General features: G+C 36.4%; 4 protein-coding genes and 1 pseudogene across 5 annotated transcripts; 3 read left to right on the top strand and 2 right to left on the bottom strand.

Annotated features, from left to right (window-relative positions):
- Positions 1–1,491: 1,491 nt before the first annotated feature.
- On the bottom strand, positions 1,492–3,847 carry LOC145592737 (AT-hook motif nuclear-localized protein 15 pseudogene; annotated as a pseudogene). The gene is made up of 2 exons (XR_014102478.1): positions 3,361–3,847; positions 1,492–3,235 (listed from the first exon to the last, which is right to left on the bottom strand). The product of XR_014102478.1 is annotated as an AT-hook motif nuclear-localized protein 15 pseudogene (transcript).
- Positions 3,848–7,261: 3,414 nt separating this feature from the next.
- LOC145592736 (thylakoid lumenal 15 kDa protein 1, chloroplastic-like) lies at positions 7,262–10,215 on the top strand. Its single transcript, XM_081649243.1, has 9 exons — positions 7,262–7,470; positions 7,570–7,710; positions 7,812–7,907; positions 8,017–8,089; positions 9,061–9,122; positions 9,384–9,465; positions 9,545–9,605; positions 9,703–9,761; positions 9,944–10,215. The coding sequence occupies exons 1-8, from the start codon at positions 7,357–7,359 to the stop codon at positions 9,752–9,754; spliced, it is 681 nt and encodes a 226-aa protein (XP_081505369.1). The 5' UTR covers positions 7,262–7,356; the 3' UTR covers positions 9,755–9,761; positions 9,944–10,215.
- A 1,952-nt stretch (positions 10,216–12,167) lies between these two features.
- On the bottom strand, positions 12,168–18,299 carry LOC145592735 (uncharacterized). The gene is made up of 4 exons (XM_081649242.1): positions 17,141–18,299; positions 13,884–14,429; positions 13,260–13,375; positions 12,168–12,498 (listed from the first exon to the last, which is right to left on the bottom strand). Exons 1-3 carry the CDS (start codon positions 17,996–17,998, stop codon positions 13,271–13,273), a joined length of 1,509 nt encoding a protein of 502 aa, XP_081505368.1. The 5' UTR covers positions 17,999–18,299; the 3' UTR covers positions 12,168–12,498; positions 13,260–13,270.
- A 26,242-nt stretch (positions 18,300–44,541) lies between these two features.
- LOC145590736 (uncharacterized) lies at positions 44,542–45,243 on the top strand. The gene has a single exon (XM_081647138.1). It carries the CDS (start codon positions 44,542–44,544, stop codon positions 45,241–45,243), a length of 702 nt encoding a protein of 233 aa, XP_081503264.1.
- A 9,638-nt stretch (positions 45,244–54,881) lies between these two features.
- Positions 54,882–60,451, top strand: LOC145591200 (tropinone reductase homolog At5g06060-like). Its single transcript, XM_081647603.1, has 5 exons — positions 54,882–55,115; positions 55,256–55,463; positions 57,312–57,528; positions 57,624–57,730; positions 59,963–60,451. Exons 1-5 carry the CDS (start codon positions 55,024–55,026, stop codon positions 60,149–60,151), a joined length of 813 nt encoding a protein of 270 aa, XP_081503729.1. The 5' UTR covers positions 54,882–55,023; the 3' UTR covers positions 60,152–60,451.
- The last annotated feature ends 11,638 nt before the right edge of the window (positions 60,452–72,089 follow it).

Here is a 72,089-nt window from a genome sequence, read left to right as displayed (position 1 = left end):
TAATGGAGCTGCTAGAAGCTGGATTCTTCCTTGTATTTTAACATGAAGCTAAATTCACTTCCTTGATTCCTTTCCTCTTATTTCAGTTACCTAATTATTCCTTTCTTCTATCTATATGCAACTCGTACAATTTTTGTCTGAGAGAAGCTAGACGCTTAGGGCAAGTACCGTGTACGACTGTAAGTACCTCGTGGAGATGTTGCTGCAACTTCAATTCTGTCCAATTTTTGATACGAAAAGAGAACTAAGGATGACCAAGGTAACTACCATTCTCCTTATTCTTAACTTCAAATTCAATTTTCACTAGACAAAAGACATTACCTTTAATAATATCCTTTGTAATATCCATACTTTTTCCTAAATACAATCACTTGAATCTTAGAAGCCCTTTCATTGATTAATATATTCCATATTCTAAGAATCAAGAAATGTAAACAAGGTAAGTTCCTGATCAGAACTAACTACAACAGCATTTCCTAAAACCATTTCATTTCATCACGGGGCGACTGGATACTATTCCAGAACCCTAATACAGCTATAACAATTAAGAATGCTTAACTTGGACTTTACATCTGCTAATTTCATCCTTAAATACATATAGCGACGAACACTAAAAGTTTCAACTAGTATGGAACTTATTTGATTGCAGAAGTTCAGTACATATAACTTGCAACATGCATACAAGTAGTCACCCAAACATAGAGTTCTAGCTTCATCTTCGCCTCCAGACTCTCTCCACTAAACACATACACACACAAAAATCTTCTTTCATGATCTCATGCATATAATTTAAAATTTTAATGAAGTATATTGCAATTTATACGGTTCAATAACTTTCATTTGATCCATGATCGTCCTCTTCATGTACAAGATTAGAAGCTAAGAGGGGGGGATAGGCCGGGTAAGTTAGTCTTCTATCATCATACCAAAGGCCTTCAACCTAATCAACATCAACCTTAGTTTCCAGTCTCTCCCATAGAATACAGTAAAGTATTACGATTTTTTTTTTCTGTAAACCTTAAACTCCTTTTACTACAACAGTACTACCTAAGCTGAATGATGCCCTCTTTAAGAAAAGGAATTGATGTAACTTAGTTCTAGAACCACACTCACTAGTGACTGATGAGACATCACAATTAACAACATTGAAAGATGCTTTGACAAATATAGCAAATAATACAGTGGCAGAACAAAAATTAACGATTGAAGACGGAATAAATTGATGATGTGAAATATCAATTGTCTCCTCAATCTCATGAACAACTATTGAAAGCTGAATTATACTGCATAATATACTCGTATCGAGGAGGATAGGAAAGAATAAACATTAATTACCATGATAACATTCTATGTATACATCTTGGTAGCTTGATTAAGATGCAAACTAGATCAGTAGATATCAATATCCACAACAAAGCTAGCAAACATTTCAACTGAATAACGAAGACTTTAACAACAAACTAATTGATCAATCTCATAGAACTATGAAAAAACTGTTAATATCACAAAGATCATCAAACTGCGTTCTCTAACATACACCTAATTAATTATCAACCCGCTAGGCGCTAGCAGTTGCTACCATTAAAAGGATAAAAAGAAGTCCTAATCTGCTAATTTGCCACTGAAATCCTAGCTAATTCTTACAAGAGCTAACCACAAATTTAAGCATGCACTCCTAATTCTTTTGACAAAATGTTGTTAGTCCACCCCAAAGCTAACAATATAAACCACAAAATTCAAAATTTCTCACCCTTTGTAATTCCCCCGTTAATAAGAAGGGGGAGGGCGAGGAGGAGGACCCCAAAACATATCATGAGGCATCTGACCATTCGGCAGTAAATTAGGAGGCATATTAAATATAGGCATTGGCATTGAAGACGTACTTTGATCACCTGCTGGGGCTGGGGCTGGGGCTGGGGCTGCGGCTGCTGCTGCACCCCCTCCTGCTACCAACCCACTTCCACTCCCATGTGACTGCTGTGATGCTGACCCACCACCGGTTGCAGCCCCCACCTGCTGAATTGCTTCGGGCTGTGCTCCTCCCGCCTCCCCACCGTTCCCCTCAGGTCCTGCAGCATTGGACTCCTGATCTTCAACCGGGAGCCGTTCATATGTAGCATTGCTGAAAGTAGCAGCAATAACCAACACAGGACCTGATGCCACAAGAGGCCCAACAACACCACCCCCAACAACCTGCCCTTGGCCACCAGCCAAGTAAACCGTCAACCCGGTCGCTCCAGGTGGTGATGGGGACGGGAGAAACGCCCCCGAAAGAGAAAGAATCTCAAACCGTCCATGAAGTGTGACAACACCACCCGGAGCAGCCGGTTGGCGTAGTGTGACATTCGTAACAATTCCACTCCCACTGAGCACCGACACACCCCGGTGTCGGCGCTGAGCAAAATTAGCCAAACTATCAGCAATATCAGCACCAGTACTAATCTCCAAAACATGACTCCTCAAAGCATTAGGACTCTCTTTAGTAATAACAATTGGAGGTTTAGGCTTATTCTTAGACCCTGGTGGTCTACCTCTAGGCCTCCTACCACTACTACCACCACTATTCCCACCACTCCCAAATTCCACCATTTCAAACCCGCCTCCGCCACCGCCACCACTGCTAAGATTATGATTATCCTCAGAATCCTGATTATTCTCCCGGCTATCGTCCGAATCCGGGTTCGGGTTTCCATTGTTACCATTAACATTATCCGGATTAGGGTGTTCAGACTTGGATTGATCGGAGGACATGTGTTCAACTCCCCTCATAGCTACATTACCAGCCCACCATCTGTTTGCCATTTTTTATGATTTGTTTTGCTGGTAATAAAATCAACAAACCCACACCAATATTACACCAAACAAAATATACAGTGTTTATCCTAATTTAATTTTTTGTTTTGTTTTGTTTTTCTAATGTCTTTTCTTTTGAAATTCTTACCAAACAAAAAAGAAAACAAATTTGACAAGGGTAATGGACTTGTAAATGGTCAAGAAAAGTGGAGCCAACTTTTGTTTATTTGGTGAATTGGGTTTTGTCAAAGGCATAAAAAAGCTGTAAGTTGTTACTTGTTAGTTGAGAATGCATTGAATTGAAATTTGATTCCCGAAAACCCTCTTATTTTCTCTCTCTTACCTTGATTCTAGTGTTTTTGCTGCTTTTGAGTCAAAATAGCGAAAGCAAAACAAGCAACTTCTACTTCAAATTTCAAATTCTTCATCCCTTATCTTCCAACTGAAAATTAAAACAAAAAAAAAAAAAAAAAAAAAAAAACAAATGCTAATTAAGATAAGAAATCATTAATAACAATAATAATCAACCAAAAAACAAATAAAAAACAGGAATTAAACAAAACCCACCTCAGAAAATCTGAAACTCTGACATGCAAACTCAAGGGAGTTAAGAACAACTCCAAAGATGAAATCTTTCGAATGAGAGAGTCAAAAAGCTCCTTTTTTTTATATTTTTTTTATTTTTTTATTTATAATAATACTATAAAATTTGAAGGTGACCCACAAATTAAAAATAAATAATCTTTAATTTTATTTTTTAATTTCTTCTACTTCAATCAATCTAAAATATTCTGTACCTTGTTCTTCTCTAAACTCTGAAGAAATGAAAACACAGAGAGAAAAGATAACTAGAGGCGGTTAGTGGGTACGGCTAAATTGCTGTTGTTGTGAAGAAGGAAAGAAAGGGGAAAAGAAAGAAGAGAGAGAAAGTAAAAGAAAGGGTTAATTTTAGGAATTCCAAGAAGGGAAGGATTCTAATGTTTTCTTGTTGTTGTTCTTGCCCTTTCTAGGTATGTGGGTGGGGTTGCTCCTCTCTTTAATTTTTAGGGTCTTATTCTTTGTCCTCGCAAATCTTGTTTTCCCTCCTTGTATTATGTGTTGTAACCACAAAGGACAATTTATTAAAGTTACTAAATTTTGTCCCTATATAATTAATTTAGCCAGTTAAAATTGACCCGACTTAATCCAATTGACTCGTATTCAAAGTTTTGAAACTGATTCAAACTGAATTGACCAAACTCAATATCGTATTTGGGTTTAAGCTGATATATTTCCAATATAGTTGGCTATATGTGAACTTATAATTTAATCACATACGAGTATAACCAAAATCTAGTAAGTTTAATGATTACAGAGTAATATTCGAACATTCAAAATTACCAAAGTCGTCTAGGGATAGCGTTAAGAATTTGCTATTTGCCAATGAGGACAAGAGTATGGGCATAGCTTGAGCCTTCAAGACAAGAATTTATGACAAGCAAAGCCTAGGCACAACCCACTAGTTTATTTATATCGATATGACATTTTCAATAGGGAATCTCTTTAACATATTCCACGTATTATGCTACCGATCCCTAAAATTAGTAAAATAACATTAGTTGTACATGAGCAAAAAAATTTACCCCATAACTTGGCTCAAATTATTATTTGAAAATAATGTCCATTTATAGGTCCATTAATATAAAATTGGACTATATCAAATCATCAAGTCCTACCGGCTCCGCCCATGATCAGCTCTATGAATGCCACGGTATATTTCCTTTTAGGAACTTTGTTGTTCTTTTAAATGTTCCTGTTAATTCAGTGATTAACAAGTTTTCTGTAGGAAAAGCAAGTAGTAGAGGGGCCCATTAATCAGCCGGCGCAAGATAAGGATTTCCATCCCCAGGGCCCAGGGGTTCCAATATTGAAAACTGGGGAAATTCAATAGTTTCTAGTTTTCATATGTGCCCCTTTTTTTTTCTAAAAATGGTTTTTCTTTTCTTACCCCTTTTAAACTTCTGGGATCCAAGTTTCTAAGTTTATTGTAAACTTAAAATTGGGTAAATTCAGGTTGATATCTGAGATAAATGATGTGAATAAATCTCCTTTCACAATTTATTCATTTTCTTTTATTTTTTAAATGATAAAAGTAAAATAATAAAGTGGCACAGATTTCAACACATAAAATTGTGAGAGGAGATAAATTAGATCGTTGATCTCTGAGATCAACTGGGGCTCCCTCCTTAAAATCTAATCTCAGGAACCAAATTTAATAAAATTTCACAAGACAATTATAATTTTCCTTTAAAAGTTTATTGTCAGGATATATAGTAAAAACTATTTATTATTTAAAGTGAAAAGAACAAACCCTATAATTGACTCGAATCGATTCAACTTCCAAAGCGAAGTCGAGGGCGGTGAATCTGTAGTCCCAATTCCAAGGGGGAGCTAGCTAGCTAGCTGGACCCTGGAGGGATTTGGGGGTGGGGTAATGTGCAACGTGCGCATGAGATGAAGAAAGAACAAGTCCCGACAAGAAGATGCACAGTAATTAACATAATAACCCTTAAATTTGAAATAGTAATAAGATGTTGTTTGAACAGAGTGAGGCAACCAAAATAGCACCGCATGTATGAGAGCACCTAGAAAGTTACAATTAAGCAGCAGAAGAAGCAGCCCTTGTTTACTACAGTACACATTGGATTTGTGGAATATTGGTATGGGTGTAGCAGAAGCAGAGTAGAGGAACCCACCATGAATTGAAGTAGGAACCAGCTTTGCGCAAAGTAAGTATTGCGGCTCCCAAGGTCACCTCCCCTCACATCCATTCTCCTTCTCTTCCTTTTCCCCACTATATATTCATCTACTACTTGGATTTTTATTCCAGGAGTTTTTCATCATCTTTTATTAATAATAATTTTAATTGTGTTCAATCTTATTATATTTTACTACCTTTGTATTAATTGTGGGTTTTTTTCTCTTCCATTAAAAAATGTGATAATTTATTTATTTTGCTCTTTTTAATAATTTGAATTGCATAATAATTCCATAAGGACGCAATCCTTGATTAATTAATTAGTATGAAGTATACATTAGTTTAAGGGTCTATTTTGATTGATTGAACTGAATTGAACTTATTGGAGCTGAAATGAACTGAACTGAATATTTTATAAGAGAAGAAAATTACGAACTAAACTGAACTGAACTGAAAATAATCTGAAGAGAACAGACCCTAAGTAACTAAAAATCTAAAACAAGGTTCATATTCTCTAATTAACACACTAATTTTATTCAAACTTACCTTTTATAAAGACTTTCAACTGCATTTATTTACTTATCGTTATTGTACTAAAAACTTTTTTTTTAGTTGGATAGATTGATAATATGAAGTAATGAAGTACTCCGTATCATTTAATACGAAGTAATTAACATACTAATTTTATTTAAACTTTTTTTTTTCATAGTTCACGACATGTTATAATGAACAAGGGTAGGAGCACTAGGACCTATGCGGTTCACTTTAGTTTTTAATTTCCTTCTCTGATAAACAATTTAGTTCAGCTCAGTTCAGTATAATTTAGTTCAGCTCAATTCAGTTTAGTGAATCAGAACAGGTTCTTAGGGATGACAGTGCAAGAGTAGTACTCCGTATTTATTTTACTATGAAATATACTACACCGTACATAATATATAAGGAGATAATTTTATTCATAAAATTGATGGAAATATAAGGAATAATAGGAGAATGGTGAACTATCAATAAAAGGTTTTTTTTTTTTTAATAGGTAGTAACAACGATTATTCTTGACAACCATTAGTTTTGAATTTTTTATAACACCTTGTTTTGAATACTCCGATCCATTAGCATCTCATGTCGGTTAGTAACCTAGTACAACAAATGTGTGAAAAAAAACTTAATGAAAATTTTCAACACCTTAATGGGATCTCCCACACACATAATTAGACAATTAGTGATTAAACTCATCTCTTGCTATATACTACATTGCTAGGATTACACTCCAACATATTTTCTAAACACTCCTATATCTCATTCTTATATATTTAGAGATATTGATAAGTATATTATGGTTTCAAATCAATTTTATAATCTGATCAAGAGAGACACTTTTTACATTCACTTTCATTTTGATAAAATTTCTATAATTGATTTGAAACTAAGTACTTGTATTACATACATAACCTTTAAGCTTTTAGAATTTGTTTTTATTCTTCTAGTCCCGAAAGTACAAAACACGAGTTATTTCCAATAAATTTCATGAGCCTGTAGGTTGTCATATAGTTACTTGAAAATCGTGATGGACCCTAAGGGTTGAAGTCTGATTAGGGCTCCACCTTATAATTATTATTTTTTTAAAAATAAAAAATAAAAATCCTACACCCAATTGACCCAAATTAGTTTTTTTTTTTCTTTTTTTTTAAATAATATAAAAAAAAATAAAAAAAAATCAATCCATTTATCCAATAATCCGAAACATCTAAAAAAAAGAAGAAAATCCAAATGATGTAGCGCAAGTCACAGAGAAAGCCAGAAAGGTGTGGACTTGCTTATTGACAACAGCAATGGCAGCACTGAATGTCTCCTTCACTCTCAAATTCCCCCCTAAATCTTCTCTCTCTCCTAAACCTCATCTCACCTCTTCTCTCTCTTCCCCACTTCATCCTCCTCCTCACAATGTAAGACATTTTTCTTTCTTAATTATCAAACATTTTCAATTTTTCCACCCTAATTTTGCTTGTTCTTCTCTAACTTTTCTGGGTTTCATTGATTAACAGGAGCTTCAAAAATTACAAGCATTAAATAATACCAAAAATGGGTTTTTATTACCAATTTTGGAAAACCCAATTGCTTCTACAAGTTTTGCTCTTCTTCTCTCTGCTTCACTCTGCTTCTCTGACCCTGCTCTTGCTTTCAAGGTATCTATTTTTCTGCATTTTTCATCGTCCTTAATATTTTTTTTTATTTTTATTTATATAAATTATCTTAATTTATTATATGTTTGGGGGAATTAAAATAGGGTGGAGGGCCATATGGGCAAGGAGTAACAAGAGGTCAAGATTTATCTGGAAAGGATTTCAGTGGACAGACCTTAATCAAGCAAGACTTCAAAACGGTTCGTTTAATCGTCGCTATTTTTTTATTTTATTTAATTTTTTTTCTGAGTGAATTTGTTGTTGGTTTGATTATATAATGGGTTTTCTGGGAATTGAATCTTGATGCAGTCAATTTTGCGAATGGCTAATTTTAAGGGAGCTAAATTGTTGGGTGCTAGCTTTTTTGATGCAGATTTAACAGGTGTATTTTTTATCAACTTCATAACATGCTTGATTTTGTTGTATCTTGTATAGATGTTAATTGAAATCCTTAATTGCATTGTATAAGTAAAATGTGGCTGTTTCCTTGTTTTGATCAGAATTTGTTATTTGACAATGCTCTTTAAATTATAATGGATCATCATAAAACCAAGAGCATATTAAGTTTCAATCATTGTTGACAAGATGAGGAGTATAAGGCCTTTTGGAGAAGCAGCTTGTGTAAGATAGATAATCATCATAAATCATAAAATCTAGAGCTTATTAAGTTGTAATCATTTAAAATGAAGAATTAAAGGGCTTTCAGAAGTAGAAATGATGTCAATTTAAGGAAACTCCTAAAATATTTATGGTTTGTATATTGTGAATTTAGAATGTAGGATTTGGTAAAGTATACGATTTGTGAATTTAGAATGTAGGATTTGGTGAAGTGTTCCCTTAAGAAATTGCTGGGTAGAATATGTTAACATGGAGTGTATCTAGAGCGAGTTACTAAACTTGGGTGAAGGTAGAGGAAAATTCAATATGCAAAAGATTGCAAACTACTCCGTAGTGACGATGTTCTCGGACTCTTTTAATGTATATGGGATTACTAATTAGGTCAAGATGTAACCATGCAAGAGTGAAGATAATGTGTATGAATAGTTAGGGTGTTAGTTGGCTTAAGTTTGGGGGAATTTTAATGGCACATGGTATGTAAGACATAATATGAAGAGCCTGAACTTTTCTTTGATAGCAATAAGCATCCTTGGATTGCCCACTGAATCTATTCTACTTGATACGATGAAGTTCATAGAGTTGCTCGTGTCCTCTTCTCTATCACAATGTTATGTAGCTTCTATGTTTGCTTTCCACTGTAAATGATTGCCATGAAGTATCTTTTTTCTGGCTTTCTGCTGGACATGCATAATCTTACTGTGAATGTTATAATATCGGTTCTGTCTGGTGCTTTAGGGGCTGATCTTTCAGATGCCGATCTGAGAGGGGCAGACTTTTCTCTGGCAAATGTGACCAAGGTAAACCATCGCCTTAAGTTCTTGTTAAAATGCCATAAAGATGTTTTTGTAATTGAGATACTACATCAATCAGACAAAGAAGCTTATGCATCTCCTAATAGTAGTACAATTGTTTTTGTTCTTATGACATGACTATTTTGTATTTTAACCTATGGTAAATGGTAGTGATCTACAGCAATGCACACCAGATCCATTTCAATACTAGATAATGGCCAGTGGTGATTTCAGATGTTTTAAATACTTCATTTGTTCTTTTTTCAGGCGAAGTTAACCAATGCTAACTTGGAAGGTGCTCTAACCACTGGAAATACATCATTTAGAGGATCAGTCATCACAGGAGCTGGTATATACACTTAATTCTTTCATTTTAGATGCAATTTTTTTTCTTCCGGAAAGATAGGCTAATTATAATCACCAAACAGATTTTACTGATGTGCCTTTGAGAGATGATCAACGAGAAGATCTTTGCAAAGTTGCTGATGGGTGAGATAATCGTTTACCAATTAAGTAATTTGTACAATTTTCTTCATCTCGCTGTAGTTGAGAGTTGAGACCTTAAGAAGCCTGTCTTTATTTTTAGGGTAAATCCAACGACAGGAAATGACACAAAAGAAACACTATTTTGCAAATAGATTCCAGGTATGTTTACTTGTTTATATTTTTGTATAGTATTGATCATACTCTATGGGCTAGTAACTAGCACTACAGAGTCAAAGAAACATTTGTATTTCAAGATTCAGAATGGTTAAACATTTCAAAGCATAGACTGCATTTCATGGTGCATGAATTTACTTTATTAATAGTTTCATGGTTTCTTTCAGGGTAAACCCTGTCAAATATGGATCATGTATGTTGAAGCTTGGGCATGCATTTTTCCGAGATCAATGCTGATTTTTACATATAACTTCTGGAAGTGTCGATTATCTACTAGACGCTGGAAAAAGTTGCAAGATATCAATGCTTATAAAAAAATGTAATTGTATTGATTCAAAAAGGAAACAAGCTACTATCAGGAGCTCAGAAACTGTATTCTTGGACAGTATTATTACACTGTAAAGAATTTACTAAAAAGGGATAGAAAACCTATTTGAGAGTTTCGGCTCCTTTCCATACTACAATAATGGATCATTAATTCATAACTAAAAAGAAAAAATGCTATTATTCGGTGGCGAAAGGCCGGAAGCTGATGGAGTAGCTGAGCTCAATTGTTCATGCCAGTGGCGTTCTTGACAGCTTCAGCAGCACCCCCTGCCTTGGCCATCATTTGTGAACCGGCCTGCATTAGAAATTGTGACTCGTTATTTTTTTGATAATTAAACTGATAATAATGGTCATTTAAATCCATAAGCATATGCAAAGCCAAACCTCTTGGACTGATTCCTTAGCAGACTGGAGCATGCCACCGGCTTGGCTGGTCTTCTCACTGACGATGTCTGAAGCCTGGCTAGACTTTTCGCTGGCCATGTCTGATGCCTGGCTGGTCTTTTCCCCGGCCTTTTCTGACATCTGGCTGGTCTTTTCCCCGGCCTTTTCTGACATCTGGTTGCTCATTTCTCCGGCCTTTTCTGACATCTGGTTGCTCATTTCTCCGGCCTTCTCTGACATCTGGCTGGTCTTTTCCTGTAATTGGAGAAAGAAATTTTAAATCAGTTTTTTTGTTTCCTGACTTACAAGCTTATCATTGAGGATTCAATTGCAAGAATGGTTTCGATTATCATGAACTAGGGAGACATTGTATGAATGAATGTAATGCAGTAAAATATTAACAGTGTTTAATACTAGATATGCTTGAAATCTGATTTACAAGCTTATAATTTCAAGCGCAAGTGCCATCTGCATTAGAGGCACTCATAGTTAAAGATAGATGGTTGGTCATGCAGTATCACCATGGAGGAAAACATTTTTAGACATCCATTTCATGGAAGTGTGAAAACATCAAGGAGCGAATAAAGCGAAACATCATTGCAAAATTACCTCAGCCTGGGCCTTGGCCTCACCGGCGTTGAAGCTTGCATTCTGGGAGTTACTCATGTTGGATATTGCTGAAAGAAGTGTAGAAGGAAAGTGTGTATGCAGAAGATTAATGAGATAGAGAAGTATGTAATTGCTGATGTTAAAGAACAATTAACTTGCGCTATTTATAATGTTTGGAGATCAGCTTTGTACTTAACATGTGTTTTGCAATCCGGAATTTTATTTTAGCCACAATTATATTTTACCGCACAAATTCTGGAGATTTTGACTCATTCTGCTTTTCTCTACAATTTGTGGTTCGAACTTACTGCAAGAAATTGGAGGTGGTTTCGTTCAATTCAAATTAACAATCACAAATACCCTGATATAATTGCTTGGTTTTAGTTAAAAACATGCAAAAAAAAATTCACCCAAAATTTTAGAAATGTACCCCTATAAAAGTGTACATTGTAATACTTATCATCGTAGAATCATACAAAATACTTTGTATATCATAAGACATCCATGTTTTTGAAAAAATGATTATTGACTTTTAGTTTATTTTAAAGCAATACTTCGTATATTGTTGTAAAAAAAACATTTACATAGAGACTGAGTAGGTAGATTTAGCAATGTCCCTTAGTATTTGAAGTTAGCAAAACCATATGAAGATGTTTCTAACAATATGGTATCATGATTTCTATTTTCTACCAATAACTAAATGTGGAGCTTCAGTCTTCATTTCAAAGGTGAACACGGGGTTAGAGATTGTTAAGGAGAAAACAAACTCATAGAAGCCTGGTGTCAACTTTATCAATTATTCTCAAACAAATTTGGCAAGCAAGAATAATGTCGGAGAAATTAAGGTGCATTCTATTTACTTAATTTTCAATTATTTAGACTTTTATTAACTTATAATATGAACTTCTTAGACTTCATTAGACTTTCTATAGTTTATAGTGCACTTAGATAGCCATTATGTGTCCTTAACACTTTAACAGAACTTTTGTGAACTTATGCTACTTGAACTTAATACGTAGAATTTATCACACTTTATGGCCTTGGTAAGCATTAACATCAAAAAACTTCCACGAGAAATTAACAGCTTTATTACTTCAGAAAGAAAATATTACAAAGATGTCAACTGTCTAAGGACTCAAGGCTGTGTTCTGTATAGTTCATTGCAGGCTGACGTCGCAGAAGGCGAACATGAAGGGTTACATTTACATACCTACACAGACGATCTTCTAAGCAGAGAAAAAATAGCTCTCTGTGTGGAGTATTAGTGTACATAAACTAACTCTAATCTACTCCTAGTATAAGAAAAGAAAAAAGATAAAAGTGGAGGAGAGTGCTTCTTCCTTTTCCTCATCTATTTATAAACTTCGGTGCAGCCTTAAATAGAGCCGAACCTCCACATTACCTGAAAATTCAAAGGATTACCATTAGATCAACCATTTTAATTTGTTCTTTCCTACTATCCCATGAGATTACAGTTTTATATCCAAGCATCTAGTTATCGGGCCAGAAATCCCTTTGCTTTCTAGCATGAAAATGTAGAACCATGAAGTATTTCGTAATGCAAGGGCTAGTTAGTTTCTTTTGGAATCAATGCATCAGCTTTTCCTGCCATAATCTGACCCATATTTACTGACATTATCAGCATATCATAGTATCCTGCTCCCACTAATGCATTCTCTACATCAGTTTCAGTTTTCTTTCAAGTTTAGGTGCAGACAATCCATTTATCATTGACAGATTCAAGACTCCAATGAGCACAGAATAAAAACATAGTGATCTGATGGAGAGAGCATATGGCAAGCCCTTCACTGCTTACTAATGCAGGAAGGCAGTCATCCAGATTCGAATTTAGTATCTCCATTTGAATGGCATGATTGCATTTCATATAATCATATCTTTGACTAAGTGGAAAAACCATTCAGCCTGTAAATGTGCACAAACCCAATCTCATAAAGCCAACTCCTAGATGAAACATTTTTGTACAATATTAATGCAGTAATGCTCCCTACTTATGGGATTAAGGCTTTGATTGATTGATTGACTAATGCAGTAATGCTGTCTAAAATGTAGGGGTACTTGATTTACACTAAAGAAACAAACAATTAAACGAGTAACATATCTAAAATGATATCAAAAGAAAGAAAGAAAAAGCTATAAGCTAACCTTCAGGTCCTTCACATAGTGATGGTTTCCCTCGGCTTACAGCTTCTAATCATTATTCGCATGTTACTGTACACAGTCGGGCTGTTTCTAATCTGGCAGCACTCCCTTCGTGGTGCCTGTTCATGCAATCATATTAAACTTCTTAGAACACATAACTCAAATAAACCTTAAACTTACACTGTATATTCCCTCAACATACACCACATGAAACAGACATGGTCATGAAGCAGAGCATCAACTCTAGTGACCAGACATATTATAATGAAAAAATACGTCACAGGGGCAGACCTACATGGTCAGTAATGTAAACTGCTGCTAAAACTTTTTTAAGCTACCAAAATCAAGGAAAAAGACAGAATTTTTCAAAGATAAAACATATCGTTCTACGGAGTATATTAATTTAGACTGATATAGAAAGTCCGGGTGTTGTTAATATACGTCCCACAATAGAAGTCTGAGTCCCCCAATTAAATAATTTTAAGTCTACCACTGCAAGGTGATACCAGTTCATTCTTCATTGCTGAAACTATGGTCAGATGCTCAAATACTCAAAACACAGTAGCAAAATGCACAACAGAGAGATAATCAACGAGGAAGCAAATTTCTTCTTCTCAGTAAACAAACCTTCATCCACTTCTCAGGGCCCGTCTTTGAAGCAGAAATTGTTATATTATCCACTGACAGTGCATTCTTGTAAGCTGGTTGCTCACATTCTTTTCCATCAGCAGCAGTAGCCCTCTTATAAGTACTTACAGTTTCACCTTCACCAACCTCCTTAACTTGGTCCAGGAAATAAATGATAGGCTTCTCACAAGGATCATCCTTCATGGGACGGGTATTGAACACAAAAGGTCCATCACTTGAACTGCGCCAGGTACGAAATGTCTGCAGAGGTATGCTGAGGACCTTGGATGAAATAAGGGAAGGATATAACTGCACGGTATAGCCCCACGATACGGATACTGACCATTTACGGCTGTGATCATAGCAGAAACTCTGCTGGATGGTAAGATCAGGATCAGCATGGTACGCATGCAACAGCTTTCTAAGAGAGTCCAACTGATTTTCACCAGGAAACAAGGGCTTTGCACCAAGAAGATGGTGTAGTGACACCAAGGGAGCCACAGGATGTGCAGCTAAAAGACCATAGACATCTCCTCTAATGTCAAGCTAAAGCAAGAAAACAAATGAAAACTATCATAAACAAAACAATCAAAGTTAAAAGAAAATCTTCTTATAACAAAAACAAATTACTTATATGCATCAATCAGATTAGCAAGCCAGCAGTAAAAATGAACAAGGTGCTTTTCCCCTCTTAATTAAGCTCTGCAAATCAACAGCAAATCGCTACTTCCTTTGTACAAGAGCTAAATTAACATATAAGGGATACCATTTTTAGAATGTCCCGTGTATAAGAACATACAAAATAATTGGGAAAGGATTTTCCCTCAAATTTTTCACTAAAGTTGGGATACACCCAATTACTCTCCTTTTTTAATCTCTATACATTATTGGTCCTTCACCCCATTGCTCATGAGCAATGTCAACTTATCTTTGGAATCACGGTGGTATTATTTTCATCATCCTATTAGTAGCCCACATCTCATTGTATGTTGTTTCACAAAATAAACCCTCTATGTTCTTTTTTCATCCAAAAACATGTACAAAGAGACTAAGACCAAATCACTGGTATGCCTGCCAACGATTATTTAATTGTATTAAAATACATTGCTCCATAGAGTTCCTACAATAGTTCACAGTTGTCTAAGCAAATCACTTGTCTTTTTTTCCTTCAGGAACAAACAAAGGATTTAAAAAAAAAACTTGGAATAATTTCTTTTATAGTTTTATTAGTCCACCTAATCCGGAGCAATTTCCTACTACTATTTCAAAATAAGAACATTGAAATCATAACCAAAAGGAACTTTACTAGGTCCACATGAAATTATACCATATTACAAGGTGTTATAATTTTGACAGGCAATTACAGAACAGGAACACCTGAAAGCAACAAAAGTTTGCCACTCTAAAAAGATACAGACTAGTTGATAGCACTAGTAGTAATTTAAAAGGAATAAAAAATAAACACCACCGTCTAAAGTGGATCACCAAAAAAAAGTGAAATGCTATGTAAGTGGAGTTAGGTGTTTTTAAAGGGACAGGCACGCACGCACATACACACACTAATTAAGAAGGCCATTGGTTTTGGTACTATCACACTAAAAACCTTCTCTCAAAACACACCAAACCATGTCACTAACTCACAGGTTGTATAAAGTATGTATGTAAAGTATATCTTAAGGTTATCAAAGGTTATGAAATCATTTATTAAGGTATACTTTAATAGTCAAAGTTAGCAAAATTAGATTTGAATAATAAGGCTTTTCTTAAGAAGGAAAAAAAAAAATATACATTTTGAAGTTTGGCTTGTAGCATTTTATCATTTTGTTTTAAAAACAACCAACTCCTGCATTTTGTATTAAAATTCATGCTACAACCTATCAAAAGAACAAATAAACAAAGTGATCATGTCTATTTATAAAATGCTAAGAATAGTTTGATCATGCCATAAAATCCCACAGCCTATAACTTTGTTAAAAATTCCTATCTTCTGTCATTTTAAAATGTCAGAGTTAGTACTATGTGAGTAGATCTAACCATATACACTGGACAACTGGTTGGAAACACAAAAATGCCGCATGTGCTCTTCGACACTTGTCGATGATTAACATTGTTTGGTGAGCAACTTCCTTCAGTCCTTCACTTTGAAACTCATTACGGCTCGAAAAGAATTGTCACATTATTACTCCGTCATTCAAATTACAAAATCAAAGTGACTATTAATTAAGGATAGATAGAGTAGATGTTTACTGATTAGCTAAGATTAATGGACATGTGAGTAATTTCATTAAAGAAAAAGGACCTCATTTGATATCATTTGGGCAAAATGATCAATTGGGTGGACCCAATTGATTAGTATAAGTCTTACATAATTTGAACACTTAACATCAAACACAAGTTATCAAGACGTGTAGTTAAGTGATTAGCTGAAATAAATAGACATGCGATTAATTTCGATACAGAAAAAGGATCTCAATAATGTAAAACTTAATATCAGTTGGGCAAAATGATCAATAGGGGTGGACCAAATGTGTATATTCTCAATTCATTTTTGTTTCATTTAGGGTAAAAAAAATTACGAGTACTATATTTAGTACTATACGGAGTAATAAATATCTTTGCCAGAATTTCATGATTTACAGTCAAATTATATCACAAGCAGACTATGCAGTTCACACATTAAAGACTTACAGACTGCCTATCTTAAGATACGGTACAACTTTTCAGATCAGAAACAAAATGATATACAACTCTATAGTAGGCAACTAATGTGCATCAAAAACAACTTAATACTGAGGCTCTGTTCTCTTTAACTTGTTAATATACAACGTACGGAGTACTCCATATTTTCAGTAATAATAATCAACGACGAAAATCAGTCTAAATCAGCATATAGCTTCAAGCCCTCAATAGCATTTAATACTGTATAAGAAATTAACAATTTGTATCAATACAAAATTTTCTCAATAAGTTAAAAAAGCTTTAATTTCTGGTAGATGTAATTAATGAAGTCATCACCAAACTAACAAGTTGAGTACTAGACTACAAGACATCATACATAAGTGTATAATGGTCTAAATTGGCAACTCGCCAACCCTAACACGTGGAACATTCCCCACAAAATCTGATTGTTTGTCCAACACCCAGAATTTATGAACATGACAACTAATTCCGGATACTAACATTTTTTATGAGTGGAAAGTAAAATTTAAGTCATAATTAGTCAATTAAACCGGGAAAAGAAAAGTAACAAAATTTACCTGATGAAAGCCAGGTTCTTTAGTTAGAGGAACACCAAGTTCAGCAACACAAGCAGAAACTTTCTCATCAGACACATAAAAATTATGATATCTCTTAATACACCCATCTAAAAACCTCACCAATTCACAAGCTAAACCATAGCTCACCGCAAAACCACCCCCACCAAACGCAGTTCCATACCCATGCATCACATTTTGCTCAACACTCTCGCTCGATCCCCCGATATAGTACATTTCGCGGTGATCATACTTGGACAGCACCTTCACCAGGTTTTCCGTGAAGAACACCGTGTCCTCGTCCCCCATCACGAACCACCTCACCCCGGGCAACCCGACATCGAAGCTTTCCTTCAGTATCCGGGCCATTCGATCGGAGTTCGAATGGTCATTTCGAGTCGGGCCGAACTGGAATTCGGCCCGACTCGAAACCCGGTACGGAGGAAAGCTTCCCGGGGTGATCTTAGGAGGATGATCATCCAACCAGACGAATCCACGAGTAGTGTTGGGGTCCCACCATAGCTGGGAGTACTCACGTCGGGCCTCCCATGTCTTGGCAGACCCGCCAAGCCCGAACATTATATGGGTCAGTCGGGTCGGGCCAGGGTCCGGGCTCGATAAATTACAGGAATAATGTGATGAATAAAAGGAAGAAGAAGAAGGGATGACGGCGGAGAGAGAGGAGAATATGCGAGTTTGGGAAGGTGGGAGGGAGGTGAGTAAGGCGGTGAGGGCAAAAATGGAAATAAATACGAGGAGAGAGAGAAGTAAAGTGGATTTTATTAAGCGAAAGAGGTGATTTTCATGGGGTTTATTTTCTGGGTTTGAAGAGTTTTTCATGGTGTTATTGTTTTGGTTCATTTTGATTGAATTTCTGGGAATTTGAATTTTGGAGTTGCAGAGATAAAAGGAACAAGAAGAAGGGTAAAAGAGGAAGAGTATGTTACGTTTTTTTTGTTTTTGAAGGTTTCGGAAAGTGAGTTGTTTTTGTTTGTGTGGTTGGTTTTTTTTTTTTTTTTTTTCAAAAAAGGTGGAAACAAATCAAATAAAACAAGAAAATTTTGATGTCGGTCAAACTTTGGTCACAAAAAGTCAACTATTTTTTGAAATATTTTTGTGAGGTGATCAATGAAATTAGTATTGTAGGTAGGGACATTTGAGAGGACTATGCAATATATATGGCTTCCACAATAATACAATAGGGCTATTTGAGATTTGAAATCAATGAGATACGAAGTATAATAGTAGTAATCAAATCTTGTTGTATTTTTAATTTATAAGCTTCAAAAGGATAAGGTGTTTCTAGGATTTTTTAACTTCCTTCTTAGTAATATGTAGATTTAGTATATACCCTAGCAAAAAATTATAAAGTGTCAAATTATTGTTGGAATCATAAGTATCTTGGTGTTTTCTCGAACCAAGTGGTTTGATTATACTTAGTGATATAGGTAAACTATGCACATGTAGGGACTCTAATCTCCTTGCTTGATAACTACCGGGGAAAAAAATTCTCCTACTTTAGTAAATCAATATGGTTCATAATCATATTATACATGATTCTTTCATTATGAGCATATCTTAATGAAATTATCCATGGGATACCTAACACAATAATTACAAAGACATTTATTGATTTTGTACCAAACATACAAAATTTATTTCTCTTATTTAGTTAAACTATCAATTAATTCACATTAATGACAACCGTACAAAATACTATGCTTGTATGTTGTAACTTGTAGTATATGACATAACCATGACTTAATGGTAAGGCGCAAGTAAATTTAATTATTAACAATATTTAAACTGGATCATTACTAAGCATTGGTAGGGTAAAATTAAATTTTTGATACATATAACCCTCGGCCTCTCAATCTTAAGAGTTTGCTACCTATAAACATCTAATATACAATTTATTAAAAAAAATAACGCAATATCAAAATCAAACATTAAATTAGTGTGATTAATATTTTATTTAACTTTAGAATCTTCACTTTAATTTTTAAGCAATATCCTACAAAGTACTTCGTATATCATACTTTAAATCTTGGATTGTTTACTTTATAATAAATACTTGAAGTTAAACAAAAACATACTACGTAGCTTAATCATTTGGAGCCTTGTTTCCTACCTATCCTAAATTGGGTCAAGTAGATGTGCATAACACTAACACTATTCCTAGTAAAGTCTTAAGTACTTTTGTCAAGGCATCTAAATGAGCAAATGGCTTAAGGTAAATAAACACAAAGTATTAATTAGATGTTTGAAAGACATGAAACTATGAAAGTGTATTGTTTGAACTTTGAATGTTTGCGCATCAAAATGACTTCACTTTATCCTATGATCCTATATTCCTAATGAAATTAAAAAGTCCCACTTTTTGTCAAGGCATCTAAATGTCCAATGCTGGGTTGGCCCACTTCACTTTAGTCATTATTATCGTAGTATGTGGGCTTTGGTCCAAATAGAAATGCGCGTCGTTTCATGGGCCTTATAGTCCAACAATATTCTTCATTTTATACGTGACCAAATTATTCAAGATCAGTAACTAGTAATTTAGCAAGGATTTTGGAATTTTGTTAACGAACACCATGTGCATTAGATTACCCTTTAAATAGTTTTTAAAATTGTACAGTATTAATTTGAAAATATATGTTAAAATTACGCGTCGATCGATATAATTAATGTTTTTCAATTTAATGTTTTTACTTTAAGTTATTTTATCCAACGCTCGCATTGTGTTCGTTAGCTTTTGTCATTTAACAATTAAGGATACATTCTCCATTAAAGATATTGACTCATAATTTCTTCTTTATTCCTTGCACAATTGAATTAATTTATATAATACTCCGTAGCAATTTGGTTACCTTTTGTGATCTCTAATTTATTATACTACTTTAAACAAAATGCAATATTTCATGTCATTTAGTAACGGGAGAAAAACCAATTCCCATCAAATTGTTGTTAATTTGTTATCATCAATTAGTTAAGCATATTGATTATTGTTTCCTTTTAGAAAAAAATATGTTAAATTGTCCTATGTTTTCAAACACAAAATCTATATAAAAAGGTGGTTTGATTGTCATACCGTCAATTAGTTATATAAAACATTAAAAGTGAGAAAAAAAAAAGTCAAAAGATACACGAACAAAAGTATATACTTATAAAAGATTTTAAAAAGGAATGAAAAAGGCCAAAAGTTGGGGCCTATCCTGATTTACTGAAGTGAACTGAAATGAATTGTTTATGAGAGAAGGAAATTAGTAACTGAACTGATTGGAGCTGAACTGAACTGAATTGAAATTAAGCTAAAAAGAACAGGCCATTAATATGTATAAATATTTGATTGAATTGGACCATATGATTACTAACGCAGGTAGAGCTGCTACTACAGAGTATCAAATATCGTTTTTCCACCCTCCAATAGATTAATGCATACCTATATAATCTCTTAGGCATCGATGAGGATAAGTAGATTCAAATACCTAACCTCTTATAAGAAGGATGGTTATTTAACCATCTAAACCAATTAACAATTATGTTATAACATGAAAATAAGTATATATAGTTGCAAATCACAAGATTAAAAAAAAAAAAAAAATACACCATAAATATCAAATACATACAATTAGGGGCCGTTTGGTTGGAGGTATTCAACAAAGGGAATGGGAATCAACTACCATGAATCCCTTTGTTGATGTTTGATAGACAAAATCAATCATTCCCTTTACCCCTCCTATTACTCCATTTTCCTCTATCTTCATTCCCCACCTCCCTTCCCCCAGGGAATCACTCAAACCCCTAAATTTCTCTTCACCCAACTACCTTGACCAAATTTCTAATTACCTTGACCACTCCTGAAAACACCAACTGACCACCGCCTAGCCACCATCCAACCACCCTAACACCACCAGAACCACCGCCTAGCCACCATCCAGCCACTAGAACTACCAACTGACCACTGACACCACCGCCTAGCCACCATCCAGCCACCCTGACACCACCAGAACCACCGCCTAGCCACCATCCAGCCACTAGAACTACCAACTGACCACCAGAACCACCCCTTAGCCACCATAAAATTGCCGACACCCTTGCCACCACCATCGAAACCACCTAAAACCACTATTCTCCACCGAAACCACCCAATTCCACCCGGAAAAAAAAAAAAAAAACCCATCTTCCCCAAATTACCCAACTTCATTCGAATTAACCCTCACCCACCACGTTCACCACTCATTACCCACGGAATCACCACACCCACCATGAAAATCACTACAAAAACCACTACAAAACCACCCAAAAATCACCCAAAAACCCTAACCATCTCAAAAAAAAACCCATAAACAACCCCCAAACACTAAAAAAAAAAAACATATGACACTCTATTAACAAACAACCTACTAAATCTATCAAAAAATCACTTGAAAAAGAGAGAGAAGAAGGACAACATCGACAATTAGAAGGAAAAGGGGCGGCGGCGCGGTGGACGAGGGACGGCGGAGGCGTTGCAGGAAAAGGGGAGTAGGTCGCCGGAAGGGAGGGTGGGGACCGACGAAGGGGGTGGGGGAGCTCGGCGCCGCTGGGGGAGGGGGGTTGGAGTTGGTTGTTGGCAGTAGGCCTGTTCACGGATCGGATATCCGAACCTTCGGATATTAGATTTTGATATCCGAATCCGATCCGAAAATTTCGGATATCCGATATCCGAAATCATTCGGATCGGATGTTTCGGATATCCATTATCCGATATTAATGAAAATTGTATAAATCTCATTAAATGTTTTGCTTTTTGTATCGTTAAGCATAGTAGTCTTTTAGAAGACTATTTAATTGGCATACATAATAAACTAATAAAGTCTATTTAATTACCACAAATACAAAAAACTATAACAGTAGCAGCCTTCTTTGTTAGTTTGGCGATAAGACCAAGAAGTTGGTGAGCAAACCCAACAATAGAGGAGACACATACACATATTAAAAATCAAAATTCCCAACAGATGAATCCTTATAATCTTTTAATTCCCAGAGGAGAGTTGAATGGTGATTTGTTGAGCAACGGAGAACAAACCAACAAATTGGCGACTGAACGAAGAAGATCGAAAATTAAAAAAGAAAATTAGGCCCATGTATTCAGGGGTTGCAGAAGATCGAGGAATCGACTTTAGACCAACAAAGAGCAAAGATTACGAACCAAAATTAGACTCAGTTATCACCGAAAAAACAGAGAGGTGGCTGAGTGACTGAGCGGCGGAGTTTGGAATATAGGGTTCCTTTTAGAGAGATGAGAAAGAGGCGGAAGTAGGTGAGAACTGAGAACTCACTAGGTTTGTTGGGCACTAAAAATTATTTTATAATATTATTATAAAAATATTTTTGAAAATTTTATATGTACTGATGTATTATCATATACATATCAGGCTTACAATTTCAGATATCAGTTCGGATATCTGAAAGAAATATCCGATATCCGATAATATTCGGATATTTTTCGGATATCGGATATCCGAAAATTTGAAAATCAGTATTTGAATCCGTATCCGAAATGATTTTTCGGATCGGATATCCAAAAAATCGGATCAAATACGGATCGGATTTTCGGATCCTCGGATAGTTTTGAACAGCCCTAGTTGGCAGTGAGTTGGTACTCCAATTTTCATTCCCTTTCCTCTTTGTAAACAAACAACCTATAATAAATAAGGGAGTTGCTTTCCATTCTCCCTCTTTCCCTTTTTCTTAGTCATTCCCCTTCCCCTTTCCCTTTGTGAACCAAACAGCCCCTTACAAGTTTTATAAAGTAACAATTCGGTGTAAAGTTTGAAATACACACTGTTTATCATTAAAACAATGTATATAATCTTATTTATGAGCTAGCTAGTAATCGGTCGAAATTAAAATGAATACAAGAATGTTAACATCAAGAGGTTGACAAGTATACAATTTGAATGAAATTATATTATTGAATTATCATATCTTACATTGGAGTAAAGCAACTAAAGATCACCACCGCCAAAAGTAACCCTCTCTAGCAAGCTAGAACAACTTTTTTTTATGATGACTCGATGACCAAATATAGTTCAATAACATAGTCAAATTAAGAAATAGATACTCCGTACCGGTTGTTACAATGATTTTGAAAGTTTTTCTTCGCTGTTTTACAACGGAAGTACTATAATCAAGCATTTCGAATGAATCAAGTATATAATTGACAGCTCGTGTACGATTATATTTGAACTTCTTAATTTAGGTTAGAATATAGATAGTCTCGAGAAATTGCACTTCTAGACTCCTAGCTTTGGCTTGTCAAGTTCGATATAAGTTACTCACAACCCACTTGTTTGTTTGAATAAGTAGTTTATTACTCGTGTGTGTCTATATATATATATATATATATATATATATATTGTTTCGGGTAAAAACAATGGGACCTTGCCGAAGGTCCTATGAAATGGTGAAGACTGGGCTCGGTCCAAGTGATGCTGGGCCGAGGGTTTCCTGCACAGCAAACACACGTAAACTAGCCTCGGGGGTGTTGCCGAGGAAGGCCCCTCCGATGCTAAAGTCAGTACAATGTGTAGAGAGAGAAAGCTATGCAAGAGAGTTAATTGCTTGAGGCTTTGTGTGAATGTCTGTACAAATGTAATATTGATGGCTTTTATACCTTTGCATATGTGGGAGAAGTGGGCCTTGGCCCAATTGACTTGCCTTGTTGACTGATCTTGACTTTAGCACAATAGGAGAGTTGAACCTTGACCTTGGGCTTTTAATTGGATCATTTAATGACTAGGCCCAATTGGACTAAATTGGACCCAAACAACTTGCCCCCCCAGACCCGATTTGGAAGGATGACGGGTCGGGTTTAATTAACCAGAAAAAGGAGGGAAGTAAATGATTTAATTAATCCAAAAATTTGAATTTAAACCGCAATTGATGAAATAACGGCGGCTGGATGGATAATTTGTGAAAGTTGGACGGATAATGGGCGGTTAATCGTAGGGACGTGTGTTTAACGGTTACTTAGTGAGGTATTTAAGAGAAATTAAGGCGCGGACTCCTGGAATTCCCATTTCTGGAAATAAAATCAAAGAAGCGTACTATCTCTCCTCACTTCTTCACAAACACGAACCCAAAGCTCTCGAGAAAACCCAAGAACCCGCATCAAAACTTCGCAAATTCCCCGAGCATTAAGCTTAGAAACTGAAATTCGTCACTACCAACTTGTAGATCGGCAAATTCCGCTTCAGATTAAGGTAATTTCCTTTGATTTTAGTTTAATTTTCTTCGTATTCGAACTCTTTCCCCTTTTTTCGACTCTTTCTTCGAAACTCAACAATGGTGAGAGGAGTTAGAGGTAGGGCCCGTGCTCCGAGGAGGGAAAGGCAGTTTCCCGATCCTAGGAACAAGACTTGGAATGGACAAAGAGTGGGGCCTGACCCTGCTTAGGGAATTAGGGCGACCCCAATCTCATCGGCGCCTCCTGAAGGAATGGAGGAGCCAAGTGCTTCTGGGCGAGACGAAGAAGTTCCCGCCGACCTTTGGGATGTTCTCCCTGGATTTGAAGAGTGGGAGGACGCTGAGGTTGCCTCAGCCATGATAAAGAACTGCCCCTACCCTTGGTGGGTAAAGCATGCCGATGTGTACCGGTTTGCTGAGCAGATAGAGCTGCACTATGGCATAATGAAAGCCGATGGGTATTGGTGTAGAATGCCCGTTGCATCTGATAGAATCCATCGTCCACCCTCGGGGTACGTGGGGGTGTACACAAGATAGCTTCAGTACGGGCTGAGGTTTCCTCTGGACATGTTCGTCCGAGACTTGCTGATCCACTACAGGGTCTCCCTGTGTCAGCTAACTCCTGTCAGCATCCGAAGGGTGATGACGTACTTGTGGGTCTGCAAGTTTTTCAGATATGTGCCGAACCTCCATTGCTTCAAAAATCTTCATCGGCTAGTGCCAAACACTCATAGTGGGCACGGAGATCACGGTCCTGGGTGGTACCGAATTGAGTCTCGGCCCCAGTATTTAACAATGTGGCCGAATGACTCCTCAGACAAGGAATGGAGGGGTCAATGGATCTGGGTTAGGGCGCCCACAGATCCTAACCACCCTTACGTCTTCAGCGCTCCTAGGTATCTATCTGAGCCTGACCCTGAAATGGGAAGCCTGGGCCCTCCCGAAGATAGAGGCCCAGATCTGCACCTTAACCAGCAAAATATTTTCGGCCGAAAGCTGAACCCTGGGGGCGCTGGAGGCCGAATGAAGTATATCCCGGAGACTTGGCTCCCGGATAACCACTATATTTTCCAAGAGCACATGTTAGCAGTTGTCGGCCTCAACCGAAAGTTTAAGGATGGTAAGTTTCTTCGGCTGGGGCCGAGGCCTTTTTTTATTTATTTTTAACAAATATTTTTGCTTTGCACTTTCCTGCTGAGCCAATCCAGCATTTTTTTTTATTTTGCTGAACTGATCTTTGCTCCTCTTTTCTTATACTCAGAGCGAAACGAGACTAACGTCGACATCGACTACAATCGTCTCGGCGTCACCCAAGAGAGAGTTATCGTCAATCGGGCCCCCTCTATCACCGATTCGAAGCATAGGGAGGTCCATCTAGATCACTCCCATCTCCAAATCGAGGCTGTTGCCCTGTATCAGAGGCAGAAGCCTTGGTGGAAGAAAAGAGATCCTTGGCTTCAACTGCTGTCTGAGGAACTCGAAGCTGCCCGTACAGCCGAGGAGGTTGCACGAGCTCTTGAAGCTTGTGAAGGAGGAGAAGGGTCCTCCAGGGCTGCTGAGGAAGAAGCAGCAGCAAGGGCAGCTGAGGAAGAAGACGAGGCTTTGCTGAAGACCTCGGTGAGTTGTACTTAGCTTTTCAGCTTCAGCTTCTTTTTCTTCTTTCTTTTATTTTTCAATTCAGCTCTTCAGTTCAGTTTTTTTTTTTTACTGATTTGTGCCCCTGTTTCCAGTTTGTGCACAATCAGACTCTAACTGTAGAGCTTATAGACTCCCTACAAGATAGGGTTGACGCCGCCGAGCATGAGAAGAAGGTGGCAGATGAGGAGCTGAAGCTTGCTAAGCTGAAGCAAGCAGCAGTCGAAGAGAAGCAGAAGGAGGGAGAAGAATATGAGAAAAAGGCTGCTGAGGCCCTCCAAACCTTCTGCGCTGCAATGGAGAAGGAGGTTTTTCCCCCGCTGATAGAAGGGGAGAACTTCCTTCGGGAGCATATGGGAGTGGACATCTCCAAATTCAAGGCTGCTATTGAGGGCAGAATTAGAGAGGGAGCTGCTGCACAGGCTGAGGTGCGACAGAAGTTAGAAGCTTTGGAGGCCAGTAGAATGGCTGCTGAAGAAATGCTCCAATCCCGGAATGTCCAACTCTCAGAAGCTGCCACTGCTGCTGAAGCTCAGAGAGTCAAGCTCCAAGAGGCTGAGGATCGGCTAAGGGTAAAAAATGATGAGCTGACCCAAGTGAAGACTGAAGCTTCCAAAGTTCAGCAAGAGCTGAACGAACAGAGGGACTCCTCCTCCAAGCTTACTGATGAGTTGAACCAATCCAAGAAGGACTTGGAGGAGGTACAGAAGAAGTTGGCTGATGCTGAGGCCCTACTCAAGGTCCGTATCTACACCCAAGAGGAATATGACATGGGTTTCAAGAACGGGGTTAGAGTGTGCCGAAGAGTCTGCCTTCATGCTGAGCCAAAGCTGGGCTGGTCCAAGTGCGCTGAATGGATCCAGGACCCCGAAGACCCTCACATGCAATTCCCAACTCCAGTTGAAGCTGAAATCCTTGAGGCTGAAGAAGCCGAAGAAGAAGCTGAGAGGAAGGAAATTGAAGCTGAACAGAGAGAGAGGGAGGCTCAGCAGGGTGCAAAGCCTGCTTCATCCGCTGCTGGAGCTGAGGCCACAATGGGACCCAGCATCGCTGATCAGTCTGATCCTCGGGCTGAAGCATAGGAACTCGGGCAGTCATCTTCAGAATCTTGCGGTTCATCATGCGCTCAATTTTAGACTTGCCGCTTCTGAATATTTTTTGCCTTGTTTTTTGCTTCAGCTTGCCTTGATGTACAAACTGCTTTATCTGTTTTTTATTGTACTTCGGCAGCTGTAATTTTCCGTTTGTGGGCGGCTGCTGATACTTCGTTATGTTTTTTAAAACATTTGAACTTGTAGCTCGTTTTCCGAGCAATTCTCTCATTTATCTGATGCATTTCCTTCAATTGCTTTGTCTTATTTTCCTCATTTTGAATGCGTTACTGTTTCTGATTTTAAAATTTTCTTCAAAAATTTGCTAAGTACAAAGTTTTCAGCTTGAAGAATTCTGCTGAAGATAAACTTGCACTGATAGTGCTTCTTGCCCCCCCAGTAATCTGAAGACTCAAGTCTTTGGATTACTGAGTTGGGTTTCTTTAACTTTCAGACGAAGTAGAATAAAAAATTTCTAATAGTTGCTGTTATCCTTGATTTTCTGTCTATCTTTAAAAATGGATATCTGAAACACAAGGCCAACTGAAGGCAATGTTTCAGATAATGGCTTTCTGGGATACAAGGCTCAGTTGAGGCAATATCCCAGACTTGTCCATGGACTCATGTCTTTGGAGAACAAGTCTTACTGAAGTTTAACTTCAGCTGAAAGACCAGAGTTCTTTAAAAAGACGAGTTTGTCGGCAATCTGAAACCCAGTTACCCGAAGGCGAAGGTTTCAGACGAGGCTGAATAAAAACCCTTAAAGAGTAGATAGAATAAAGAAAACTTGAAAGAATAAAAAGTTGCAAATACTTATAGAAATGGTAGCTCTGAGGCCTTTCATTGATAATTTAAAATGTACTTATAGAGATTGTTCTGCCCCGAAGGGTTTACACATGATATTTCTTAAGTACATCAGCATTCCAGTGATTTTTCAGCTCAGTTCCATCTAACTGACGAAGCCGGTATGTCCCTGGCTGAAGCTCGTCATAAATTTCATAGGGTCCCTCCCATGCAGCTGAGAGTTTCCCATGGATTCGGCCTTTCTGAACTGCAGCAGCATTCCGAAGGACAAGGTCTCCAATTTTGAGAGGCCTTGCATGCACCCTCCGGTTGTAAAATTTGCTGATTCTTTGCTTGTATGCAGCCATTCTGTCTCGGGCTGAGTCTCTTACTTCATCGAGGAAATCGAGGGATTCCTTCATAAGTTGCTCATTCTCAGCTGAGAAATGGTGCACTCGCAAACTTTCAGAGCTGATTTCTACTGGAAGAACGGCTTCGGCACCATACACCAGCTCAAAAGGTGAATAGCCCGTTGCCTCTTTTTCAGTTGTCCGAAGTGACCAGAGGGTTCCTGGGAGCTCCTTGTAGGAGTTTATAGGTACTACGCAGTGGAAAAACATATATGAATCATATTCAATAAAGTACCTAATCCCAAGAATCACATGCATAACACACAAGACACATAATCATACCTTTGAAGCGTGATTTCCACGAAGCTATTCGACAGGCAAATCAGGGAGAGAATAGAGCCCCAAGTGTTGCTCCTCTACTTAGTCCACGAGATTTGAACGAGCCGTCCACCAATACTAGATTGGTCGAGTGATTGAGGAAAACCGCGATCACCACCTTTTCGGACAGCCGACCACCGCACGAACCACCACCACCACGAGACACCACTGCGCCTAGGAGGAGGAGAGAGCCGTGAGAGAGGGAGTATGAGAGGGGGTTGGTCTCGTGTTTGCTAATTAGGGTTTGATCTAAATGATCAGTTAATTCCTTACTTGCAAACCTAGGCACCTAGTCTATTTATAATCTCATTATAATTAGACTAGGGCACGAAGCCAAATAGCCTCTCATAGCCCTATATGGCCGGCCACCTAGAGTGATGAGGCCCATGATGGGCCTCGTCCTCTAATGCTCGATCTAGCCCCTTTGTGTGACCTTATAGGATCCGTCCAATTGGGCTTTGGCCTATTTTACTAGTCCAAAGATCGTAAGTACCTCTAGCTATGGCAAAACGACGACCCAAATGTCCGGACTTAATTATCTCCATAATTTGATCCAATTATATATCTAGTAATTGCACACGACAAAGACATAACTCTTTCAATCTCCCACTTGTCTGAGACAAGGGTGCAACATTCAAATTCCTTAAGTCAATGTATATGTCGATTTGATAATATGATTGCATCACATGTCGAGATCATATTAATCTACAAATCGTTTCTTGAAATCCGAGTTAGAATTACAAAACCAAATGATTACTGAGTAATGCATTTGAACGCGGCCACGTATTTTCTGAATTCTCCCTCTTCAAGCGGCCATGACACATTTCCTAATTTAATAGGTAGACTCTATCCAATCTTGTGGCAACAAGCCTCCCACTCAACTTCTGAAATAACCGGGAAACATCCTTTATAATCTCCAGTTACGGGTAGACGTTTGAATGTACCACAGTTATAACATCCATTAAATGAAATCAATGTTCCACTCATGTCAAAAGAATCCACTAATATATACGGAAGCTCTATACTTGAACTTCAAAGTAGGTCAATAGTTCGATCATGCATCATTCATGCATATCCAAGTGATTGACCGAGCATCACTATGCCCCTATAGCCCATGAAACCGAGCTATCCAATCAATCTTACATGCTAGTCCATTTATTGAAATCATTTATGTCCACTTTAATGATTTCGAACTAGGAACTTAAATAATATACGGATTTTGTTCACCTGTGGGGTTTCATACACCAGGTCTCTAAAATAGATAACCTGATGAGCCCATCAATCCATAATTATTTTGGACATTTTATTTAATTTCAAAACCATAATTAAATAAAAGAAATAATAATTTCTATTTTAAACATAATTCTGCAAATTGATGTATTTTCTTATGTAATATGTTTCCACAAACATACACAACTTAAATTTACATAATTTGCTTCAATCCAAGACTTTAATATGACTTTCATACCTTTGTCTATGGAAGGGGTTTAGTGATTTCTCACTCATAATAAAACTTTGCAGAACGTGACCTTCCGCTGGTCAATGATCTCATAACTGAGGCGATATCTCATATCCATTTGCTTGGATTTGTGATGTGACCCTGGCTCCTTTGTCCTTGTACAAAGGTGACCCTTTAGTCATATTACATTTTAATCCGAACTTCCTCTAAAACTATCCGACTATAGCTTAATACACATATTCTAACATTGAGCATGCAATAGTGCTCTGCTTTGAACTCTTCAAGCTCACTGTACTTCTCCATACTAACAAAACTGTGCATCTAAATCATAATCTAGAGTCATCTTGCCTGTTTGGAAAGAACTTGCATTCGTAAAACCTTCTGACAACTTGTTTATCTTTAACACCATAAACTAGAAAAATTCCTTTAGTGCTTCTCAAGTACTCAAGGATTTGTTCTTGGTAACTTTCCGTATGCTTATTCTGTATTTGCTTGAAACTTGCTACACATGCACAATTCATATGTAACAACTTGCTTTGTACATTTCATGGTACATGTAATGGTCCCTTTTGCAAAAGTATTAGGTCCACTGCCTTTACAACTCAACTCAACTAGCTTTTAAGGCACTGAGTTTTACTGAGTGTAAAACCATGAGACATGGGAAGAGATCCTCTCTTAGAATCTTGCATCTTGAACTTGTCAAGAATCTTATCAACATAAGTCTCTTGATTAGGTCCAGTCATCCTTCAAGATTCACTTTGTGGATTTTGATTCCCAATATGTACTCAACATCTCCTAAGTCTCCCATATAGAAACAATCTTTCTAACCATTGCTCGACTTATTCAAGCATTGATATATATCATTTCATATGAACTGTATGTCAACTACATACTAGACTAAGAAGACCAATTGCTCCCACTAAACTCATTCTTCCAAGGCAATCAAACTGTTTGATTTCCTAATGAATATTCCAACTCCCTAATGCTCACTTCAATCCATAAATGAATTTCTGAAGTTTGCAAAAACTTTCTAGGAATTTCTGAAATTCAAAACTCTTAGGTTGTATCATATACATGCCATCCATCAAGAACATTTCATGAAGGTGATTTTAATTTCCATAACTAGAAATAATCCGAATAGGCTTACATGACTAATAGGTTTAACCCTATTTGTAAGACTATCATGGACTAGCACATCTTTACAGACATGGAGTCCATTCTGGATTTCTTGGCTTTAAGCCACTTCCTGAGTTGGCACTTGTCCAAAGCTTGCTTGTAGGTATGGATTCCAACCATTCCAATAGGAAAATTTTAGAATCCACCTTTTACTAGAATTCCAACAAACTGTTTGTTTTAATCCTAAGTAACCTACGATAGGTGTGAGCGACAATAGAATTATTCTCTTCAACTCTTTGAAGTATTTCATTCTAGTAGGACGATAGAAGTCTTGCTAGTTGAATTAGCTTGCTTCGACACACGTTTTATCAAATTAGTTGATTTCATGCGCATTCGTCTCTAATGTAGTGTTATCTACATCCCTTTGTTGCTCGTCTCGAATCTCATCGAGATCTAACTTTACTCCCACTTGGCTTTGTAGGAAGACATTTATTTCTATAAAGACACTATCGCGAGCAACAAACATTTTGTTTCTACGCGATTGTAGGAATAATACCTCTGATTATGTCATCTTTGTAAACATTTTACATAGATTTCATATTCCCTTTATCCTATTTAGAAAAGATTACTTTGGAACATTTCCAGTCTTTCTATTGCTTTGGTGAAGTTTCTGTTTAGTATATTCGCAATTGTTGTTGTTCTAATGCATATCCTCAAAACGATATTTGTAAATCATTAAATCTTGGATCGAACCATGGCAAGCAAAGTTTGATTCCTACTTTATACATACATTTTAATTGTAATGTTCCTGGATTGTGAACTAATTCAACAATTTCTTTAGATGATCATTTGTTTTGAGTTAAATATTTATCACAACAATCATATTGTGGTGCTAAATTGTTTATCTCAAACTTGATTTTACATTTCATTTTGGAATTTTGAACATTTCAATGATTCCAACTTTTATTTCATTAAGTAATCATCGACATATTTACTTAAATCGTTAATAAAAGCAATGAAATAGTTAAATCTCTTGCTAATTTTGAATTTATGGTACACTCACATCATGTGTTTGTGTTCCAAAAGGTCATTTTAGCTCTTTTACCCTTTCAACTAAAAGGTAACTTGGTCATTTTATCAAGCATGACTTCTAATTCTTAAGTGATTCATAATCATATAAGAGTAAGAGTCCATCCATAACTTTGGATGTGCAAATGGTTTATGTGACCTAACTTTACTTTGTTATAAGTATGTTTGCTTTGAATCATCTAAATTTACTTTTGTGATCTACGTATATCAATGTCATAAATAAAATTAACTCATATCTAGCAAAATGAAAACAATTTATTACCTTGGTCATGTATCAACATTTGTCCAAGCCAAGTAAAACCAAATCAGTATTCAAAACAAGAAAACCGAAATAATGTCTCATCAAAACTGGAAATTGTCTTAAATGTTAGATAAACTAATCAGAAATTAAAACTATGAAGCTATCTCTGGCCACTCAAATACTCTTAGTGCACCTTCAAGCTCCATCTCCATGCTAGCTTCACTTGCTTGCAGTTCCTGTGCAACATCATAATGTTAAGCACTGCAACTTGGTATCACATACCTTAGTGAAAGTTAAAATGTCTATAACATAATACCTGAGGTTGATGCTCCATTCTTCTTCTTGAGGAAATCAAGGTATTTCTGGCAATTGCGTTTCCAATGCCCCTTCTTCTTGCAGTAAAAGCATTCACTCTCACTTGCAACTTTGGGTTTTGGATTCGCCTTAGGCTTTTCAGGAGCCTTGGCAACTTGCTTGCCCTTGCTCTTGGCATTAGCCTTTTGCCCCTTCTTCTTGAACCCCTTTCCCTTTTGGATCATAAGAACTTCCTTCTTAGGTTCCTTAGGGATTTGTTTCTCAGCACTAACCAGCATTGCATGCAATTGACTCATAGTCTTTGCATTCGCAGTCATGTTAAAGTTCATGATAAACTGGTTGAAACTTTCTGGAAGTGAATGGAGAATGATGTCTGTTGCCAAATCATCACTAATTGGGTACCCCAGTTTCTCCATACTTTGAATTAGGCCGATCATTTTGAAAACATGATCATGAACTGTGGCACCCTTCTCCATTCTACAATCCATAATCTCACGATGAAGCTCATACCTTTCAACTCTAGCTTGTTTCTTAAACAAAACTTTGAGCTCTTCCATGATTGAATAGACATCCAGGTCCTCAAAACGCTTTTGAAGACTAGGTTCCATGGTAGCAATCATTAAGCAAGTGATAGGCATAGCTCTATCATGAGCTTCCTTGTGCTTCTTGATATCTGCCGCAGTTGGATTTTCTGGCAGAGGTCCTGGTAATGGGGTATCAACGATATCCTCCTTACCTTCAGATTTCAGAACAAGCCTTAGCATTCTTTCCCAGTTGGAAAAGTTTTCCCCTGTCAACCTATCCTTTTCAAGGAATGGTCGCAAATTGTAAACGTTGCTGTCATTGTTATTACGGCTACCCATCTATGTCAAAATAAGGCAAAGTTTAATAATTATGTTTAATAAATTAAAGTACCACAAAACACATTCATTTGGTAACTTTAAGACACTTTATTCAATAATTAAATGACCCCAATTGAATTTTAAGTGATTCCAAGACCCTTTATTCATGCAATAATTAACCGGACTTTGGCCCTGCCATCAACCATTACATTTTCAAGGTGAGTAAACTCTTTACTGATTACAACTCTTGTAACTCTTGGTTGAATAATTAACCATCACATGTTTAATTATTACCCTTAGCTTCAAGGTTCTAAACTTTATCTTTAGGTAACCTTGTTGAGTATAACCAATTAAAAGTGTAGAATTTGTCCTACCCCCACTCCCCAATGAAAATTATGATGCCCAGCTTTGGCATGACCCATCACAAATGTCAAAGGTTTCATCGGGTTTTTAATTGGAAAAGCTGCCTCAATATTACTGGGATCTAGATTTATAATGTTGTGATTATTTAGTGAACTCTAGCGCATCATCAAACAACATAAATAAATCTAAACATGCATAATCTACTAATGCAATAAAATAAATATGACGTAGTATGGCCCCTTAGTCCTATGAAAACTAGAAATGAAAATGCTCCCACTTGAATCATCATGGATCTTCATCCACCTTGCTCCTTTGGGCCTTCACTTCATGGGCTTCTTTTGGGCTAACACCATTTAAATAACTATTCTATTTACATTAAATAAAAGTTATAAAAATACTCAACGGTACGCAGACCGTATTTAGATTACAAAAATACATCACGATACGCAGATCGTATTTAAGAATCTATGGGCCACACTAGTCTATATATAGCAACATAATATCATATATTAGAAAAGTGCCATATAATAAATCACTCAACATGCTTGTCTAAACTTTAACATCGAATGATCATAATAAAGACAACGCATTTCCTAAAATATCTTATATTTTAACCATAATTAGATAATATCATATATTATTCATGACGATTCATAAAATATCATATATTTAATTTAGTCATGAGATAGAATCAAATCATATTTTAATCTAGAAAGATAAATCATATTTAATCTTCCATGATTATCCTAACTAACTTAGGAGATTCTATCCTAATTACTAGCCAATCAAATAATTTTAAAATCAATTACATCCTAATCTAATTATGGGATAATCACATTATTTCAATCAATTATTATCCTTTTGGAATATGCTCATAATATCCTAGTCAATCTTATCCTTAATTAACCACTTTAATTTAGGATAATTATCAAAATAACAAACTAAACATGGATAATATCAAATATAACAACTTTTGAATATTTGATTTTATCCTAAAATAAAAGATTTTATCCAAATAAAACCAACTTTATCTTTTAAATTAAAAGATCATATTTTGAAATATTTGAACTTATCCAAAATAAAACTGATTTTATCCCAAAATAATTCGTAATTATCCTGAAATAAATTTTTAAAACAGAATTTTTTTTTTGAAAAACCGCAACCACCAACGCCGGCCGCCGTGGTTGGCTAGCCGAAGCTAGCCACGGTGGCTGGCTGCCGTGACAGCAGCCACTGCCTCAAGGGCAGCAGCGTGGCAGCTGCTACTGCTGGGCTGCAGGCCACCGTGCGTGGCCAGCCGAGGCTAGCCACGGTAGCTGGCTGCCTTGCAGCAGCCACTGCCGCGCAAGGCAGCAGCAGCACCGAGCTGCAGCCGTGGCAGCAGCCGTGCAACGGTTGCACGCTGCTGCCCACAGCCACCCTAGACCGCCGCCCTCCCTTCCCTCCCTCTTGGACGCCACCTGGTCGGCAGCCGCCGTGGCTGCGCCACCCAGCCGCGGTTGCCGGCCAAAATAAATTAATTTTTTTTTTTTTTGTGTTTTTAATTTAATTAAAATAACATTTATCCTAATTAAATTAAATTAGTCCATAAGATTAAAATTAAATCATATTCAATTTTAAAATAGGGTTCATCATAAAATTAATCCCAATTTAATTCTAACTTTTAAAATTAAATCTATGATCATACATAAAACATTTTTATGCATAAATCAATCCAATTAAAATTATGAAACATAAAACAAATCGAATTAAAACAAAATCAAGCACAAAAATCATATTTTAGGGCTTGGAATTTTCGAATTTTAGGGTTAGGGTTTTCGAAATTTTCTAAATACTAGGGCATAATTCGGTCTCTTTATGGTTATATGAGCATAATTAAATCACACTTAATCGATTCCAAAAGTTTAATCACATTAAATATAATAATTGAACCATAATTAAATTAATTTCTCCCTCTTAATTGATTATAAAATTAACGTGGACGTTAAATAATCGTATTATTATGATCTAGCGCGTTAATGCAAGAGGCTAACTGATACCACTGTAGGAGTTTATAGGTACTACGCAGCGGAAAAACATATATGAATCATATTCAATAAAGTACCTAATCCCAAGAATCACATGCATAACACACAAGACACATAATCATACCTTTGAAGCGTGATTTCCATGAATCTATTCGACAGGCAAATCAGGGAGAGAATAGAGCCCCAAGTGTTGCTCCTCTACTTAGTCCACGAGATTCGAACGAGCCGTCCACCAATACTAGATTGGTCGAGTGATTGAGGAAAACCGCGATCACCACCTTTTCGGACAGCCGACCACCGCACGAACCACCACCACCACGAGACACCACTGCGCCTAGGAGGAGGAGAGAGCCGTGAGAGAGGGAGTATGAGAGGGGGTTGGTCTCGTGTTTGCTAATTAGGGTTTGATCTAAATGATCAGTTAATTCCTTACTTGCAAACCTAGGCACCTAGTCTATTTATAATCTCATTATAATTAGACTAGGGCACGAAGCCAAATAGCCTCTCATAGCCCTATATGGCCGGCCACCTAGAGTGATGAGGCCCATGATGGGCCTCGTCCTCTAATGCTCGATCTAGCCCCTTTGTGTGACCTTATAGGATCCGTCCAATTGGGCTTTGGCCTATTTTACTAGTCCAAAGATCGTAAGTACCTCTAGCTATGGCAAAACGACGACCCAAATGTCCGGACTTAATTATCTCCATAATTTGATCCAATTATATATCTAGTAATTGCACACGACGAAGACATAACTCCTTCACTCCTATATCCACTTGGACTTTTGATCTTCAACCATTTTCTTCAAAGCGTTGAGGATTTGTTTATTTGCAGCTTCGACTTGGCCATTACTTTGTGGATGACACACTGCTGAATATGCCAATTTGATGCCGAACTGGTCTGTGTACCGCCTCAGCGGTAAATTATCAAATTGCCTCCTATGATCAAAGACAAAAACCTTTGGAATACCGAAGCGGGTGATAATGTTCTGCCAGATAAATTTCCTGACAGTTTGCTCTGTGATGTTCGAAGCTGCTTCAGCCTCAATCCATTTGCTGAAATAGTCTATGCCAACTATTAACCATCTTTTTTGGTAAGGTGCATCTGGAAAGGGTCCCAAAATATCCAGCCCCCATTGGGCAAATGGAAGCGGATTAAGGATCGACTGAAGGTCTCTAGCTGGCTGATGGATGACTGGTGCGAATTTTTGACATCTCTCGCATTTTCGGACCAGCTCCTTAGCGTCTGAGATCATGGTGGGCCAGTAATATCCGGCCCTCAATGCCTTGTGGGCTAGGGTCCTTCCCCCAATGTGGTTTCCACAGATGCCGAGGTGGATCTCCCGAAGGATGTAATCTGCATCTGTTGGTCCCACGCATTTCAGCAATGGGGCTGAGAAGGACTTTTTCAGAAGCTCTCCCCTGAAGATGATGAACCTTGAGCTAGTTCTCTTCAGTTTGGAGGCCAAAATTCTGTCTTCGGGAATTTCTCCCTGAAGCTTGAAAGCTACGATGGGGTCCATCCAGCTGGGTTCTGGGTCAGCGCAGCACACTTCAGGTGCTTCGTCGACACTTCTTTCTCGGCGCACTTCCATATATACAGATCTGTTCAGCTCAGTGAGAGTTGAACTGGCAAGTTTGGAGAGTGCGTCGGCTTGAGCATTCTGACCCCTTGGGATCAACTGCACTTCAAAGGTTCTCAGCTTTGCAATTACTGATTTGATCTCGGCAAGATAAGCTATCATGGAGGGCTCTTTGTCCTCGTAGCTGCCACCGATCTGATATGCAACTAGCTGAGAGTCTGTTTTCAGACAGACATGCTCGGCTTCCAGAGAGATGCACAATTCTAGGCCCGCAATTGCTGCCTCATATTCAGCTTCGTTGTTCGAAGCCTTGAAAGAAAATTTGAGTGCATACTCAAAGGATTTTCCTTCGGGAGAGGTTATCACTACCCCTGCTCCCGAACCATTTACGGTGGAGGACCCATCCGTAAACACGGTCTAGATTTTCTTTTCATCGTCTAACGTCTCTTGGTACGAGTATTCGGCCAAGAAGTCTGCTAGAGCTTGAGCCTTGATGGCTGCTCTCGGCTGGTAGCTGATGCTGAATTCGGTGAGCTCGAAAGCCCACTTGGCCAGCCTACCAGATTTTTCCACTTTGCCGAGAACTTTTTCCAGCGACTGATCAGTTAAGACCACTATCTGATGGCAATCAAAGTAGGGCCTCAACTTCCGAGCAGCTACCACTACTGCAAAGGCAACTTTCTCGAGTAGAGGATAGCGAGTCTCGGCATCCGTCAGAGTGTGACTGACGAAGTAGATCGGTTGCTGAATTTTATTTTCTTCCCTCAGCAGCACTGCACTGATGGTAGCTGGGCTAACAGCTACGTACAGATACAAAGTTTCTCCCTCCACTGGGCTAGCCAGCGTTGGGAGTTGAGCCAGATGCTCCCGAAGCTGCTTGAAGGCTTCTTTTTGCTCTTCTTCCCAAACGAGCTCTTTTGTTTTTGGGAGTTTCAAGGCTTTAAAGAAAGGTAACCCCTTGTCCGAAGCTCTGGAAATGAACCTCGAGAGGGTTGCCATTCTTCCGGTGAGCCGTTGAACGTCCCTCTTTGTTTTCGGCTTGGGAAGATTGAGAGCTGCTTTGACTTTGGAGGGATTGGCGTCAATCCCCCTCTTGCTGACCATGAACCCAAGGAATTTCCCTGACTTCACGCCGAAGACACACTTCTTCGGATTCAGCTTCATTTGATGTTTTCTTAAGGTGGCGAAGGTTTCAGCCAGGTCCTTAACATGGTCCTCAGATGTTTTGCTTTTGACGATTGAATCGTCAACGTAAACTTCCATGTTTCGGCCTTTTTGATCAGCGAAAACCTGATCCACCAGCCTTTGATAAGTTGCCCCCGCATTTTTCAATCCGAAGGGCATCATTTTGTAATTGTACACCCCGGCGTTCGTGACGAAAGCCGTCTTTGCTCGGTCGTCGGGGTGCATGAAGATCTGATGATACCCCGAGAATGCGTCCATGAAACTAAGCAAGGCATGGCCAATCGTCGAGTCGACTAGCTGATCGATCCTCGGCAAGGGATAGAAGTCCTTCGGACAAGCCTTATTTAGGTCCGTGAAGTCAACGCACATGCTCCAGGTACCATTGGCCTTCTGAACCATCACCACATTTGCCAGCCATTCTGGATATTGACAAGGCTCGATGAAGCCTGCGTCCAGCAATTTTTTGACCTCAGCTGCGATGTCTCGATTCTTATTAGCGGAGTAATTCCGCTTATTTTGCTTAACTGGCCGACACGTTGGGTCGACGTTAAGCTTATGGGAGATGAGGTCTGGACTTCTCCCAGGCAATCAGCTGCCGAGAAAGCAAACACATCTATGTTGTCCCGGAGGAGTTGAATAAGTTCACAACGGGTTCTCGGATCAAGGTCCATCCCGATTGTTACACAATTCTCAGCATCTCCTTCGGTCAACTCGACCGTCTCAGTCTGCTGGTCTAGGTCCATTGTTGATGGACTGGACTCTTCACAATCTGGCCTGCTGTCTATATCAGCAGGCGTCCCAGACTTTTTCTTTTTTGGCTGGCTCTCTGAGTCTTTCGGCTCAGATGAAGAGCTAGCCTTTTCTTTTTCTAACCCTTTTTCTTTGGGTACAGAACCTTGGGCCGAAGCACTTAGACCTTTCGGCTTTTTTGTGCTCGGCTCTTTTTCTTTTTCTTTCTCCTCCTCATCCTCATCGTCGTCGTCTGGGCGACTAGTGGATGGCTTGAGGTAGTTGCACCTTCGGGCCTCCTTTTGGCTGCCCTGGATCCTTTCGGGGAAGCCGGCGTCTGAAACGTAAATCATAAGCTGATGATAAGTTGAGACAACCCCTTGGATCTCGTGAATTATGGGTCTTCCCAAGATCACGTTGTACACTGAAGGAGCATCGATGACTAAAAATTCAGTCATGACGTTCCTAGCTGCTTCGTCGCAGCCGATGGTGACAGGAAGTAGAACCTTCCCATCAGGATAAGTTGAAGCCCCATTGAATCCGGATACTGGGTAGGACACCGGCGTAAGGTGCTTGGGCTTCAGCTTGATTTGATTATAGGCCTTTCGGAACAAAATATTTGCTCCGCTACCACCGTCGATTAGAACTTTGCTGACGTCATGGTTGGCCACCGTGGCGATGATCACCAACGGGTCCTCGTGAGGGTACGTCACCCCCCGGCAGTCAGCGGCTGTGAACGTCATGTTCGGCACCGGTGACTGGGGTGGCTGAATATCAGCATGATTCACCTGATGGGTCAGAGCCCTGAGGTGACGCCTGTGCTCCCTCCGAGAGCATGCTCCTCCCGAGATAACATGGATTGGAGGGAATTTTCCTTCCGCAGTTTTACTGTTCTTTCGGGGGAAGTCAATTTCCTGCCGAGAGTCTTTTTCGGACTTCTCGGCCTCTTTTTTCTCGCGGTGATCCGCGATATATTTTTTCAAGTATCCCTTCCGGACCATATCCTCGATTTGGTCCTTTAGCTGGATACACTCTTCGGTGTTGTGTCCCGGTGATTCATGGAACTCACACCACTGATTTTTATTCTTTCGCTGATACCACTCGGGGAGTGGCCTCGGCTTCCTGTAACTCTGCTCCTCCTTCGTCACGCTTTAGATCTTAGTGCGCGGAAGAGAGAGCGGAGTGTATGATTCATATCTGCCTGCGAAAGGAGCAGATTTTTCTTTCTTCGACTCGTTGGGCGAAGAATATTCTGAGGCTTTCGCCTTTCCCTTTGCCTTCTGGCCTTGGCCTTCAGACGAGGGTGCTTGTTTTTGTTTCCCTCCCCCGGATTAAGGTTGGGTTTTTGTTTTGTTCCACTCTTCAGCTCGGATGAATTTATCCGAAGCATTCAATGCCTCCTCCAAGGTCCTGGGCGAATTCATGACCATGAAGTCGGAGAACGGCCTAGTTCTGAGACCGTGCTGAAGGGCGAAAACTGCCAGCCCTTGATCCAGCTGAGAAATGCTGGATGACTCGTTGCTGAAGCGAGTCAGATAGTCTCGGAGGCTCTCGGCCTCACCTTGCTGCAGACCCATAAGCTCTGCAGTGGTCTTCTCTCGGTGATTTGCCATGGAAAACTTGCTCTTAAACTTGGAGGACAGATCGTCCCACCCAGTGATTGAGCCTTCTTTAACTCCCTTGGAGATCCACGCTTGCGGGACCCCCTTGAGAGTGGTTGGAAAATACTTGCACCAAGTCGCCTCGGACCTGGGGCAGAGATGCATATGAGCCTCGTATGAGGCAATATGGTCCTTCGGATCCGAAGTTCCATCATAAGTAATGTGCGACGAGATTTTCACCGTCAGCACATGAGATTCCAGTATCCACTGCTCGAATGGAGAACTGGAGGGCAGCATTACGGCCTTGCCCTTATTCCCAGCCGAAGGGACCGCGCTCCACCCTCTCAGAGAGGTAGAAGTGGTTTTCGTCCCTGGCTGGGAGGTCTGGGCCTCGGCTACAGGGTAGGAGAGGCGGTTGTGCACGCACCGTTTCCTATCGCCGAGACGGTCGTGAACGCTTCGGCGAGCAGTTTCTGGCCGAGAGGCAGAACTGCTGCTTTTATGGGTTCTGCTCGTAGTGAGCTGAGTGGAAGACTTCCTGAAGAAGTGAGAGTTCCTGTTTCTCTCCCTCTCAGTTCTCCAGGTACCCTCCTCCCATTCGCCAAGCTCCTTGAAAGAGGAGAGTTTCCCCCCTCCTGGCCGAGGTTCCTCCGCTGGTTTCTGGTTTGCGGAGGGGTTCGGTCGCGTGGAGGCGGCATGTTTTGGGCCTTCATGGCTTCCATGAGGACCGCTAAGGCTCTCACTACCTCCTCCGAGTTGGGCCCTGTCAAGGGTGTCCTCGGCTGAGAGCGAGAGTGGGTGTGAATGCTCCGGGATTGGCTCCGGGCATGAGATTGGGTCCTTTGAGTGGACCGGTTGTCCTCATTTGACCGAGGCGGGCTCGGTGGATGATTGGATTGGATGATAGGGGATTCGGTGAATCTCTCCCTAGGCTCCTCATGAGAGTCGGGTCCCGCGGAGGGGCTCCTATCCCGAGGAGGAGATAGACTAGGAGTGGGGCGTTCTAAGGGACCCCCTCCTAGTGATTTTTGGCGTTTTCTCGGAGGAGAAGTACCGTCGTTTTTGTTCTTGCGATTCTTAGCCATTGGAACTAAGGTTGAGGTAGAACGATTGAAATTGGCTTAATGATTTTTTGAAAGTCTTCCCCACAGACGGCGCCAAATTGTTTCGGGTAAAAACAATGGGACCTTGCCGAAGGTCCTATGAAATGGTGAAGACTGGGCTCGGTCCAAGTGATGCTGGGCCGAGGGTTTCCTGCACAGCAAACACACGTAAACTAGCCTCGGGGGTGTTGCCGAGGAAGGCCCCTCCGATGCTAAAGTCAGTACAATGTGTAGAGAGAGAAAGTTATGCAAGAGAGTTAATTGCTTGAGGCTTTGTGTGAATGTCTGTACAAATGTAATATTAATGGCTTTTATACCTTTGCATATGTGGGAGAAGTGGGTCTTGGCCCAATTGACTTGCCTTGTTGACTGATCTTGACTTTAGCACAATAGGAGAGTTGAACCTTGACCTTGGGCTTTTAATTGGATCATTTAATGACTAGGCCCAATTGGACTAAATTGGACCCAAACATATATATATATATATATATATATATATATATATATATATATATATATATATATATATATATATATATATATATATATATATTTTCTCCGTATTTAATTAGTTGTACAACAATTCAAATTAGTGTACTCCATATTAAACAAAATATAAGTTAAATATTTTTTTGCAAGGTATGTAGTTGAGTTGATGGCTACCTTACGGTCCAGAGACCAGAGGTGAGCATCAAGGTTGAGACAACGAGGCTTCTAAATTAAAAACGTAATATACTTGAGATACATGGACCAACTTCAAATTCGTATATACTTGCGCACTAGAAAGAAAGAAGAAATAGCACATTGCATTTTATTTTTAAAATTTTGTAGTGCATAAGAAATTTTTTAAACACAATTTTGCTTAAAAATGGTGGGTGATAGAGAACGAAAGTCACAAGTCACGGATGAAAGTCTCTTTCATGAGACAAAAACTTGCTCAATAACAGGAATTACAATGATACTCCATGCAATAATAAGCTTAATTAATATGTTTCAAACATTATATTCAAATGTAGAGTTTGGACGTATCTTTGGATAAGCAAGACCGTGAAATCGTTAACACGTTCATTAGCCAACTAATCAAAATCCAGATTATTACTATTTAATTAAGCTAAAGATTTCAGCAAGTACTTTATTTGATTGATTGATTTGTAGCTAAGTTATGGTTATACTACAATTATTTTGATAGTTGTTCAATCAGTATTCACTATTCAACCTCTAAAATATGCATGAGCATGACATACAAGTAATACAACACATCGCCACTGTTAAAAAAATCGACTACTCATTTGGTATATATGAGCCTATTAATAATTCATAATCCTTTGAATCAGGGCATGTACTGATTCACTGAACTGAATTGATTGTAGCTGAACTGACCTGAACTGTTTATGAGAAAAGGAAATTAGGAACTGAACTAAACTGAAATTAAGCTGGTGAGAACAGGCCCTCATTATGTATTGTTCATACATACATGCAAACACTTTCTATGAATATCAGTAACATAATTATATTTCTATCTATGACACGAGTACTATAATAAGGTCTCACTTTATATGAAAGTTTTGTAATTACTCAAAAATAGATGGTTTAAATTAATTTTGCAACTAATTTGAAATAGATAGAGAGAGCAATATAGAAAGTTAAAACCTTGATTTTATTTATTTTTAGCTATCAAACATAGATCAAAGCAAGATGCATTGGGAGACATAATGTACACAAAGATGCAAATCAAAAGTGTCAATCAATTTAAGTTTATGTTCAGAACTAAAAATGGATTTCCAATTGTCTTCTTTCAAGCCATCTATTTTAACCATAGAAGGATCAGGGTTCCATCAAAGGCATGACAGTTGCATAAATTCCTTCTTATATGTGGGACCATACAATAAAAATTTTCCAAACTAGCAAGTTGCACACACTTCAAGACCCCCTCAAACAGTACAACTCCTTTAGGAAATAATGACTCGAATATAAGAAGCTAAGCTTCTTAATTAACTTCCCATCTACCAAATTCATAATTAAGCAGCCTCACAAAAGTCAGTCCATTGACATTTTTCCCCTAATTTTCTCTCTCATCTTTTGTTTTTCCCTATTAAATTCTCATGTTACTTTCATGCCTTTAATATCCAATTAAAACACACTAACCAAATCATTTAAGATATGCCAAGTTTCATTTATATCTAGCAACTTAGGTAAGTTTTTGTGGTACAAGCCATCATATTATTATATAAAACAACATATATGTTTGAATATTCTTGGAGATGATCATATTCCAACAACAATTACTATGAAGAGATTCCACCAAAAATCATGTTCATCATGGGAAGATTATCAAGAAGAGGCTGCCTTTGCTAATGACGCGATTCGTGGGGTCCAAGGAGGATCAATAATATGGCCTCAAAGATCATATTCATGTAGTTTTTGCAAGAGAGAGTTTAGGTCAGCTCAAGCTCTTGGAGGACACATGAATGTTCATAGAAGAGATAGGGCTTTACTCAAACAAGTCACCTCCAATAATAATATTGATGATCATGTGATCATCAACAGGCCTTCGAAATCAACGCTTCCTATTAATCCATCCCATCAGGTTTGTAGCCCTAAGACTAGTGTAACACATCTTTCTTTATCTAGTAGGGTTTCTTCAAATTCTGTAATTAGTGGGGTTAAGAAAGTAATTAGTAGCCCTAATGATGTCGTCGTTCAAGCTAAAATGTCCATGGGGTTGGATTTAGCTATAGGGAAATACCGAAAAGAAGAGGATTATTATTATAATTGTCAAGGAGAGTATTTGAAGTATAACAAGAGGTTTAAGAAAAATGGTGATTATAATGTTGTTTTGTTTCCATTCTTTGAAGAGAATAGGTGTTCTAATGTTAAGGATGATATCAATTTACATGTACCGGAAAATTCAAGTCTTAAAGTTGGTAAATCTATGGAGAAGTTGGATCTGGAGCTAAGACTTGGTGAACCACTTCATACAATCAAGTAGCAATTAAGCTAACAATCATATGTTGAATTTGGAATTATCTTGTAATACCCTAGTTATGTATTCGCATTGAATCGGTTATTATATATACGAAGTATTAATTACATATTTTTGTTAATTAGATTAAATATTTTACATGTTTATTGTGTCGGATTGTACGAACAAAATTCAATACAATGAGATGATTAGTCATTATTGCATAGCTTCAAATTGTACTTAATTTGCTGATTTTTTTTTTATTCATTTTTTTAAGTTATAAAGGATGGTTAATTATAGGTTTTAAGTTACAAGTACATTGCATGAATTATATCTATCAGTTAATGATTATCTATCTTATGAATTTAAATTGATACTCCAATCCGTATGATACCATATTATGTACTTCGTATTGATCAATATTACTCCATATGCAAGATAGTGACATGCAATGATAATGTCACTTCAATGTACATGCTTGAAGCTTGAAAGCTCTTTTTCAAACTCCCAAATCAAATCAGTCATAAATCATAATAATGGTGGATGTAAGAAAATTAATAATCTGATTGAGGGGTCAATGCAACAAATTAACATACAAAGTACATTATAATAATGTGCAAAGAATTAATAATAAAACTATAACTTAATATATTAGGAAAAAGTTTTTCTATATAATTTGAAATTCTATGGAAATTGCATATATAGGATGAATGTCAAACAATTTCTGGCCTAGTAGAATGTTGGTCTTCTACAAGATCTAATACGTTCTTCAGTCCTTAATCTTGTAACAGTGCAATACACATAACAAACTTTTTTGAAACATACAAGTGTATAATACACTCGAAAATAGGACTTGGTAAAAGAATAAAGTATCTTCAAGTTAGGATTTTAGATAATAATCACGTACAATACATATATTATAATTAATATACACACTTAGGGCATGTTCTCATTTACTGAACTGAACTGAACTGGACTGAGCTGAACTGAACTGAATTGTTTATGAGAGAAGGAAATTAAGAACTGAACTAAACTGAACTTAAATTAAGCTGAACTGAACAGAATTGTTTATGAGAGAAGGAAATTAGGAATTGAACTGAACTGAACTGAAATTAAGCTGAAAAGAACAAGCCCTTAAATCAGTCTTATAAATATATAATAATGTATAAATATAATTATTGCCTTGACAAAAAACCTTCTACGAAAATTCTAGCAATTCCATGAACCAATCCAAATCCACGAAAACACCAATCAAGTTGTCAATTAAGAAAAAAGGAGGTTTGTCGTGGTCGATAGAATATAACTTGTGCATTTGGTTAATTACAAGGAACCTTATTAGAAAACAATAATGTTTAACTAATATAATTGGCATTATTTACGGGGTCTTTGTCTCTAATTTCTTTGACTTGTCGTGTAAATACATCGTCTCTGTCAATATCTATATATACTTAGCCATTCAAGCTGAGATCAATGGAGTTTCGGTGGAATGAAATTAATTAAATATACTTTTAATTATGAGATGAATGACTTGTATAATATGTGATTAGTTAGCCCTAACCTTGGCATTAGTCTTGTAGACACGTGCGTGGGTATGCTTTGTTATTCCACACGGAATTAAAGTTGATTATACTTGAATTCCATTGGCCAAATAGATTAAATCAATAAGGCTAAACGGATCATTATTAGCTACGTACCTCACACTTAATAATAAACATGGTGGCTTAAAGAATAGAAAAATAAATCATATAACTCTCTTATGTGGCCTCACTAGATACAATACTCGTGTTGGTTTGATAAATGTTAGAGTTATATGGTTTATAAGTTAGTTGTCTAGAATTTTTCTCATCCTTACGTAAAGGTGATAGAATCTGATTTTGTTTGTCTCCAAAGAATTGAGAAGGAAATCTTCTATGGAGTATAAATATACCATTTTTGTGTAATATATATAAAGTGAAAAGAGTATAAGTTAGAGGTTAAATAACAGTAATACTTTGCACCAATGACGTCATTTTTGGATTTTCCTACTCATGCACAGATGTTACTGTTAATTTTTCACAATCTACATTGTAAGATTGTATAATTCCCCTCTTCCTCTGTATTCTCATTATGGTAAAATATATAGGTGATCATGTACAACCTATTCTCAAGTATACCAAGAGTTACAATAAATATGGAATACAAAGGGAATGGCAGAATACAGAAGGAGTAGCAATTATATTCACTAACACACCCCCGGAGTCGTAGCGGGAGGTGGCCGAACGCTTAGACTGTTTCTGAAGTCCAAGAAGAGCTGCCGTGGCAATCCCTTGGTGAAAATGTCAGCGTATTGGTATGATGAAGGAACATGAAGAACTCGGACTTGACCCGTGGCAACTTTCTCACGAACAAAATGGATGTCCATTTCTATATGTTTTGTTCTTTGATGTTGTACGGGGTTACTAGACAAATAGACCGCTGAGACATTGTCACAGTAGACAAGAGTGGCACGCATAATAGGATTGTGCAGCTCCAAAAGTAGGTTGCGAAGCCAACAAGTTTCCGCAACCACATTAGCGACGGCACGGTACTCTGCTTCGGCACTTGACTTGGACAATGTAGGTTGCCGTTTGGCTGACCAAGATATAAGATTATCGCCGAGAAAAACGCAATACCCAGAAGTCGACCGCCGTGTATCCGGACAGCCGCCCCAATCGGCGTCCGTGTAAGAGATAAGGCTGCGAGGTGGAGACCGATATAAGTGAAGGCCATGATCAGCGGTACCCTTGATGTACCGAATTATACGTTTGAGAGCATTGTAGTGTGGCTCACGAGGGTCATGCATAAACAAACAAATTTGTTGAACGGCATATGCAATGTCCGGCCGTGTAAATGTGAGGTATTGCAAAGCTCCTGCGAGGCTACGATATAAGGAAGGATCAGCCATGGGTTTGCCATCAAGAGCACTCAACTTAGACTTGGAGTCCACTGGAGTGGAGACGGGCTTGCAACTTCCCATATTAGCTCTTAAAATAATGTCCTCAGCATATTTTTGTTGAGTTAAAAACATGGCAGTAGGTGTCCTAGTCACGGAAATGCCCAAAAAATAATTTAGCTTCCCAAGGTCCGACATTGCAAATTCGGATTTTAGGAGGCCAATAATCTCGGACTTAAGAGCTTCGGTCGACGCGGTGAGCACAATGTCGTCTACATACAAAAGTAGATAAGCCGTAGTAGTACCCCGGCGAAAGATGAACAAAGAATTGTCACTTTTTCTACACACAAAGCCAATGTGCAAAAGATAAGTAGCAAATCGTTGGTACCATGCTCTCGGAGCCTGTTTTAAACCATATAAAGCCTTGTTTAGCCGACAAACATGAGTAGGAGCTTTAGGATCAACAAACCCCGGAGGTTGATGTATGTAGACAGTTTCCTTGAGAGTACCATGAAGGAACGCATTTTTAACATCAAGTTGGTGAATGGGCCAATCTTTCCCCAAGGCAATGCTCAAAACAGATCGTATAGTGGCCGGTTTTACAACCGGGCTAAATGTCTCATCACAATCAACCCCGACCAGTTGAGACTTGCCATTGACAACAAGGCGAGCCTTGTACCTCTCCAAATCTCCATTATCCCTGTATTTATGTTTAAACAACCACATGCACCGAATGATATTGACCCCACTTGGCCGGGGAACAAGGTCCCAAGTATGTTGTTCATTGAGAGCATTAAATTCCTCAGTCATGGCGGCATTCCAATTCGGGTCAAGCATGGCCAATTTTGGATTTTTAGGAATAGGTGAGATAGCCTGAGTGGACAGATTAAAAGGAACCTTAGGTTTAAAGATGCCATGCATTGCTCTTGTGCGCATAGAGTGAGTAGGAATAGCAGATGGCTGGGGGTGAGCATTGGGTTGATTGGGATTTGGATTTGCAATGGGAGAGTGAGGCCCAAATTGGTGTATGGGAGTAGTTGGGCTGGAGGGAGAGATAGGTGGGCTCCGTGGCTGGGGAGTCCGCAGGGGTGTAGTGGCAGCGTGAGTTGGGCCGCGACCCACCTGCGGACTTTGCTGCCCATCACCATTCAAAGGGGGAGGTGAGAGGAGTGGGCTTTGTGGGTTTGTGGGAGTGTTTTGGGCTTGGGCTTGCTGTTGTGTTTGCAAAAATAGGGGGATGACAGAAACTCTTGAATCCATAAAATCATAGTCAGTAGACTTGGATTGTTGGAGTTTGGAGAAAGGAAAATTATCCTCAACGAAGGTGACATGCCTTGAGGTGATAATTTTATTAGTGGAAAGGTCATAACACAAATAGCCCCTATGGTTAGTAGGGTAGCCCAAAAAGACACAAGGAGTAGAACGTGGTGCAAGTTTGTGACTAGAGGTAGCGGAGAGATTTGGGTAGCAAAGGCAACCAAAGGTGCGGAGATGGTCATAAGACGGTACCCTACGATATAGAACCTCGGTTGGGGTTTGGTTGTGCAAGGTAGTAGTAGGCAAAATATTGAGAATGTAAGCTACTACGTTAACTGCATAAACCCAAAAAGATGGAGGGAGAGAAGCATGGAAAAGAATAGTTCGAGTCATGTTGTTAATGGTGCGAATTATGCGTTCGGCTTTTCCGTTTTGGGAGGAAGTGTTTGGGCAAGAGAATCGGAAAACCAAACCATTTGTTGCACACAAATTTCGAAATGGGGAGTTATCAAATTCACGACCATTATCACTTTGAAAGGTTTTAATGTCCCTCTCAAATTGAGTTTTAACATAGGCTCGAAAGTTCAAGAAAATATCAAAGACTTGTGATTTGAATTTTAACGGAAAAACCCAAAGAAAATGAGAAAAATCATCAAGCAACACCAAGTAATATTTGTGACCCAATTTGCTAAGGATAGGAGATGTCCATAAGTCGGCATGTATAATATCAAAAGGAGAGAAAGTAACACTAGTAGAAGACTTAAAAGGAAGTCGTACATGTTTTCCCAAAGGACATGAATAGCAAAATTGAGAACTAAGTCTCTTATTACAATTGATCAAACTACGGTTTTTAAGAGAATCAAAAACTGGTGCACTTGGGTGTCCGAGTCTATGGTGCCAAGTTGAAGGAGAGATAGCAGCTAGAGAGAGTTGGTGTGAACCATTTGTAGCGGAAGCGGTAGAGAAAGGATATAGGTCCCCCACACTATTGCATCTCGCTAGAATTGTCCCCGTATGAAGGTCCTTCACAAAAAAACCAAAAGGGTCAAACTCAACTGAAACAGAATTATCACATGTAAATTTTCGGACGGAAATGAGATTTTTAATGATGTTAGGAACATATAACACATGTTTCAGTTGGAAGGAGGGGTGAGGTGGGGTAGGTGTGGAGGTAGTGCCATAACCATGAATAGGAATGCGTTTGCCATCGCCAACCAAAATAAACTGAGGATTGCTCAAAGTAAACAATTTAGAAAAATTACCCGAGTCACGAGTGAGATGAGATGTTGCGCCCGTGTCCATGTACCACCCATTGTCAGGAGTTTGAAGGCTCATGGAGCTGTAGGCCTGCCCCAATTCGGTTGGACTCATAAGTGGGCTCAGTTGTGGGCCATAGGCTGAAGGTGGACCGGGAGTGAAATAAGCTTGTGCTGGCCGTGGACCTAGAACACCTGCTTGCTGTCGCTGGTAAGATTGGGCCGGCCCAGTAGGATATGGGCAAGGTGGAGAAGCCCACTGCCCATATGATGGAGGCTGCCAATGGTTTTGGGCTCCCCATTGTGGTGCGGATTGGGCCTGGGCCTGGTAGTTGTTATTTTGTTGCTGTTGTTGTGGGTTGGAATTATTTTGAGATTTTCCTCCCCGACCACGTCCCCTGCCATTCCGCCCATTGTTGCGGCCGCGTCCCCTGCCACCACCACGTCCACCGCCACGTGGCTGGTGGTCAGACGGTTGTTGTGGTGCCGGTGTGGTGGTGCTATTACCATGTGACTGCTGAGCAACCATAGCATGCTGACCATGCTCATCTTGTTTTGATTTCCTAGTTTCTTCTAATAAGAATCGGGACCGAGCCTGATTAAAACTAGGAAGTGGATCAGATTGTTGAATCATTGCGGCAACCGTGTCATACTCGCCCCTAGGGAGTCCGGAGATGAGTTGAAGGACCATCTTTTGTTCGGAGACCGGATTGTCGACATTACTTAATTGATCCGCAAGCAATTTGATTTGCCTGCAATATTCCGTCATATTGGCGAAATTTTCAAGACGAATTCCATTGAACTGCTCCTCAAGGTACACCGCACGTGTGTGCTTGTTGTCATGAAATAGCTCGGCAAGCCGACCCCAAAGCTCAAGAGCTGTAGCCCCGGGTTTCATGATCGTGTTTATTAAGTCCTTTGAAATTGAACCATAAATCCACTGCTTGACAATAGCATCAAGTCGCTTCCATGTAGCATCATCGATGTCGGCTGGTCGGGAGACGTCGCTGTCAATATGATCGAGTACGTTGAATGCACATGCTTGTATTTGAAATAATTCAACCCACGTAGCATACTGCCCTTCGTCCTGATCAAGAGTGATGCTCATCAAGTTTTTGATGTTATTGACGGCGTATGCCGGATGGAAGGTGGAGGGAGGAGGAGGAGGAGGAGGAGGAGTTGGGTGTTCATCATCACCAGCCATTGGAGAAGACGGTGGCAGAAAGAGAGTGGAAGATGGTTAGGCACAGAGACCAAGATCGGCTAGGTTAGAAAGAAAAGAAAAACCTAGGTGGCTCTGATACCATGTAAGATTGTATAATTCCCCTCTTCCTCTGTATTCTCATTATGGTAAAATATATAGGTGATCATGTACAACCTATTCTCAAGTATACCAAGAGTTACAATAAATATGGAATACAAAGGGAATGGCAGAATACAGAAGGAGTAGCAATTATATTCACTAACATACATAATTCAAGTTCGTTACTCCGCATTTAGGTAAAATTATACTCTATGTACTATGGCTATACATGACTACATGTGTAATTGTGTAAACGAAAGCATGATCAAAGTTAAATTTTGTTGATTAGCATATAGCATTGATTCTACAGATTTTATGATACACTCGATTATACCTACATAACACAATCGCAATAACTTAATTGGAATTGACAAATGACAATCATTTCACCAAAAGGTTAGCTTTTGAACTGAAAGTCCATAAGAAGAAAATGTACAACTAGTGAGAAAAGGATGTACTAATATAATTAAACCTAGTACCAATAACAATGCATGCAAGTGATGCAACCACTAACAAGAAGCAAAGGCAGCAGTAGTTGACAAAGATTGTTCATGCTGTAAACAACAAACAAGTATCCCATTATATTCATGTAACATCGCTTTGCCCATAAATTATTTACTTTTTCTACACTTTCTTTTTAAAATTTATATATTCTGATAGATATTATAGGATTATTATAATATGTGTCGCAGAGTGCTATCTACCTTTCTGGCAACCCGGTACAACATCAACGCACCAAACATGTGGAGATGGATATTCATTTTTTTCGAGAAAAGGTTGCCTTGGGACAAGTTCGGGTTCTGCATGTTCCTACTAAATATCAGTTTGCAGACATTTTCACCAAAGGCCTACCACGAGATTTATTTCTGGAATTTAGATCCAGTCTTAGCGTACGCTCTCCTCCCGCTATGACTGCGGGGGTGTGATAGATATTATAGGATTATTATAATATGTGTCGCAGAGTAGGATATATTTGTATATTTTTGTGATATAGTTTGTATTCTTATCGTACTAGGTTTCCTAACAAGATTAGGACTAGTATTGTAACACTATATATATTATTCAATGGTACACACTCCAACCCAAGGAGTTTTCCCGAAATCTAACATATTCCATAATATTTACAATTCCCTCATTTATTTACTGCAATTAAACTGAGAAATAAAGAATTGTCTAAGACATGAAAACTCAGTTTACTAGAAAAAGTAATGCAATTTATCCCTTTACCCATAAACTGGTAAGAGGTGAATTTCTAGTTTCTACTAGTACGTGGGATCTTGATTTTCTAGGAGAAATTGTGACAGATCTGTAAGAGAACAGAGCAAAATACAGTGAGTAGATTTCTATTTAATAGGAAGTTTCTCTACTGCTGATACATAAATTTGATAATTAAAATTTTTCAATACCATCTAAATAAATTACTCCATACAGTATACAAAATTGATGTACTGAAGATATACACTGATGAGCCTAATCTAAAATGATCCTATATTACTAAATCACCGGATACAATCAAAATAGATTCTGTAAATATTGCAAAAATCAAAACATTGCAACTTAAAAAACGCAGGACTCCGTATATGGTTTTGCAGCAAATCAGTTTATTGTAAAATTTACTAGGTGAAAGTGATGTAGAAAGGGAGACAGGAGTTAGCACATGGGTGTATTAACATGCATGCATGTATGAGGTGCACACTACACAGTTTCGGAGGGATTTAAAATTTAATGTAGGTTTCAGAAAGCAAGTGCATGAATTTGAATTATATTTCAAATAATGTGGATGGTTACTATAATTGGACTGCTTTGAGAATCGATCGTCTATGGTTTTGAATTTTTGATGTGATGCAATGTTTTGTCTTTGGACTTTGTTGTTGAGAGTTTATACCTTCTCTTGAAACATTGGGTAATTCACTAATTCTATATAGTGGAATCTTGAAAGAGCAATTTTTGATACATAGGGAGAATAATGACATAATGTACTGTCATGTTATCATTCTTTTTGGTTGTTTTAGTTGTTAGTCTTGTTACTTCTACAATGTTACTCACTAACTCCATAAAAAAGTCGGGTTTAGAAAGTCGACACATGATTGTGTATGGACGGTCGGATGGAATATAAAGGTAGTTGATGTTTAAGAGTTTGATATACTTGAGGTCGACTCTCTAATTTTGATTAGTAAAAATACGGAGTAGTTTAATATGTAAGTAAAAAATCAATAAATTTTTAAACATAAACAAATACAAAGTAAATAATAAAATAATTGTACGGAGTAATAAATTAGTTGCAACATTATTTATATGATTTTATGGTCGTCCTTGTTACATGCATCATTTTGCCCTATTCCTTAAAACTTGTACATTGCTGAACCGCTATTTTATTTTTTGTAATGATCGAAGAATGGAGCATAACACATCAAGATTATGAATTGTATCAAAGTACGGAGTAAAAAATTAGATAAAATTAGGCTCTTCGAGGAAAAAAAAGGTACTCAAATTTGTCATTCTTTACACATTAGAACATACGCTTTTACTATTTTACATACAATCGAGGTTGTATTGGCATCTTTGTGATAAAAGCGTATGCCTTGAACAAAATCACAAAGAGTCAATGATTATTATAAAAGTACATTTGTGATAAATAAAAGCGTAAAAACAACAATTATAAGTAAATTGTAGTATGAAGAGCATAATATAGTACTCCGTAGTATATTACAATTACACAATAAAAGCACATTAGATTATCGTATTACCCGATGATATTGTTGTACGTAGATCTACATTAAAGTATTTAATCGGGTGTAAAATCAAGTGAGCCACTAAAAAATTACTCCGTAAATACCAACAACCTAATACTTCGTACTCCGTTTTAAATTATTTACATCTCAACAAACTCGACAATTGTACGAAGAGCTTGTCGTCAAATAATACCCCATCAAAAAAAAAAAAAAAAAAAAAATCAACCAATTTGACTACAAATCATCGGATTCGCTTATTCTAAACCAAAGTTGGCTCATAAATTAAAGTCCCTTTTCATCGTTTTATCAAATAAAAGATCCAAAATCATAAAAAATTGAAGAACAAAAATGGCAAAACCCCAACATATTGGCACTACTTCTGAACGATGGTCTCTCTCTGGAATGACTGCTCTTGTGACTGGCGGCACTCGTGGAATTGGGTCTCTCTCTTTCTCTCTCCTAAATGTTAAATGTATCAACTTTTCTGCGTTTAATGTTTCTGGGTTTATGATTAATTTTTCTGGGTATTCTATAATTTAAGGTTTCAATGTGAATTTATATCTGGGATTCTGGTTTATAGGAAAGCAGTGGTTGAAGAATTAGGTGGTTTTGGAGCAAAAATTCATCTTTGTTCAAGAAATGAAGAGGAATTAAACAAGTGTTTGGATGAATGGAAGGTGAAAGGTTTTGAAGTGAGTGGTTCTGTTTGTGATGTTTCTTCTCGGGAACAACGACAGAAACTCGTGCAAGATGTTTCTTCGATTTTCAATGGAAAACTCAACATTCTTGTAAGACCTTTATTTTTCGCTTGAAATTATGTTTTTTACCGGATTTTTTGAGAAGTTGCAGATATATATATATATATATATATATATATATATATATATATATATATATATATATATATATATATATATATATATATATATATATATATATATATATATATATATATTTTATTTATATGATTTCTTATGTGGGGTTTGATCAATTGGAACAAATATTACATTTTGTAACAAGAATCGTGTCTTTGACGTGTATTGAATATTTGAATTGAAATGATAAGTTTTGGTGTCATTGAATTTTAGGTTAATTGTCTTTCATGATCATGAAGTTGATTGGAATGGTGTATCTATGTGCGGAAATTCGAAATTGGTATTTAGTAGTGCTCCTTCTGTCCGGAATTAATAGTCGTGTTGACGATGTATATTGACTATATACGGGCAAGGGAGTATGCACATATTTACTCCCGCCTTAGCTTGTTCCTGTATAGTTGTACTCTCATTGTGTTATACTCTGTAGTGTGCATGGAAGTAAGGCACTGTAGCCAGCAAATTGTAAAAAAAAAAAAAAAACATCGTCTTTACTTATCTAAACATTTGAGTTCATTGTCATCTGGCTTATCTTCCATCTTAAAACAGCTAACGGATTGCGAGAACGAAATTGATAATGCAAATTGGATCCAGCTTGGGCTATACCTTTCAAGAATTTACTACGTACTAAAATTCCATACTTCGTGCATAGCTTCTACTTAACCTTCATGTTGGCCATGCTGATTAGAATGCTCATTAAGGAAATTATAAACATAAATTGATAGGCATACAAGTTGTAAGAATGCTTTGGTTTTGTAATCTTGTAAAGCTCAGTTGTCAATTTCTATTACATAGTGTTCCCTCTCTTACATCATAAATGTGATTTGGTCTATGTTTTAGTTAGGAGAGGACGGGTTCTAATTTTGGAGAGGATGGGTTCTTTGAGATACTCCTATTCTTGATAGTGTTTTGACTATAGTCTCCCATCATAGTGAAAGAGCCCTAAAGTCGGATTGAGAAGTAACCTTCAATTTGGTAATGCATCTATCTTGTTTGATTGTCCCTTCATCACCTATTGACTTCTATACTATACACTCTTGAAGGTGTATAGATACTTCAGCTTAATAATCTAGCATTTTGCCTTTTGGTTTCACACGTAGCTAACTGACTTGCCAAGATGATAACAGAAGACTTGCAAAGGTTTACATCCCATTGTGTTCATAGAAATCCCTGGACCTAGATAAGTCCAAGCCCTGTATGAGTTGAACTGGACACCCTTATTGATTCTTGTCCCTTACCCAAGCAACATGGCACTGCCTTACCTTCAAAATACATTCAGCGATTTGTTGGACATTTAAAGAAAATCTTCCAGTTGAAGAGCCTTTTGACTACCAAACCTATTTTTCCTTTAAGCAGTAGATTTATCGATTGATTTTTATGTGTGAAGTATGTCAAGTATCTCTTATGCAGTATGATTTGTTTTTTTCTATTGGTATCTACAACTCTACAAGCGCACTGGGCTGCTGATTGTTCTTATATGCCTTTCCTTATCATGATTTGTGTGTGCATGTTATAAGGTATATGCCAATAGTGCCACCATCTACATTAGTACCAAGTCCTCAAAGAGATAGTCTTAGTCTTTCGGATGGCTTCGATATGTTTGAAGGCTCTACATTCAGGCATTGCAATCAGATCTGTCTCCTGCTTTGTACAATTGGAACTGGGAAGTCCTTACATTATTAAAAAAAAAAAAATGCTTGTGGGTTTTTTAAGGTATTGAGAAACTGTCATGTGCTATCTTGGTAATATTTTCTTTGCTTCCAGGTAAATAATGTCGGTACAAATAAAAGACAAGCAACTACTGAGGTCTCTGCTGAAGATTATGCTACATTAATGACCACCAATTTGGAATCTGCTTATCATCTCTGTCAGCTTGCACACCCTCTTTTAAAAGATTCTGGAGCTGGAAGCATTGTCTTCATATCATCTGTTGCAGGAGTTACATCTATAGGTACTGGTACTGTTTATGCGGCTACTAAAGGTGCGTTACTACTTACTAAAGGCTCTTTTTCTCGCCTTCTGCTCATCTGAAATAATGAAGATTCTTGATAGCTATATCCTGTTTCTCATTTTCAGCTGCAATTAATCAGCTGACCAAAAACCTGGCATGTGAATGGGCAAAAGACAATATCAGGACCAATAGTGTTGCACCTTGGTATACCAGAACCTCACTTGTAGAGCATGTAAGGCCCTTCTATATATTCATATTCTACAAAGCTTCTACTTGCAAGTCTTTGCCAGTTAATCAAAAGTGTTTCTTGTTTCACCTTTCAGTACATATTCCGTGTTAAGGATAGATATGAAACTAATGAGAGTCGTAATATACATTTTAAAAGGGAAGGGTAGCTGAACACTGATGTATCCTCTGTGTTTCTACCACTTTTGGAATAAAGTATAGGCTGTACAGAATATATTGCTAATACTCCTACGAGCACTAACCTAACTATTTGTAGCCTCTGCGCCAAAGACAAGTGTACACAATATTGTTGGATGGAGAGTAATTTTATTTGTTTAAAATTCTTTTTCCACTTAGATGGAAGCACTTTCATTTTCATGATGCTGCTATTTTGAAGAGAGGATGTTGGTGGTGTGTGTTGTGTGGGTGGGGGGGGGGGGGGGGGGAGTGAGTTTGAAACTTTGAAAAGAACAATTAGCTGAGTAGAATGCATACTATATTTGTACGAAGATGAAATCATCTGTCTTTCCCCAAGGTGGCAAATTTTTATCCAGTTGCTTATGTAAAAAAAAAAATTGGATCTTTTTTCTCAACCGACCATTACTGGGCATCATTTACTCTACATTGCCTTCTTTTGAGACTTGTAGATGGTTAGCTATGGTTTGGGAGGAATATAAAATATGCATGGTACTTTGGATTAATTTTTTTGATTTCTGCAGTATGCATTGCTAGAACATATATATATATTTATGATGTACAACTTCTATTGCTTATGTTGTTCATGTCTTGGTGGTTTTATGAGAACCTGCTTTTTCTCATGGCTGAGATTTAACTAGTGTAATAATCCTCGTGTTAGTACCACCAAAGATGAATAAGTATACTAGGGAGCGCAAGTTCCTGACTCACACAAAGATGAATAAGTTCACTATTTAGACCATCAAGCACTCTTCATTTTCTAAAACTTAAGATTTCCAAATGTCTCTCCCTCTTTATCTTATTTCTTTGCAAAGGAGATGCATTAAGGAATATTTGAGAATGCAAAACCCTCACTAAACAGTAGGTTAGTAGGATTATAGGAGTGATGAATTTCCTTAAAGCTGCATAGCTTGAATAGATTTAATGACTGCAAGTATTGCTGAGTTTCTGTCACTGCTCACTTTTTCAGTGAAATTGTGTCTTCCCTTTCATTCCCACTTTCAACTCCACCACTACTCTTACTCTTACTCCGTACAATACATGTATGGAAATATATATTAAAAGAAGGTTTCTTTACTAAATCATTCCCAGCTCCACATGCCAAATAGGTGGTCATTGTCGAGGTAGATTCGGTGAGATTCATAACCCCTTGAAACCCCAATCCACCCTTTAAGAAGATTATAGGACTTTTACAGATCTAAGGACTATAGTGATCCTTATCTGTTTTTTTTTCCTTGTTGGAAAAGTAGCATCATTATTGAATGCAAGTTAGTGGGGCTTGGCCCATGATGCTGATGGTTAGTATTTTTTCAAGTATTTAGAATAACTATGTAGTCCTCCATAATGAACCAACCACCTGATACTGCTAGAGTTAACAAAATGGTAGCCAATCCTTCCTCAATTAAAGGAATCACATGCTCTATTGTGTTCACCAATTGAGGGAGGGTTTGGGTTACGGCATCAAGTCCCCAACCTGGGGTATGTAACCTTCCAATGTTATTGTCTGATTTGTCTCGGTGTCTGTTGACCCACTGTGACCCTTTCTTGCTCTTCCACTTTATCTTGCCATCTTAGACATTTCTCTCCTACTCTTTTGGGACCAATGTTATGACTAGTAACACTGTAACAGGCTTGAGACTTATCCAAATCATCACCCTACTCAAACTTCTTATCATGCTGACTCATGTTCAACATGTGCATTAGTTCTAGATCATTTCTTTTGATTGATATATGAATGCTTTTTACTTTTTCCCCCAGCCTGTAAATTATGTTTTAGTATGAAAATTTGAAAACGCATCCTATCCCAATATCTTCATTGTACAATTGTTTAAGATTTATGATAAAAATAAAAGATAACTGTCAAAATTTGTGAAGTAAAATACAGGACTTTGAGAAAGGCCGGGTATCTTTTATTTCTCCTCTAGTCCTCTTTATGTACATTGAATTTGGTTCTATTTTCATATACAAAGTATACAACTAATCTAGGCGCCTCCAATGCTGAGGTAACCTTGCTTATATTATCTTCGTTTGGTTTTAAATTCAGTTGCTTGCTGACAAGAGCTTCTTGGAGAAAACCATATCGCGAACACCTCTTGGCCGCATAGGAGAAGCAGAGGAGGTATCATCAATAGTGGCATTTCTCTGCCTTCCTGCTGCTTCTTACATCACAGGCCAAATTATTTGTGTAGATGGTGGAATGACTGTTAATAGTTTTAACCCCGGGCTTTACTAGTTACTAGTTCATCTTTATCAGTCTTAACGCCTTCTAGTGAACTAGGTACTTCTTGGCTATCGGTCACGAAGAGTCATAGGCATCTATTTAACCGTGTAAGGTGCTCATTGGTGATTCGCTCGTGACTACATAGATCAAAATCAAACCATAAGCTAGGGAGTACACCCGTATTTTCAATAATATGTTTTTGGAATAAATTTTCGGAGACGTATGGACTGAAAAGTAATGTTTGCATTATGTCATTCATATGATGCCATATCTCATTTGGTTGATTCTAATGTCTGGTTTTTATATACAGAACGTTTCGTTCCTTTTTACTCTTTTCTTTTTCAAATTAGATTATTGATGATTTGGTCCCATCGGCCTTATGTTAGACAAATCCAATTCTCACAAAATAAAATAAAAAGAAAAAGAAAAAATCCACATGTTCATCAATTATATCATTAATTAATGTACGTCATCATCTTAGACCTCATAGACCTGTCTAGTGTTAAAATTTTAATTCATTGCCACATCAGATTTTATATTAAGTTTAATTATTTTTTTTATTTTTAATTATGTTAAGACTGTTTAAGACTCAATTAGATTTATCTCTTCATTCCTTAGACTTATTTTAGATTTCTTTAAAATATTTATTAATTTTTTTTATTTTTTTTTTTTTTTTTTTTTTGTATTTTAACATATATATTTCAATATTGTATGTTGTTTATATTTTTTGTAGGCTTTTAAAGAAGACAAATAAATGATAATAAAATCAATAGGATATTTAGTTTTTATAATACATATATAGAGTAATTTTATTATGACCATGTACATACATGATAAATACCTAAAAACCAACAAACAATAATAAAAAAAATAGGATAGTTAAAATACAAGATAATGTAAATTGATAATTATTGTTAAATCATGATTGGTACGTATTTTTATTTTTTTTGAAACAAGTTAGATACATAATTAATTAAGATAAAATAAAACAAACAATATGATTTTTGTATATAAAAAATTAAAAACAACGTACAAATATATAAAAAAAAAAAAAAAAAAAATTGAAACAACATATATACATTTTTCTAAAACAAAGTATATAGATTTTTTTTTTTTTTTTTTTTGAAGAAATGTACATAGATTTTAATGTATTTAAGAAATAAAAAAATAAACATTTTTTTATCAAAACATTTTGTTTTGATGTATATATAGGGAAAATACTGTGTAGAGTTGAGTCTTAAGTTAAGTCTTGAGTTTTCAAGACTCCACTTCAGATTTTGTTAAGACTCTACTTCTTAAATGCATTAAAAAAAACAAAGTTTGTCTTAAGACCAAAAATTTTAAAAATGATGATGTCATCCTAAGATTTAGTCATTACTCTCGTGATTTTTAATTAAATATCTAAACTTTATATTTTTTTATTTAATTGAGATAGCCTAATATAGTACTCCGTAACTTCTAACATTTTTAAACCGTCAATTTTATTTAAGTATTTTTTTATTTTTTATTTTTTTTTTGACGGGAAGTATTTATTTATTTTATCCTCAAAAAGGTATTAATTTATTTATTTTTATTAATTTGCCACTTTATTTTCTTATTTTATACGAGTATTTTTTATATTTACATTTTCCCAAAGAAAATCGTAATCCTCGTAGTCTTTCTGCATTGTTAATTGTTTCTCTTTTTCTTTTTTTTTTTTTTTTTTTGAAAGATTAACTGTTCTTCTAATTATATTATAATCATCAGTGTGACACGTGGTTACAAATCTTAATGTAGTCACAAATATGTCCAACAACTAGCTGGTGTATGCACCGCACCAACCCAACTTCTCGTGTATTATTATTTTCTTTTTTTTTTAAACCAACTTCTCGTGTATTATTAATTTATGATTAATCTGGTTTGTTTAAATCATCAAAAATTATGTTCTCTATCAGCTAGAGAGGGTTTTATTGTTTAAAAGAGACATAAAAGGAACATAAAGTATACGCCCGTAAGACTTTAATCAACAGATAAACCCGAAATTAATATGAGTGGTAATAAAGACTAATTTTCTAAGGATTGGTTCATCAATGGTTAGACTAAGGATCTACTGAGGTTATTTACTTAAAGATACGTTGCATTGTCTGTTATATGCGGCGTTACTGATAGACTTGTAAAGAATAATTTTGTTGAGGACTGTAATATAATAATCGTGTGAATCCTCTGCTAAACTTTTAATTTAAACTTAATTCCACATATATTGTTGTGTGCGGTTAAGGCAAGAGTGTGATTTCATGATTCATGGTCTTGCCTCATTGAGTCATATTATGACTAAGAAAAGACACAAATAATCGACAACTTATGTACAAAAAATTGTGTAATACGAATATTACGAAAAACTAAAAAGCACCAAAATGTCCTTGATATCATCCGAAAAGACAAGTTGATATTTAGTAAAACCACATTTTTTTTATTTTAAGTTGTCACAATTTATTTTATTTAAATACTAATAGTGTAACCTAAATTGTATAAATTTATCTCTGTTCTTTTTTATTTGATTCAGTTTGATTTTTGCATTATTTAAAAGTTTACAACTTTACTTTTAACCATCTTTTGTGAGTCACATATAAAGAAAAAAATATTTTTATATGTAATCTTGTTAGAATTGTCACAACAAATAGTACTCTGTGTTATAATATAGTATAACTTTTATAATAATTATTTATAGAGAATTAAAGTTAGGCTATGTTCTCTTCACCTTATTTTTGCTGAACTGAAATTATTTTTACTGAAATAAAATTATATTTGCTGAACGTAAATTATTTTTACTGAACTTAAATTATTTTTGCTGAACTGAAATTATTTTTACTGATTTTCTATTATAACTCTTCTTTAAGAAAACTGAATTTTACTGATCTGGACTTATTTTTACTGAACTAAAATTATTTTTGCTGAACTGAAATTAATTTTACTGAACTGAACTTATTTTTACTGAACTAAAATTATTTTTTACTTAATATTATTTTTTTAAGGTGAAGAGAACAGGGCCTTAATGAGGATTAAAGTTATACATTGAAAAATATGATACTTCCTCTGTGTTTTTTTTAGCTACATCAATTTTGTTCTCACTGACTCTTAAGGCAATTTTTAGAGTAGAAAGAGGTATAGACAGAAAATAAATAGGAGCCCAGTTTGTAGGAGATAAATACAGAGAATTTATTAAAGTGATACCAACTGAAAAACGAAGTAATTTTGCTCGACATTTTTATATTTCTAGACAAAATTAATTGGCAGTTGAATAAAATCAGATTTTTCTTTTTTTTTTTTTTTTTTTAAATGATCAGGTAAACCGTAAACCACAATAGCAAATTAGCAATACTTTTTAGTCCTACTCCATATATACGAAGTAACTTTGAAGAGTGGGCCAGCCTTAGAAAAACTTGACACAACACCTTAAAAGGAAACGTTTCATAATAGAAATAAGAAACTAGAAACGGGACAGCATCAAATCAGACACGATGCAACATTACTTTTGCGCCCTAAAGCCAGTGGGCCCTGAGCATTCGACTGTCTCCAAGGCCCGTTAATTTATTCCATTCCTTTCTAAAGTAATTACTGTCATTTATAAAAAAATTAAAAAATATATATATATATACTGTAATTTCATGAGATCATTTTACAATTTTATTTTATTTTTGACAGAATTGTAAAATCTTTACTCTAGTGTAGTTAAATTGGTTACAATAGTACAGTATATTTCTTGTTATTAATCACAAATCCAACAAACAAATATACAGTAATTTCATGTGTGTTGCTAAATAACAATTCTTACAAAGACATTGGGTGCCATCTTAAAATATTTTGTTATGCATGCTACTTTTTTATTATTAGGAAGTACGGACTACTAATGATAGCACATAACTTATATCATAGGATTGTAAGATGTAACTCGAATGTCAGTAGTTAGTTAACCAAAAATTCCTTGATTCAAGGAGAGTAGAATTTTAGCAACTTTGCTATTAAAATACAACTTTGACAAGTTATTAAGCCAATTAAGGTTTGTTCTGATTTATTAAAACGAGCTGAACTAACTGAATTGAACTGATTGGAGCTTAACTAAAATGAACTGAAGTGAATATTTATGAGAGAAGGAAATTAGAAACAGAACTGAACTGATTGGAGCTGAACTGAACTGAAAATAAGTTGAAGAGAACAAGCCATTAGTGTTGATATTTTCCACATCTAACTTGTTCTTTGTGACCCGTTGATACATCTAACTTGTTCTTTGTGATCCGTTGATGATTTAATATCCTAAAATTCCTAATGTATAAGGACTTGTTCTCTTCACCTAAAATAAGTAGATCTGATCTATTTTTTTAAGGTTTGATCTGGTCTGATCTGAATTTTTATAATCTGATCTGGTCTGATTTAACAATTTGACTAAACTTTGACCGCATTTTAATACTAATCTATAAAGAAAAACATTATCAAAATGGTCTTGTTAGATTCGTCTCATTATGAACTTTTCAAATATGTAATTTTTATATATTTTTTTAATACGCAATTAGCGATATTTTACGATAAGTAAATGATAATCAAAAGTTATAATCTGGTCTGATCTGAATATTTTGATCTGAATTTATTAAGTCCCAAGTACTTCATATTATTTTTCACTCCATATACTAGTTTCCCATGAATAGTAACCCATTTTAACCAAATTAAGATGGACATATTAAAAAAATAATTAAAGATTATATAGATCATTTCTCAACCTCAAACTTTAGGAGTGAGGATCCCTTAAATCTTTTCCTTCGTTCAAGTTTCTCTAAACAAATCTATTAATAACCCGGAATGAATTGATTGTGTCAATAAATCATAATTCTTTGTTCTTTCTTGTCCTTAAAAATAAATAATTTAACATTTCGTAAAGTTTTTATTTTTTCTTAAAAAAGGTGTTTTACCACAAATAGAATTAATAAAAAAAAAAATCGGACAGTCGGCACGTGGCAGTGGGATGGTGATAAATAATGGTTGACAGTTGCCAGCTTATAGAAAAATACGTGGCAAAGTATAAGTGGAAAATGTAGGTTTCATGTTAGGTCTGTTTTAGGATTCGTGTGATCTTCCTTTGGGTCCCACAATTGTTCCCAACTAATGACCCTACGGGTGTCACTTTCCAAGTCGCCCTTTCCTTTTAGGTCAATCTATCTTCGGACTTTTTTAATTCCGGGGTTTCCAAGCAACATTCTCAAATAGCAATCGCAACTTTGCAAAATGCAACATGATCGATCATCTACTTTTCCTAATTTTATTGTTACACTTCCCCCCCCCCCCCCCCCAACCCCCTTTTTTTAATTCCGGTTTTTAGCTTGCACCCGTTGGCGTGAGCTAGGAATGGATGCAGGTATTGTAACCGAGCCGTGGGTACAATGGTGGGCGGGGATGGATATGTGAATTTTAGAGGGATGGGTATATATGGATATATCATCCTCGCCTCCAATCTACCCCCATTTCACATCCTAATTTGCTACTGTACGTCATATCTACTGAATATGAGTGGTTGACAACATACAAATTATACCTCCTTAAAATTAAGCAATATCATTAATAAATTGTGATTGTATGTTTGTAAAGTAGTGCAAGAAGATCAAATAAAATACTACGTATATGATCATAAGTACGTAATTTCAAGATCAAATATATATATATATATATATATATATATATATCTCATATGGTGTACCTTTTCTTTTACCTTGTCAAAAGCTTTCCTTCCTACATGATGACTATTCCCTCTGCCCCTATTTTTTTGCCCCATAGCTAGTTTTTGAGTCAACTTTTAATTAGGGGTGAAAGTTCGGTTTTCGGTTTGGATTATGTCCCAAACCGAAACTGAACCGAAATAATTCAGTTTTAGTTTTTTCAATCCGAATCCACACCGAATTGAATTTCGGTCCAATCCAAACCGAACTGATTTTCAAATGTATAAATCGAATCCAATCCATACACCGAAATTTTTACTTGTTTTTTTTAGATCTGCGATATTATTAAGCAAAATTTATAATTGTAATGACAAAAAAATAAGATCTAATTCAGTCTTTATATCCATCTTCAAATTACCCAAAATAATAAAATTAAATAAATTTACAATCATTAAAAGCATATGAATACACCGTGAAAGAAAATAAATGAAACCAAGAAATTACAGAAACTATTTGTGACATTCCTTGTTGTCATTCACCTCTAGCTTGCATTTACAACATCTATGGTGTGAAAACCAAATTCATAGATCAAATTAAACTGTAGAGAAGCAGAGGAGAACAAGCGATTGAAGGTCGAAATATCTAATATTTGAGCCATGAGAGAGGATGAGATGAGACAAGAGAGAACACGGATGAGAAAGGATTAAAAGAAGGCAGAAGAAGAAAGAAGGCGGATGAAAGAGAAAGGACATTTAGATACTTAGGGTTTCCGAGGGAGTATGAACACCGGATGAGGGAGTAGTGGAGTACGACCACGAAACACCAAAACTGAAGGAAGGTGGTGGTGAGATACGACCCGACGGTGGTCGGAGTGAGTGTCTGAGTGAGGTGATGAGGGAGGATAAGGGTTTTGGTGAGGAACCGAGGAATAAAGGTGGAGGAATATTCTGGAGGATAAGGGTTTTGGGCGCAAGTCAGAAAAGATGAAGGAGGAAATTAGGGTTTGCTATATATATGTAGGGAAATTGGGCTGGAAGTCTCTATGGGCTTAAACATTTCGGTTTGGATTTCGGTTTTCGGTTTTTTGGGACCCTTAACCGAATCCAAAACGAAATAATTCAGTTTCAGTTTTTTGGAACCGAATCCAAATCGAAAACCGAAAAAACCGAACCGAATTTCTAATTCGGTTCGGTTCGGATCGGTTTTCGGTTTTTGTCCAAACTACTTTTACCCCTACTTTTAATAACTTTGACCGCAAATTCTCATTAATGCATAAGAGATAATATAGTCAAGTAGGATTTTCTTGGATTCGTCGAATTATATATTTTATTAATATCAAGTTTTTATAATTTTTACAGTTATAGATCTTGAGATATGTATGTTTTAACACGAGTCTCGAAGATCGTGAAAAGTCCAATGGAGCAAAAAAAAAAAGGGACAGAGGGAGTAAATAATAAGTTTATTAAATAAGATCAAGAAAATGATGCCTCTATAGACTATACAATAAGGCCCTGTTCACTTCACCTTAAAAAAATAATATTAAGTAGTAATAATTTCAGTTCAGTAAAAATAATTTCAATTCGGTAAAAATAGTTTCAGTTCAGTAAAAATAAGTTCAATTCAGTTAAAATAAGTTCAGTTCAGTAAAATTCAGTTATCTTAAAGAAGAATTATAATATAAAATCGGTAAAAATAATTCCAGTTCAGTAAAATTAATTTAAGTTCAGTAAAAATAATTTAAGTTCAGCAAATATAATTTTGTTTTAGTAAAAATAATTTCAGTTCAGCAAAAATAAGGAGAAGTGAATGGGGCCTAAGATTGTTTAAGACAATTAAACAAGCAAATTATTGTTTAATTGGATTATATTACTACTTTTGATATGGGAATACGGTCATAAGGAAAAAACTTGCGTGGACCTGGTCTACCTCAATGTTATTGTGGACCTGAGATTTATTTGCACCTAACTGGCATTATATTGAACATAGTGACTCTTATGTTGAACATAATGACCCTAATTTTAACATAGTGACCTTCATCATTCTTATCAACCAGTATATAAAAAATTTCATTTTAAAAAAAAAAACACCTCTTATAGCTGCTTTTTTTTTTTTTTTTTGAATAGCCTCTTTTAGCTTATAATACCACATTTTTTATTAATAAAACAACCATAGTAACTCTAATATAGTGGTCCATAATACATTAGTGTGAACCAGGTTCATTTAAGAATTTGTACGGTGATAATAAAAAAAATGAGATTTTGAATACTTCGTATATGACACTAAACAAATTATCTGACAACCAAAAATAGAAAATCTCATACGTGGTGAGTCTTGGTTGGTTATTTGTTGCAAAATTGATCTTGAAAATGCCGCCCTTTCTCAAGCAACAATGCAACATGTATACATATAACCAGGGCTGTCTTAAACCTTTTGGGGGCCTTGTGCCATTACAAACATATAGAAAGTTATGCCCACTTTTTTTTTTTTTTAATTTATTTTTTTTTTAAATTTGAAATACGTTTGTATTTTTTTGGTCATAAATAAATAAGGCCCAAAAAATAATAGGTAACAGTATTTGAAAACCACATAAATTTAAAAACAAAGGGATACATTAAAAAATCATGGATTATTAGGCAAGAACACATGAACATATACTAATAATACTTATAGAATGTGAAAATTGTATAAAAAAATTAAAAATGGGGGATGACATGAATCGAACACCCAACCTTGACATTTAGAGGCTTCATAAAAATATAAGAGGAACCAACTCATCCAACTTATTTTCATGCAATATAAGCTCATACAAAAATATATATACCTTAACTAAATTTCAGGTTATGGGGCCCCAACAAACGTGAGGCCCTGTGCTGTTGGGCTGTTTGCACAGCCTAATAAACGGCCCTGCATATAACATATGTCTAATCCATGCATGCAATATATTTAATGCATTCTTAACCACTCATTTCTTAATTTTGCATGTAGCCAACGTAATAACATGATATCCCAATAATAAATAGTTGAACAATATTCTACGGGTTTATTCTATTCAACTTGAAAATACAATATACATACTCGTAATATACTTGTATCCATCCTAATTCATAAGGAGTACTATTGGAATATATTTTAATTAGAAATAATAATATTGTGAATATTGTGAAAGGATATCTTAAAATATATTGTGATATTGTGACTTATCTTAGATTATTTACTTATTTAGCTTTGCCCTCCAAGTATACCTATGTATAAATATTGTATGTGGCTGATATTGATTAATGAGAATTACACAGAGAATTATCAATCGTATTTAGGAAGTACTCTGTATAATGCATGCACACCTTTAGTTGTTTGAGTGTTACGTTCTTTTTTTACTGTTGTAATATTCATCTACGGTACAACACTACGATGTGGTGACTAATATATATTATGTAAGATTATAGTTTTTGAATAGCTTATAATTATTGTTAATTAGTTGAAGTTCTGTATTAATATATTACATATTTGCCCGTCAAACTTAAAACCTTACAATAAAATAGAGAAATTATAATTTTATTCGTCCAAAATTATTTATTTGGAGTGAATCGTCATACAAGTATAGTATAAAAGTATACAACTAGTGGGAGTTGAGTCACATGAATGGTACGAAGTATAATCTTTTTTCTTTAAAATCTCGTGATTTAAAAACCCTACACAAAATATTCTAATCCTAATAATTAAATTGAGAAATATACACATGTCAGCAACTTAATGTGAATATATAATATTAAAAATATTATGATGACTACTCTTAGAAGACACGTACAAAGATATAGGTACACAGTTGCGAAGTTTTACATTCTCTTTCTTTTTAAAATGATATTTTTTTTCAATTTAAAATTCCCTAAGTAGTAATTTTTCACCCATATTTTCGCAATAGAGGTTGATTCCCATTAAAGGCAAAAATTAAAAAAATTAAAAGTAAAAAGTAGAGGATGATTGTTATTGGAGTGTCGAAATTAGATTGGATCAACCTTATTATATTAACGACTAAATAACTAATCAAACCATAATTAAAAGTATACGTAGCATAGGTTAGCTAACTCTGACATTAGCATATAGTACCCTCTATAATTAACAAAATAAGGGAAGGTGACAGTGAAACATAAGATGTTTAATTAATGTGATTAAACATCAGTCAGCGCCATTTGCATAAAAAAAGCCAAATTAGAGAGAGCATTTACTTTATTATGGACGGCAAAGACTAAATATTTAGTAATTGTTAAAGTAAACGAACCTTAGAGCATCTTTATTCATAAACAAAAACAAAACTTGTTCATGTTATTATTCACAAAAAAAAATATTTTCTCTCTCGTATATATAAACTAAATAAATAATTTCCAACATCTTCCTCTTAACCATGAACCCAACAAAAAATTGTTCATGTTACTATTCACCTATTCCACTTCAATTTATCTTTTATTAAAAATTAAAATACATACATAAATAATAATATAATAATCTCATGTGTACACAAACAATTTTCATTCATAATTGTTCATCTCACTATTCACCATCACCTAAATTTCTTTATCTTATTTTATTTAAATAGTAACCCAAACAATTTTATTTATTCATGGTTAAGATTGCTCTTATATATATTTCAATATATATGCAATTTTTTTAAATTTTTTTGTTTCGACCAGTCCAATATGCCTACTAAATTAAATTACGTATACCTTTTACGTGGAGAGTAGGAGCGTACCGCGTAGCCAAAAGTTTGAACGAATATTGAAACGGTTAAACACAAACTTATTGATCTGATTGACATAAAATAAGTACTAAAATAATGCAAATGTCATCTCTTAATATTGATATAGACTAATTCAGTAATTCACATGAATTTAAAGTAAGTGAAAAAAATTGTCAATTGGTCTCTTGAATTAGTATACGTTAACTTACTACAACTATTACGAAATAGTAAACCGAAATAAGAGTGTAACTTTATGAAGAAAAAAAAAACAAGTGATGATTGGGTTTAGTTCTCATGTACTTTCTTTAATTCTCGTGATTTTTCTTCAAAAGTGACAATCATATGGGGACGGAGGGAGTACAAAAAAATACAACTATGTATATATATTGTATTTATTATTATTTAAAAAAAAAAAAACTATACTAGTATAGTTTTGATCATCACATTTATTTATTTGTGCGCCTCAATATGTATGGCGTATGTGCACAAAATCTCTGCCAAGTGTGGGAGAACTTTTGTCCTTCTAGAATTTCTCCTTGCATTCTCATGGACAATCTGTCTAATGATTAATAAAATGCGGTGCTAGACTTCTTTCAAAATAAAATAAAATAACTAAAAATATGATATTTAAAACATAAATGTTGAGATGAATCAAACAAATCTTATTCGACTATGTTTTTTCTTAAGAATTTATATACTCTATCACTAAGGGTCTGTTATGTTCAGCTTAATTTTAGTTCAGTTCAGCTTAACTCCAATCAGTTTAGTTCAATTCAATTCAGTTCCTAATTTTTTGTCTCATAAACAATTCATTTCAGCTTTATTCACTTCACTTCAGTTTAGTTAAATTCATCTCCAATCATTTTAGTCCAGTTCAATTGTTTTCAGTATATCAAAACAGACTCTAAACATTTACTCCGGAGTACTTTGTATATTGCAGTCCACCATTTTTCTCACAAGTCATTTTTCTTGTATAAGGTCTAGCGCATAGCTCCTATATGCAAACATTGCATATAGAGATGACAATGTGGTAATACAGTTGAAGTTGTAGTGGGAGTATAAAGTACCATTTAATAGGTAAATAGTACCATTAAATGTTGTAGTGTATAAATATTATGCTAATAGTACAAATAAGGGCATGTTCTCTTTAGCTTATTTTCAGTTTAGTTCAATTTTTAATTTCCTTCTCGCATAAAATATTCAGTTCAAACCATTCAGTCAATCAGAACATGCCCTAATTATGAAAATGATACATCAAAATATTATACTACCGTGAGATATAATAGTACTATTAAAATATAAATGGTACAACATACATGTATAATAGTACAAAAATATATCACTAAAAATAAAAAGTATTCCCTCCGTCCCTTAATAAAAAGGCTCTTTTGGTTTTTGTGTGGGAATTAAGAAAGTTGTAAATTTTTTAAAATTAATGATTAAAATTACATATATGCATGTGAGATTAGAGAGAGATAGAGAGAAAGAAAAATTAGTTGGGAATAATTGAAGAGATAGAGAGAGAAAGTGTTGAAAA

This window comes from Chenopodium album, chromosome 18 (assembly GCF_948465745.1).
Source record: "Chenopodium album chromosome 18, dcCheAlbu1.1, whole genome shotgun sequence".
Classification (NCBI taxonomy): domain Eukaryota; kingdom Viridiplantae; phylum Streptophyta; class Magnoliopsida; order Caryophyllales; family Amaranthaceae; genus Chenopodium; species Chenopodium album.
The sequence above is the reverse complement of the archived record's forward strand: the minus strand, read 5'-3'. Positions and strand labels throughout refer to the sequence as shown.

Bases quoted from the DNA above. Each gene is read 5' to 3' on its own strand.
- LOC145592735 (XM_081649242.1), bottom strand. From the start codon at position 17,998: ATGAACCAAAACAATAACACCATGAAAAACTCTTCAAACCCAGAAAAT. The intron at 14,430-17,140 runs GTAAATTTTGTT...TTCTTGCTTTAG, and splicing joins AAGAACCTGGCTTTCATCAG to CTTGACATTAGAGGAGATGT. The intron at 13,376-13,883 runs GTTTGTTTACTG...TTGCATGAACAG, and splicing joins GCCCTGAGAAGTGGATGAAG to GCACCACGAAGGGAGTGCTG.
- LOC145591200 (XM_081647603.1), top strand. From the start codon at position 55,024: ATGGCAAAACCCCAACATATTGGCACTACTTCTGAACGATGGTCTCTC. The intron at 55,116-55,255 runs GTCTCTCTCTTT...TCTGGTTTATAG, and splicing joins GGCGGCACTCGTGGAATTGG to GAAAGCAGTGGTTGAAGAAT. The intron at 55,464-57,311 runs GTAAGACCTTTA...CTTTGCTTCCAG, and splicing joins ATGGAAAACTCAACATTCTT to GTAAATAATGTCGGTACAAA.
- LOC145590736 (XM_081647138.1), top strand. From the start codon at position 44,542: ATGAAGAGATTCCACCAAAAATCATGTTCATCATGGGAAGATTATCAA.
- LOC145592736 (XM_081649243.1), top strand. From the start codon at position 7,357: ATGGCAGCACTGAATGTCTCCTTCACTCTCAAATTCCCCCCTAAATCT. The intron at 8,090-9,060 runs GTGTATTTTTTA...CTGGTGCTTTAG, and splicing joins TTTTGATGCAGATTTAACAG to GGGCTGATCTTTCAGATGCC. The intron at 9,123-9,383 runs GTAAACCATCGC...TTCTTTTTTCAG, and splicing joins CTCTGGCAAATGTGACCAAG to GCGAAGTTAACCAATGCTAA.